At 46.6% G+C, this 71155-nt stretch overlaps 2 protein-coding genes and 1 long non-coding RNA gene across 6 annotated transcripts; 2 read left to right on the forward strand and 1 right to left on the reverse strand.

The window, feature by feature from the left end:
* Positions 1 to 12258: 12258 nt before the first annotated feature.
* Positions 12259 to 25061, forward strand: EFNA1 (ephrin A1). Of its 2 annotated transcripts, XM_081892006.1 has the most exons (5): positions 12259 to 12518; positions 20708 to 21003; positions 21879 to 21944; positions 22754 to 22804; positions 23888 to 25061. In XM_081892006.1, exons 1-5 carry the CDS (start codon positions 12412 to 12414, stop codon positions 24001 to 24003), a joined length of 636 nt encoding a protein of 211 aa, XP_081748132.1. In that variant the 5' UTR covers positions 12259 to 12411; the 3' UTR covers positions 24004 to 25061. The 2 variants fall into 2 exon arrangements, with proteins under 2 accessions (XP_081748132.1, XP_081748133.1); XM_081892007.1 differs by lacking the exon at positions 22754 to 22804.
* On the reverse strand, positions 19683 to 28427 carry LOC309358810. 2 transcript variants are annotated; one of them, XR_014163626.1, is made up of 3 exons: positions 27966 to 28427; positions 27641 to 27702; positions 19683 to 19748 (listed from the first exon to the last, which is right to left on the reverse strand). It is a non-coding gene; the product is annotated as an uncharacterized lncRNA (long non-coding RNA). The 2 variants fall into 2 exon arrangements; XR_014163627.1 differs by lacking the exons at positions 27641 to 27702; positions 27966 to 28427 and adding an exon at positions 23862 to 23963.
* Positions 28428 to 57071: 28644 nt separating this feature from the next.
* Positions 57072 to 68076, forward strand: SLC50A1 (solute carrier family 50 member 1). 2 transcript variants are annotated; one of them, XM_081891999.1, is made up of 6 exons: positions 57072 to 57298; positions 58172 to 58249; positions 60379 to 60502; positions 62521 to 62682; positions 65817 to 65936; positions 66770 to 68076. In XM_081891999.1, the coding sequence occupies exons 1-6, from the start codon at positions 57225 to 57227 to the stop codon at positions 66869 to 66871; spliced, it is 660 nt and encodes a 219-aa protein (XP_081748125.1). In that variant the 5' UTR covers positions 57072 to 57224; the 3' UTR covers positions 66872 to 68076. The 2 variants fall into 2 exon arrangements, with proteins under 2 accessions (XP_081748125.1, XP_081748126.1); XM_081892000.1 differs by lacking the exon at positions 57072 to 57298 and adding an exon at positions 57436 to 57584.
* The last annotated feature ends 3079 nt before the right edge of the window (positions 68077 to 71155 follow it).

The raw sequence follows: 71155 nt of genomic DNA on the forward strand, positions 1-71155 counted from the left end.
CGTGTGAGGGGCCAGATTATATTTTGAAAAATTAAAATAAAAAATGAACGAATTCCTACACCCCACAAATAACCCAGAGATGCATTTTAAATAGAAGCACACATTCTACTCATCTAAAAACACCAGGCAGGACCCACAAATAACCCAGAGATGCATTTTAAATAAAAGGACACGTTCTACTCGTGTAAAAACACGCTGATTCCTGGACCATCCACAGGACGGATTTAGAAGGCGATTGGGTCGGATCCGGCCCCCAGACCTCAGTTTGCCTACCCATGGCCTAACGGACGGAGCTGGTGTGTTTCTGGACGAGAGAAGGAAGTAAGGGAAAGGAGTGTCACCACATGCTTGGGATTTGCAAAGTCTGGAAAGGTTTGTGCCTCAGAATAGGGCATGGAAATAGAAAAAGGACTACAGTGGTACCTCGGGTTACAGACGCTTCAGGTTATAGACATCGCTAATCCAGAAATAGTACCTCGGGTTAAGAACTTTGCTTCAGGATGGGAACAGAAATTGGGCTCCAGTGGTGCGGTGGCAGCAGGAGGCCCCATTAGCTAAAGTGGTGCTTCAGGTTAAGAACAGTTTCAGGTTAAGAACGGACCTCCAGAATGAATTAAGTTCTTAACCCAAGGTACCACTGTACTAGACAAATCCACTGAGGATCAGGCTGCTAATGGCTACTAGCAACAATGGCTATGTCCTCCCTCCACTGTCGTAGTGTAGCCTTATGAGGCTGTGCCCTCGGGTGGGGAAAATATTGCGCCTGGGAAAGGGAAGTGGGAGTCAACAGACACTCAAGGAATAGTTTCGGAGAAAAAGGTTTTATTTCTACCATCCATGAACTGGTAGAAGGAGCAATTGTGATAAGTCACAAAAAGCATGCACGAGTTCACAGTCATGTGCACAAGCATGTATACCCCTTTCCATTTCCCTCCTCCTTTCTCCTCCCTCAGGATTCCTGCCCCATGTTGAGGTTCCTGAGCATGTACAGAAAGCTGTCTTGGGACTATTGGACTCTTCCCAGGAAAGGGGGAATGAGAAGCCGAGGGGGTTTTCAGCATGTTCAGATATGTTTCAATCTCTTGTTCTGGCATGGTTTCCGGACAGAAAGCAAGTTGCAATGTGGTTCTTTAGGAAGAAGGCATGAGAAAGGCCTGAGAAACAACGGACTGTTCTCTACCTTTGTTACAGCAGAGCGGAACGTTTCTGATGCTTAGCTGCTGAGAAAATGATTTTGAAAAGCTTTGAGAAGCTTTGAGCCTGCTTTGGTGGGGGGTGACTTTGGGCCTAGGTGAGGTCACCTGTCCTCACCTTCCTTCAGTAGAATCATGGAAGGGACCCCATGTTTCATCTAGTCCAACCCCCGGCAATGCAGGAGTCTCAGCTAAGGCATCCGTGACAGACGGCCATCCAACCTCTGCTTCAAAACCTCCAAGGAAGGAGAGTCCGCTACCTCCCAAGGGAGACCGTTCCCTCTTGCTGTCAGAAAGCTCTTCCCGATGTTTAGTCGGAATCTCTTTTCTTGCGACTTGAAGCCACGGGTTCAAGCAGGAGGGGGAAAAGGAAGCTTGCTCCATCTTCAATGTTCTTATGTTCATAAGATGTTCCTGCTTGATGAAGCATTGCTGCCTCCAGCTCACAAATTTTGAGGAAGCCTTCCCCACGTCCTCCCCCGGCGAAGGTGCTGGACTAGATTAATGGCTCGTAGCCACAACGGGTAGTTTTCTAATGACCCTGTTTGGAGGCAGCGATGTGCTTCTGGAAGCCAGAGGCTGGGAACTGCAAGAAGGGGGTTTCTGTGGAGCTCAGGTCCTGTTTGCGGGCTCCTAATGAGTTGGCCATTGTGGGTACAGATGCTAAGACCAGAACAGGCCTCTGGCCTGATTCATTGGAGCTCTTCTCAAGACCGTAGCGGAGGACCCTCCCAGAGCCTACGTTGCCGGGAAGGCCCTCGAACCCAGGACCTGTCCTCTTTCCTCAGTCCTACCACCTGAGACGCAAAGCATGTGCTCTGGCCGCTGCTCCCTGTGGCAGTTCGAAACTTGCAAGGGCAGGAGGAGAGGGAGGTTTGCGAAGGTTGCCTCTTCTCCAGCGTGTCGCCAAGGGGGAATCGGCTTACTGCGGCCTGCTGTCTGGCATGTCAGGATTGCCGCCAGCTCTGGCTCCCTCTCTCTCTCTCGCTGCCTGCTCCGTGTTGGGCATGGAACATTACCCGCAATCAATGCATCATTATGCGATAAACAAGAGGAAAGTTGTTTTGCAGACACGTCAAGGAGTTATCGCTTTCTCTGCCTCTCGCTCTCTCCGGCAGCTGTTTAAACGAGAATGGATCGGCGTTCGGGACCGACAAGCGCCGCCGTGCCGGTAAGGAGAGCTTGACGGACGGCCATGTTTAGGTGCTCTGGGGAATCCGCCGGAGGCTCTTACTTATTGGTCCTATCGACACAGGCAGCGGAACGGAGTGGTACAGTCCAGGATGGATTGTTCGACTCGGAATAACTTGGAGTACTCCTCTATGTCCTTAAAACAACAAAGCAAAACAAAGCGAACTCCCAGCAAGCAGAAAGCTAGCACAGCAAGTTAGAACCTTTCTCTGTAAGGGGTTATGTTTCTACTGCCAGGGAGCTGTTCCAGCTTTTGTTGTATGGAGGGAATTACTCAAAAACATTGACTTTCCCCAAGTTGCAACTGAACTATCAGATCAAGTCGACCAAAATGGCGCACTCAGGATAAAACTTTGCCCTGACTCAACAGAATTAAGCAGGAGACTCCCGCAAACGTTAGCACATTCTGAAAGAAGTGAATTACAGTGGTACCTCAGGTTACATACGCTTCAGGTTACATACGCTTCAGGTTACAGACTCCGCTAACCCAGAAATAGTGCTTCAGGTCAAGAACTTTGCTTCAGGATGAGAACAGAAATCGTGCTCCAGCGGCGCGGTGGCAGCAGGAGGCCCCATTAGCTAAAGTGGTGCTTCAGGTTAAGAACAGTTTCAGGTTAAGTACGGACCCCCGGAACGAATTAAGTACTTAACCCGAGGTACCACTGTTTTGCAGAATGGCAGCGTTGTACCTGGAATCGGCTTGGGAATTTTAAGGAACAACAACAATAAACCCAGTAAAGTTTTGAAAACAGCAGCTAAAATCAGTGCAGATTTCAGAGGCTCAGTCAGCCACCTTGATTCGAATAGCATCCGATTGTATCAAAACGTAAACAAAAACCCACTTGTTGATCTCAGGAACCATTGTGCGAAATTATGGTTAAAATCAGTGCGGCTTCAAACATTTGTCCTCCATCTTGATTCAAAATGGCATCCAGTCGTATCCAGAAATAGAGGATCTCAGGAGCCATTGTGCCAATCTGAAAAGGTGTCTGAATGCACCACTAGCAAATACCTTTCCAAAATACAGTATGTCATGGGTTGCTAATTAAAAACAGCAGGCCTGAGGAAACTGGTACTCTCCTGAATGGATGTGCAAGTTCATGAATGGTGCTTTGCCAGAGACAGCCAACACAGTGCCCTCCGGACGTCAGGGATGATGGAAATTGTAGTTCAGGGACATCTGAAGGGCACCGTATGAGCTACGTCAATGCTGTCAATTAATACACAGCTGCTGTTGTCAAGAGGTGGGGAGCCAGGCAGAAGGAAACACGTACCACTCTAGGCCAGACTTACCCCAAGTGGGCACTAGAGGGCTCTCTAGGCCACCAGCGTGCACTGCACAGCACTTTTGCTGAAGCAGCCACAGTATGGTTCAAATCCCAGTTACGGGTGCCCGGTTCAAATTCTGCTTCCTTGTTTGTCCATAGAGCAATGGCAATAATTAAGAGCAAACCAAACTGTCCAGTTAAGAAACAGGGCATTTGGAGCCCTCTGATCATGCGGCTCCTATCTCATCGAAACACCTTTGCTTATCCAGATAACAGGCTATTAGAGATGTCACAATCTCGAGGTCCAAGCCCCCTCAGAAGTCCGGCCATTATCAGCTCTCCTTTGTCTTCTTGTCAGGTTTGAGAAGCCCTGCTTAGTATTTGAAGGAGGGGTGGAGAGTAAGCAAACCTACCCAGTGCCAGATTTATGTATAAGCTAAACAAACTATAGCTTAGAGCCCCAATCTCTTGCCCCCCCAAAAAAATGTAAAGGGGGAAAAACCTGGATGTACATTTCCAAAATATAAGATAAAAAACATAAAATAAAACCTACATAAAATAAAACAGTGTTTGTGTTGTGTAGGCTCCTATGACGTAAGTAACGGGTCTCCAATCATTTTAAGTTGGAGCAGGGGTCAGCAAACTTTTTCAGCGGGGGGCCAGTCCACTGTCCCTCAGACCTTGTGGGGGGCCGGATTATATTTTGGGGAAAAAATAAATGAACGAATTCCTGTACCCCACAAATAATCCAGAGATGCATTTTAAATAAAAGCACACATTCTACTCATGTAATAACACCAGGCAGACCCACAAATAACCCAGAGATGCATTTTAAATAAAAGCACATATTCTGCTCATGTAAAAACACGGCCGTCTGAGGGCCGGATTCAGAAGGCAATTGGGCCGGATCCAGCCCCCAGGCCTTGGTTTGCCTACCCATGAGTTAAAGCTTAATAATTATTTTCACTATTAATATACCGGTACTTCTTCTTAACTGCATTTCAGTTCAACAATTACTTTGATAAAATACATATTTTGTTATGTGCAAATGGCTTTAGATACCTATTAGGTCCATAAGTTACCATGTAGATATATTCAACACAAAAAACAGCAACAATTTGTTGTTGACAAAGGACAGCTGGACATATAAAGAGCCCCATTACCTTCAGTAGCTCAGGGCCTTGTCAAACCTAAATCCGGCCCTGAACCTACCCAGCGCTCCACAGCATTTTTCCTACCTCTATCTAGAAGCAGCTTCCGTCTTCTCCCCTTCCATCTCCTCTGCGTGGAAGCCTTCAGACCCCATCAGATTTGCTACCTGAGTCCAGCTGCCCTTCCACCCTGACTCAGCTGCAGCCTATCTAGGCTGATGGCTGGTGGGGCTGCCTTGAGCAGGCCGCAAAATTTAGCAGTTTCTTCCCCAATAGATCAATAAAACTTGTGTTTTATACATGCACACACATACATACCGTATTTTTCGCACCATAGGACGCACCGGACAATAGGACGCACCTTGTTTTAGAGGGGGGAGAACAAGGGAAAAAAATTCTTCTGCTCTCTGCCCAGCGCCCCTTCAGCAAAGCGGCAGGAGGCTCTGCGCAGAGAGTGGGAGAATTTTCCCCCTTTTGTTTTCCCGTTCTAAAACAAGGTGCCGTTTAAGGTGCGTTCAGGCGGCTACCTTGGAAGCCTGGAGAGCGAGAGGGGTCGGTGCGCACCGACCCCTCTCGCTCTCCAGGCTTCAGGTTCCTTTCGACCTGCTCTTTGGGGCTGGCGGGGGAAGCCCACCACCAGCCCCAAAGAGCAGGTCAGGGAGCAGCGGCCATAGGCGCGCGTCACCTCTCCAGCCGGGAGAGGGTCGCGGGGGGCTGCTTTAGCCCCGTGCGTGCTCTCCCGGCTGGAGAGGTGACGCGTGCCTAGGGAGGCTCCTGCCATAGGCGCGCGTCACCTCTCCAGCCGGGAGAGGGTCGCGGGGGGCTGCTTTAGCCCCGTGCGTGCTCTCCCGGCTGGAGAGGTGACGCGTGCCTAGGGAGGCTCCTGCCATAGGCGCGCGTCACCTCTCCAGCCAGGAGAGGGTCGCGGGGGGCTGCTTTAGCCCCGTGCGTGCTCTCCCGGCTGGAGAGGTGACGCGCGCCTATGGAGGCTCCTGCCATAGGCGCGCGTCACTTCTCCAGCCAGGAGAGGGTCGCGGGGGGCTGCTTTAGCCCCGTGCGTGCTCTCCCGGCTGGAGAGGTGACGCGCCTATGGCAGGAGCCTCCATAGCCGAGCGTCACCTCTCCAGCCGGGAGAGCACGCGCGGGGCTAAAGCAGCCCCCCACAACCGTCTCCCGGCTGGAGACGCGAGGCTGGGGCGGGGGAAGCCCGAGCTTCCCCCTCCCCCAGAACGGGACCCAGAGCCATGCCGAAGCTGCGCGCAGCTTTGGCATCGCTCTGGGAGCTTTCGGGGCTGGGGGAGGAGGAAGCCCTCCGCCAGCCTCCAAACCAGGTCGGGAGACAGCGGGAGGGCGCGCTGCGCCTCTCCCGCTGTCCCCCGAGTTTGCAGGGCTGGCGACGGGGAGAAGCGCTCTTCTCCCCGCGGCCCGCCTGCAGATCAGGTCCGGGGACAGAGGGAGGACGCGCTGCGCCTCCCAGCTGTCCCTGGAGCTTGCGGGGCAGGCAGTGGGGAGAAGCGCTCTTCTCCCCGTCTCCCGCCTGCAGATCAGGTCCGGGGACAGAGGGAGGACGCGCTGCGCCTCCCACCTGTCCCCGGAGCTTGCGGGGCAGGCGGCGGGGAGAAGCGCTCTTCTCCCCGTCGCCCGCCTGCAGATCAGGTCCGGGGACAGAGGGAGGACGCGCTGCGCCTCCCAGCTGTCCCCGGAGCTTGCGGGGCAGGCGGCGGGGAGAAGCGCTCTTCTCCCCGCCGCCCGCCTGCAGATCAGGTCCGGGGACAGAGGGAGGACGCGCTGCGCCTCCCAGCTGTCCCCGGAGCTTGCGGGGCAGGCAGCGGGGAGTAGCGCTCTTCTCCCCGCCGCCCGCCTGCAGATCAGGTCCGGGGACTGAGGGAGGACGCGCGGCCCCTCCCAGCTGTCCCCGGAGCTTGCGGGGCTGGCGGCCGGGAGAAGCACGCGTCTCCCCGCCGTCAGCCTCCAAACCACATCGGAAGACAGCGGGATGGTGGTGTTCCCCCTCCCCGCTGTCCCCCGACCTTGTGGGACTGGCGCTGCGGCTCTCCTGAAGCCTGGAGAGTGAGAGTGGTCCGTGCGCACCGACCCCTCTCGCTCTCCAGCTTCAGCGAAAGCCTGTATTCGCACCATAGGACGCACACACATTTCCCCTTCATTTTTGGAGGGGAAAAAGTGCGTCCCATGGTGCGAAAAATACGGTATATCAGCATCCTCATAGGCTTGGGAATTGTACAAAAAAACAAAACAAAAAAACAGCAGTTTTTCCAAACAGCGGTTCTTTTCAGCATAGGTTTGGAAGGGTCCATCCGCCATCTTGATTCAAAATGGCGTCCATCCAAGCAAGAAAGAACAAGCTCAGTCTTAGAAAACCATCGGACAAAATTTGGTTGCGATGTCTTGAGAGGTGCCCACATGCAAACAGGCAAAGGACTGGCAGTGTTTCCCAAACTTGGGTCTCCAGCTGTTTTTTTGGACTACAACTCCCATCATCCCTAGCTAGCAAAGGCCAGAATATAGTAGGTTTTTCATAATCATATGCATTCAGACAATAATATTATTTATATATGTATTTGGAAACATAACTGGTTATATTTATGTCTTTCTTCCTTAATGTGTTTTTTCCCCACTTTTTATCTTTCCTTCCCTCTCATACACTTTATTTTGTATAACTGAAATCCTTTAAATAAAATATTAACAAGAAGAACTTTTCGAAATACAGATATTATCTATAAATGCATATACATATATTGGGTACATTTATACAGGCATTCATATGTATATGCATATATAAACACACAGACACATATTAAATCCTATTTTCATATGCTTTTATACTACTATTTTACTGGCTTTGTATTATATTTTTGCTTTAATTTTATTTTCTATTTTCTATTTCTAACACTGTTTAGTGTTGCTATCTATCTATCTATCTATCTATCTATCATATGAGATCAATGCCACAGCCTTGAACTGTGATAAATTTGCTTTGCTGGGTTGGCGGTTTGTTTTTTCAAGTGATGCCCAGTCCAGAACTGCTGTGTTTACTGGGCAGGCCTGATGCTCTATTGAGGTGGGGGGGCTGGCTTATTATTGGGCTGCTCAGATTAGTTACCGGCTCCCCATACGTTCAGAGCAAGGTCTGAGCTTGCCCTGTTCACATGGGTTATTTGTTCTCGGATTAAGTGGAAGGAGATGAAAGGAGATGAGAGCGCTGGAAACTCATAATTCCCGTTCAAAATTGGGAAACAGAAACATAAGGATTTTGACCCCAGCTTTGAAGGGTTTTATATGGGGGAGTCAAGCCTGGAGGAAAACACACAGGTCACTGTGAAATTTAAGGCAACCACCTCAAGCATGGAAGCACCAAATCTAAAAACTTAATTGAGGTTAGAGCTAGCGGGCATGGTGCCTTCCGGTACGGAACTACAACTCCCATCATCCATGACAACTAGCCATGCTGGCTGGGGATGATGGGAGCAGGAGTCCGACAATGTCTATAGAGCCCTCCCCCCTATGCTGGTAGACTCCAGCTCCCATCAGCTCCAGTCAGCAGCACAGCCAATGGACAAGGCTCATGGGAGTTGTAGTCCAGCAACACCTGGAGGGCCACAGGTTCCCCAACTGTGCCCTAAGACTTAAAGGCACAGGGGCCCAAACTGAATCCCCCCACTGAGCTAAAAAGGACAGAGCTGTGAGGACGTCCTTGTGGGATTATTCAGTGTGAGCACCTCTTTGGCCACATGGACAGCCTACATTTAAGTGCTATGATACTGCTTTAAACAGTCATGGCACCCCCCCCCAAAGGATTATGGGAGCTGTAGTTTGTGCAGAGCATTGCTAGGAGACCCCACTATTCCTCTCACAGAGCCACAACCCTCAGAGTGGTTTAACAATCGATCCTCAGAGCACTGAGGGTTGCTAGGGACCTCACTGCCTTCATTCCCCTCACAGTGCTACAATTCCCAGAGTGGTTTTATTCCTCTTCCCAGGGAGCTCTGGGAAATGTAGCTCTGTGAGGGAGAACAGACTTCTTCTCCATGGATTTGTCTAACCCAGGGGTCGGCAAGGCTTACTGGGCATGGGCCGGATCACTCCCATGGAGATCCTCCGAGGGCCGGACCAGCACAGCACGACACCGGAAATCTCGTCCGCGCATGTCCACGGCGCTGGAAATCGCTTCTGCGCATGCCCAGATGCTGAAAATTGCGCCTGCACAGAAGCGATTTTGGGTGTCTGGGCATGCGCAGAAGCAATTTCTGGAGCCACGGAAGAGAGTTGCTGTGCTGCGCCGGTTTAGCATAGCGCACGGGGACTCGCCAAGCGGGCAGCTCGGTTCAGGGTTGGCTCGTGGATTAAACGGTTAAATGGCCTCCGCTGGCCACTTCTGGCCCATGGGCCTTAGGTTGCTGACCCCTGGTCTAACCCTCTTTTAAAGCCATCCAAGTTGGTGGCCATTACTGCCTCGTGGAAGCGGATTCTCTAGTTTAACTGACCCTTGGATACCCTCCTCTCTTCCTCTCACAGAGCTAGTTTTCAGAGTTGCCTGGGAAGAGGGAACCGATTGTTGAACTACTGTGGAAATCGTAGCTCTGTGAAGGGAAGAAGGAGGTATCCCAACAACAACAATTTCATTATTTATGTGCCGCCCATCTGACTGATTTTGCCCTGGGCGGCTCCCAACAAAACATTAAAAGCGCAATAAAACATCAACCGTTTAAAACTTCCCTAACAACTCTCAGCATCCGTCAAAAACTACAGCTCCCAGAATTCTTTGGAGGAAGCCTTGACTGTTTAAAGCGGCATCACCACGCTTTAAATGTATGGTGTGAGTTCCCTGGGACCTAACTGTTCTGGGTCAAAAAAGGGCCTGTCGGACTGCGCTGGTGTTGCCGTGTCATGTTTTCTGGTGTGACTGCTTGGATCAGCCCTTGTGCAACAAGTTGTTGTGGCACATGGGAGGCCTCATGTAGGCATAGTGCGAGCCTGGGCTTGCCCACTCACCTCCTGCTGCCGTTCCCTTCCAGCACATGAGTGTCTGGGTCCCTCGAGTTTACAAGCCTGCTGGTGTTTAAGGAGGCCGCCGCAAAAACTACGCCTGACTCCGTGCCCTGCTTCTCTGGCGCGACCCCTAAGTTTCTTCCATGTGCCAAGAGGCCCGTGTGGGGCAGTGTGTTTACGCGCATGCACTGCCCTCTTCGATTTTCCTTTCCGTTTTAGAGAATTTCATTTGCTGTTACTGAGGTGCGTGTAGGTGCATGTCTCTTGCGTTTGTTATTTTCACCTTTAAAAAGGTGTGTATTGGCGGTTCTTCCATTCCTGCACAAGAGATGAGTGCTTTTGTGTGTAATAATGTAAAGCTTCTCTTTGTTCCTGTTTCTTTTTATATTATTATTTATTATTATTATTATTTATTCAACATATCCATGGAGGTCTCAGGGAGGTTCACAAGAAGATTAGACTTTAAAACTATTTCTTTTATCCCTGTACATTATAAAAAGATACTTTGCCTTGAGTATAAAATTTTGTTTATCTTTTGATGAGTATCAATTAAAAACGTTTTTAATAAATAGAAATGTAAAACTGTGACGAAGGACTATGTTGTCTTGCTGTGTGTCATTTTCTAAGATTGCTTGTGTTTAATTTATAATTGCTGCTATATTTACTTATTTCCCTTTATTAAAAAATATCAATATTTTGCTTTCTGTCCAAATAGGTCCACAGCAATAAAGCACAAAGCTGAAATACAATCATTGTCTAATAAAATAATTATTTAATGCAATCATTCATGAAAGATTAAAAGCCCAAAGTAGATAAATAGTGTCTGGTGCTGCAATTCTAAACGCACTTACTGGAACAGCCTTGCCCAAAATACGTAGTCCAAATGTTTGGGACTACAACTTCCACCAGCCATGCTGTGCATGATCTTATATTCCTCAATCACGTCCACATCTTACTCATCATTTTGCGGAACTCAGTAAGCCCCAAATGTTGCAACCTTTCCTCGTAAGGGAGTTTTTCCATCGCCTTGATCAGTTTGGATTACCTTCTTCTGAATCTTTTCCAGGAATCTCTTTTTTAAAATTCCTGTGCTCATGGTTCTGAACAAAGGACTGATCTGAGCATAGGGTTAAGGGAGTGTGGGGAGCCCTCTAGATATTCAGCCGCAGGCAGCACAGCCAACGGTCAGGGATGATGGGAGCTGGAGTTCAACATTACATCAGGAGAGCCACAGGTTCCCCCTTCCCTGATTTAGGCGCAGGTCCTAACCATTCAGGGATCACATACCGAATTCCCCTACGATGGTGTAAAGCAGTGTTCTCCAAACATGGGTCTCCAGCTGACTACAACTCCCATCATCCCTAGCTAGCAAGACCAGTGGGCAGAGATGATGGGAATTGTTGTCTGAAAACAGCTGGAGACCAGAGTTTGGGAAACCCTGGTGTAAAGCAGGAATGGGGAGCCTGTGGCCCTCCAGAGGTTGATGGACTCCAACCCCCATCAGCCCCAGCCAGCACTGGCCCAACAGTCATGGATGATGGGAACTGGAGTCCAACAACATTTGAGGGCCGCGGGATCTCCATCACTGTGGGGAAGTCGCTTTGTACCAGCTATGACCCTTGTTCTGGAGAACCTTTTTCAGCCTGAGGCCCATATTCCCTCCTGGGCAGCCTTCCAGGGGCACAGTGGTGGGCGGCATCAAAGTGGGTGGAACCACAAATGCAAATACTGTATTACATTTCTACATTAGGCTTGTTTCTACATTCAGAGGCTCACCCAGGGAAGCAAGAGATGCTTGATCTGGGTTCAAGGCACATCCGACCCGACAGAAACACTCAAGATGGATGCAAAGCTGGGCATTTAAATCACTATGCTAGCACTTCCAACTGTCATGGCTTCCCCAAAAGAATTATGGGAGCTGCAGGTGGTGAAGGGTACTGAGAGTTGTTAGAAGAACTGTGTTGTCACAGAACTACAATTCTCAGAGTAGTTTAACAACCAAGCCCGCTTCATGGGGAACTCTGGGACCTGTAGTTCTGAGCTCCTCTTAGTCCCCTCAGCAGACTACAGTTCCCAGGACTTTCGAGGGGGTGGGGAACCAGACTGTTTTAAAAGCGGCATCATACCTTTTAAAAACTGTAGCGCAGATGGCGCCAAGAAAAAGCAGACAGCTTTGCTGTTGTGTTTTGCTTTCTGACCCACGTGCAAAGACCCAGGGCGTGGCAGCGGCTGTTGTTGTTAGCGGTGGGGTGTGTGAGAGGCTGACTCCGAGCGGGTCTCTCCCGCGCTCTATCTCTCTCTCTGCGCGCAAAAGTCTCCGCAGCGAGTGTTGCTCTTACTCCGCCTTCCCTCCCCGTCCTAACCAGCCCCACCCAGCCCAGCCCGGGGCGGGGGCCTCCCTGGTGTATAAAGCTCGGCTCTGGGCAAGCTGCCCAGCTTGTAGAGAGAGCGAGATCGCGAAGCGAGGGAGGAGCAGTTTGGAGAGAGCGCTTGTCCGCGCCGTCGAGCAGGCGCCACTGTGCCGCGGCTGTGCGTAAAGGCGCATCAAGCACACTTTTGGTTTTCTACTCTTTTACGAGAGAACCCCAGGCGTCCTCTCCAATGGAGCTGCTGCTTTTGCTGTGGGCCCCGCTGGTGGGCCTCTGGTGCGGGCTGTGCGTGGCGTCGGGAGAGCGGCACACCGTCTTTTGGAACAGCACCAACCCCAAGTGAGTTTGGGGGGAGCGTGGAGGGGAGAACCAAGCCCTCGTAGCCAGGGGCTGGAGAGTTATCGTCGTCACCAATGCCCAGCCAGAATTTACTTTTTGCGCGTGTATAAAAGGGATGAGCCTTTATTTTGGCGTCGCTCCCGCCCCACCCTGTGATAATGGGGTTGTGTTGGAGGGGTGGCATTTGGAGATCCCCGCCTTCTAACCAGGCACCCAGGGGACGCTTAGGGGTCCGGTTTCAGGGGGTGTTCCACTGGAGGCGCCTTGCAGGCGGGGAGCGCGGCCAGCCTTGGCCAGTGATCGCCCCGTTGTTGAAAAATCTGCCGTGTGTTGAATAGGTGTGCGCGTCTTTTTTGCGGGCAGAGGCTTCTTGAAGGAGGGTGCGGACGTTCAGGGAAAGTGAGTTTCGCCTAGAAACCCCTTCGGTTAGAAGTTAGCCATGGAGGGGTCGGTTTCCCTAGAAGTTGGAATACATCTGGGGAAGGGCCGTGGAGATTCTGATGGGTGGGGATACAGTTGGAGGGAAATAGGACTCTGCTTCCATCCCCCTAATGGTGTGATTTTGGGCACTCTCCGACCTTCCAGCCTCGGTCGTTGCCCCTGTTAAGGGAAAAGGGGCAGCTGGCCCTTTAAATCTGGCGTGAAGGATCTGCAGATGAAAGTTTTTCCCTTTCTTTTCTCCCTTGCTCCCCCCCCTTCCACTCCGCCTCTTTGCCTTAGCTCGCCCCCTCCTGTTCCTGCGCCTGCATTTTGGGCGAGGGCCACCCTGGGCAGCCCACCTCGGGCAGCCTGGCACAGATTTCCCTTGCCAGCCCCCAAGCCTCATGTTTCAAGTTGCCTCTGCTGCTAGTCTTTCTTTGAAGGGAGGCAGGTTTAGCTTTGCAAAATGGGGGGTGAGGGGTGGGTTCCTGGACCTTTGGAAGGAGGAGGAGCTGGTTGGGCATAAAAGCTGGAATTCGTAAACATCCACACGGTAGGCCTGCGCTTGGCACCCAGCCCGTACCTAGGCACCGTGACAGAGGCATGAATCAGGTCTTTGCTGGGAAAGATAGGGCAGTGCGGACGGAAAGGACCAATTGCTTGCCGAGGTGGGGAGAGGGACGGCGCCTTCACCCCCTTTGCCCCTTGGGATTCCCGGGTCCGGTTTATGGCATTTTTGAGGAGCTCGTGGTTTTTTAATGAGTTATGTCACGCCGGCTGTAATTTATGTATGACGCGCAAAGGACCGAAAAGGAAAAAGACAGGTTCTCTGCCCCAAGGAGCTTACAGATCTGTACTTCTGATGGCGCCTGTAGGAGACATCGCGCTTTTGTTTGCGTGCTGGGAATTAGAGGGTGGGGTGGGGCATTAAAAGTGGCCCACAGCCAGGGGTGCCAACTTGAATAAAATATTGGGGGGGGGGGAGTAAGCCTCATCCCACATAATTGATCACATGACTTGGCTCACCATTTGAATGGCAATGCCCATCGTTTTTTGAGGGGAGCTGCCCCCCTCAAAATAGACTCAGCAAGATGCATTAGGGAAAGAGGGAGAAGGTGTTGTTGCGGTTTGTTTGTTTTTTAATAAGAGCTGTGGGGGCTTGGGCTGAAATCCAACAGGTACGCCCCCTGGCATCTCTGGGAGGGCTCACCTGTTGAATAGTGGCACGGTTTTTTCCCATTTGTTAAAAGGCCCAGAGATTGGTGGGCAAAGGCTTTCCAGCCAGTTCCCGGGGACTGAAGAGTTAATCGCATTAAGCCATTGTTTTTATGCTGGAAGGTAAGGTGAGGGGAGGGAGGGAGAGCGAGCTCTGGTGCCTTTGTTCATTCAGCCTGTGTGTGAGAAGCAGAGACATCTGTGTCCTGTTGTGCAAACCTCAAGGCCAGGGATCTGGCTGGCCCTTTCCAGGTGGCCTTCCTTCCCACCCCCCCTCCCCACGCCCGTCCCCCTGGCCTCGGGTCAGGTCAGCTCTGTGCTGCTGCCTGGGTGGGTCTGATCTTGCTTTAATCAGAGCTTTGGTAAATGCTGGCACTGAGTCTTTGTAAGAGGCTGAGTGATTGGAGAAGTAAACCCTCCATGCCTAGGGGCAGTGTACCTCTGAATAGCAGTTGCTGGCAGGGAGGTGGGGGCAGCCAGCAGGGAGGAAGGGTTGTTGCCCTGCTTGGGGAGCACACACCAGAGGTGTTGAGTTAGCCATTTCTGAAAGCAGAACACTGGACTTTGAAAGAGATTTGGGCAAGTTTGGTAAGGCTACCTGCTGGGAATCACATATGGGGAGATTTTCGGTTGAGCTCAGGTCTTGCTTTGGGGATTCTTAGAAGTGGCATTTCGTTGGGCACTGTGATCCAGCAGAGCTCTGCATCAGTGCTCGAAATTCAGATATATAATCTGATTGCCAAATGGCACCTTAAACCTCACTTACGGTCGCCAGAATGGAAAATCTAGGCAGCATTTTTATTTTGCAATGAAATTCATTATTATTATTATTCATTTCTAGACTGCTTTATGTCCTAAAGAAAAAAAAATATCAGAGTGGTTTACAACACATTAACACATCAGATTAAAAAAAATGCAGAATAAAACAAATTCAGGCTTCAAGGGAAATATTTCAGATCCTTCTCTAAGTGACATTTGGCTTTCCCCATGCAGTATTTATTTACGTGCTTAATTTGTAGAGCTGCCCCATAGCAGAACTACTCTAGGAAGACAGTGTGGTGCAGTGATTAGAGCAGGCTTCCTCAACCTCGGGTCTCCAGGTGTTTTTGGCCTACAACTCCCATGATCCCTAGCTAGCAGCACCAGTGGTCAGGGATGAGGGGAATTGTAGTCAAAACATCTTGAGGGCTGAAGTTGAGGTAAGCCTGGGTTAGAATGTCAGGCTAGGACCTGGGAGATCAGGGTTCAAATCCCCACTGGGAAGCTTGCTGGAGTCAGTCGCAGACCCTTAATTTACCTCACAGGGTCATTGTAGGGGTTAACTGAGGGGGAGGGATGATCCCATCGCATGGCAGATTCTCTGCAGTAGCATAAGTGGTGCAGGAATTGCACTTTGCAAATGCGCAGAGGTTCCTTTCGTCTGTTTGTAACTGGATGTTCCCAGCTTGGCACTGAAAAAGAGATGCTAGGACTTTCAGCCTTGTAAGCCCTAGGGAGGGGCGTGCCTGTGGTGAGATCCTTTGAGGATTTAGAAAAAATACGTCCCTGGACTACAACTATAGCTCAGGTAGAGCATCTTCTTTGCATATACTGGGTTCAACCCCAACTGATCTCTTGGAGGGGCTGGGGAAAACTTTGGCCTGAAACTGCTGGAGAGTTGCTGCCAATCTGTGCAGACTAGGTGCGTGAAGACGCTGGCTCTGTATAAGGCAGTTTTCTGTGCTCCTATTGGAGCCAGAACCATGAGGACTAGAATCTTAGTGTATTTTTAGGGGAAGGGCTAGATTCGCCAAGGATCCGACTCAAGGAGCTTCCAGAGTTCAAAAAAACCTCCCATTGCCACTGACCACTGGACATGCTGGCTGGCTGTGAGTTGGCCTCTGGCGAGTGCCAAGTTGGCAAAGGCGCCTTGAGGATGATCTGCAGAGTTTTACTTCATTGCAGAAGATGAATCGGGTGGTGATTTCAAAGTTGCGCCTGTCTGCCCCCTGCAGATATTACTGGCCTCTTCCCTGCCTTTCACTGGTGCCTTAAACCCGCCGGCTGGCACTGCCAAGAGGGCAAAGTTCTCAAGCGGTGCAGGCAGCAGGTGGTGGGTCTTGGCCAGCAAGGCTGAATCAGCTTGGAGAAAGTTGGAAGAGAGCAAAGCCGCAGCTGGCCAGCCGATCCTTCCTTTCCCAGGGTCCATCTCCCCCCTTCCTTGCTAGCCGTGGGCCTCTTCCTTCCCGCCCGGCGCTGGCGAGAGCCCAAGGGAAGGCGCCAAGGGCACGCGGGGCAGGAAATCTTTCTCCTTTTTTAAAAAAACCAACATGTTGTTAAGATATATATTTTAACGTGTGTTTTTTCCGCCCAGGACGCTGGAGGCGAAACCGTCTTTTTGGCACGGAGGCTTAAGAGATGGCCTAGTCCGATGCCAACCTGGCTGGGGGGGGAGGGATGGAGCGTGCAGCAGGGGGGTGTTTTGTGTACAGCTCCTGCCCCTGCAGGGAGGAGGCAGTTGCTGTGGCGGGTGAGAGTCCAGGCAGAGGAGATTGCAGGGCCCAGATGTGGGCACCTCTGGCAGGGTGGAAAACCCTGAGGCCGCTGTGTCTGGGCAGTTTCCTTCCAGGGGGAGCAGCCTTAATCGCTTTGTGTTGGCCTGTTGGTTGTCAAAAACAGCAGTGATCACATCCATGCCCTACTTTCAAAGCACATTGCTTCCTTTCCAAAAGGATCTTAGCCCTCGTGGAGCTACAGTTCCCAGCACCCTTAAACTACAGTTCCCAGGCTGGGAGCAACGGAAATTGGGAGTTGAACATCTGGGGGGGGACGCAGCCTCCCCAGCTGTGACTCCTTAAAGAACTATTGGACTTATTATGGCTTTGCCTTTCACGGCCAACTTCATGCTGGCTGCAGATTATGGAGTTTGAAAATTGAATGCCAGCCCTGCTCGGCCCCAAGTAGCCAGCATGCCCAGAGGTCAGGGATGATAAGATCTGTAGCCTGAAACATCTGGAGGACCAGTGTTCTAAACTAGCCAGGTGTGTTTGCTACTGGTGCGGGTCCAATTGCGACTACGCGGAGATTTCTGGGCGCCAGGTTTGGCGACCACAGTTTAGAAACCTCTGCATAGTTTAGTATCATTTCCCCTGTGTGTTTCTCCTTCTTGCATACTGGGACAAGTGAATTGCTGTAGGAGCAAGCGACAGCCAAGCGCTGCAGCTGAGATCACAGAATCGTAGCTTTGGAAGGGACACCATGGGGCATCTAATCCAACCCCCTGGCGGATAGAGATTCCATTGTGGCTACTGGTAACCAGGGTTTAAGGTGCCATATGGCGCTTAGCTTATATACCTGAGTTTGTAACACTGTGTTCACCATGCCGATCTACAGTTTCTCATTCCGTGTTGTACTCCACTTTTATTCAGAGCAGACCCATTCATGACCTGGACTAACTTGGTTCCATTAATTTCAGCACACCTACCTTTTAAGTACAGTGGTGCCTCGCAAGACGAAATTAATCCGTTCAGCAAGTCTCTTCGTCTTGCGGTGTTTTAGCGGCTTAGCAGCTATTAACGGCTTAGCGGCTTTAAGAAAAAGGGAAAGAACTCGCAAGAACTCGCAAGACGTTTCGTCTTGCGAAGCCAGCCCATAGGGAAATTTGTCTAGCGAAGCGACGCAAAAAACGAAAAACCCTTTCGTCTTGCGCGTTTTTCGTTTTGCGAGGCATTCGTCTTGCGGGGCACCACTGTAAAAAGCAATTGACTATAACACATCAGTGCTATGCTATCCCGGCAAGTGGCTTTGGGTCACTGTTGCAAAAGGGACAGCAACTAATAAAAGTGAAATAATAATGATGACGATCACCTTAGCCAGATCTTTGCTGTGCAGAATTAAATGCCCAGCCTTTGCACGCCAATAAACCCCCTCCTACAAAAAACAGAAAAAAGCAAAAACCCTTTGAATACCACCACCACCGGACCTGATGTCATCAGGCACCATTTGTCCCTGAGTGCATCACTCAGTTTTACACTTTGCTGTCCCTCGGATCATGAATTTGGGGGTGCCAGCCCCATCTAAAACTTCTGCCACCAGCTAGCAGCCTTTCTGAATCCCAGTTGCTGGAAACCGCTGGAGGGGTACTGGGGTACTCAGGCTCCCCTTAAGCATCTGGTGTGCCCCTGCAGAACAGCACCCTGGACCTGTCAGGATTGGCACCCACTGCCTTGTGACATCAGGCAGGCGCCTTCCCCGTACCCTTTGGGGCGCTTGCTAAAAGCAATTTTGTTTTGTTTTGTTTCGTCAAGCCTATCCAGACATGTAGAAACCGCCGTGTGTTGTTAATCTGGTTTTCGCTTATAGCTGATGTTGTTATTTTTTGGGAGTGTCTAAAAACACTTGCCTTTTTTTAAAGAGGATACTTCTGTTGTTGTCTTGCCAGCTGATTTGAGGGCTTGTGGCAACCCAGCGGTGCATAAAGGCCCTGAAATAAATGGATGAGGCTCAGAAGGGCCACTGGCCCTTCTTGTTGCATTTGATTGCACTGTTTTGACAAGGATCAGCCAGCTGCTTCGGGATCTTCCAGGGGGTCAAGACTTCTGGGTGGTGCCCTGGGGCGAGGAGACAGACGGAGGGTGGGTGGGCGCACCCCCCCCAACCAAGACCCTGCTGCTATCTCTGCACCTGAGGCCAAGATAAGGTGGGTCCTTCGTTGCTGCCTCTTGCCACCCGCCTCGGGCGGCCAAACCGGTTTGTGGGTTCGGTCTCCCGAGGAGTCTTTCGGTTTCCAAAGCTTCTGTGACTCAGGGCGGAGTCCCTCTTTCCACAGCTGGCTTGGCGAGGCTTTAATAAACACCTAGGCTCTCTGCTGGGAATGTGGGCTAGCCCAGCAAAGTTCCCGGGCCAGCCCTGAAAGGGGGAAGCCATGCTCTTGTGTCGTGTGCTCAGTGGGTAGAGCATTTGCTTTCAATCCTGGGTTCAATCCCCAATGGCATCTCTGGGTAGAGCTGGGAGTATCACCTGCTGGTGAGCTGCTGCCAGCCAGTGTGGACAGCACTGAGCTAGATGGGTCAGTTTTCTGACTCTGTATAAGGGAGCTTTCTGCGTTCCCATTTAAACTATTTTGAACTGTGAGGACTGGAATCTTTCTTGAGCTTTCGCGCCGCAAACTTGCCCATGGAGGAAGCTGCCTTCTACCACTCGCCTAGCTCAATATTGTCCACACAGGCTGGCAGCAGTTCTTCCAGATTTCAGGCAGGATTTCAGGTTATGCCACTGGAGGTTATCTCCAGATAATTTACAAGTAAGCCTTCTGACTTCAGTGGGTCTTACTCACAACTTTTCTTTCTTTGTTTTGTATCACAAAATCCTTAATAAAAACTTTTTTTAAAAAAATGAAACCACTAAGCACACGCAGGTTTGCAACCTAAGTTGTGACATCCAGACTCCCCCGTTCAAATCTCCCCTCTGTGATGGGCTCGCTTGATTAGCCTTTGGCCTCAGTGTTTCTCCACCACCATCTGCAATATGGGTATAATTTAACTGATTTACCTTGGGGCTGTTGTAAAGATGTCAGCTGGATTAACATGTGTGCAGCAGTTCCAAGGCTCATAAACGCTGTAAAAAAAGTGGATTTTATTTTATTTTTTAGCAAATGGCCAGGCTGAAGTTTGTTCTTTCTTTTGGGCTGGGGGGTGGGTAGGGGAGCATCTGCCTTGCAGCTGTAAGAGAGAGTTGCATAAAGGTTTCTTTAAATGCATTTGGTCAACTTAAGAAAATAGTAACACTTGGGTAAAGTGGCAATGATTTAGGTTAAGAGCCAGCCCCAAATAATTACCGGAGGGAGGGGTGTTTCAGCAGTCTCCCACTTTGAGGAAGTTGTTTGTATGCATTGTTTTTATTCTATTCTTTAAAAATCCATCTCAAAGATATACAGGAAGAGCTTAACAAAAGCTCCCTTTGAGTAGCGTATGAAAGAAATACACGGAATCCATAGAAAAGCATGCCGGTACTTTGTTAGCCACTGAATCAATGGGTTTCCATTTTTTAAAAGTCCGTTTTCTCCCCTCTTTTCATCTGAATAGAATTGGCTGATTCCTTGTCATAGCCATATTGTTGTAAATTTTACTTTTCCAGCCTGGGATGTTGAAGCTATTGGGGGGAGGGGGGAGTTACGAAGGGATTCCTATCTTACAAGGCTGTTTTGTGAGGATTTCTTGTAACTTTTATTTTATTAGCGGGGAGGCGATGGAACTCTGACACTTTTATTTCATTGGGGTGCTGGGGTAATTGAAATGGTATCGATTTCCAAACAGTGTCTGCTCTCCCCCCGCCCACAAGCCTTCTACAAAGGGGTTAGGAGATAGTTTGTAAGAATTTCCTAGACATTTCTCGCAACGTTAACTTCATTGGAGATGGAGACGAAACGGCGTTGGCTTCAAAATTGTGTCTGCCAGTTCCACCGCCACCAACCTTGTCTGAAAGTGCCTACTTTACAGGGTTGCTTGTAGAGGAAGTTTACGCAGGCGTTAGATTGCAAGCACTAATTTCGCTGTCGTTCCCTGCTCCTGATACAGGTTTCAGTGGGATAGCTATTCCGTCGAGGTGCGGCTGAACGACTACCTGGACATCATCTGCCCGCACTACGAGGACAGCAGCGTGGCTCCTCACTCGATGGAACGCTACACCCTATACCTGGTGGAGCAGGAGGAGTACGAGACCTGCAAACCACGCTCGAAGGAGCAGATCCGGTGGGAGTGCAATAAGCCAGATGCCCTGCACGGCCCTGAGCGGTTTTCGGAAAAATTCCAGCGCTACACTCCCTTCACGCTGGGCAAAGAGTTCCGGGAGGGCCACGAATACTATTATATCTGTAAGTGTCCATGGCAGAGAAACCACACACAGACACACACACCCTTACCGGCTGTCGTTTATTTTTCCGTTTTAGCGCTCCTAAGATTTCTTATCTTGTGTCATTCTGAGATGGTGGAAGGTCACTTATTTAAGCCCATTTTACAGATGGGGAAAGAGGAGGCTGGGAACGAGAGTAACTAGCCTAAGAGCTACATGGTGGTTTTTATTTCTAACAGGCCCTGGTTATAGGACTTTAAGGGCCGACCGCTAAGAGAGATCTGTCACGGGTTTTTCCTAATGTTTGTGGTTTTGGTTAAGAACATCCACTGGGGTAGGAAGGTTTGTGTTTAACCCTCATTTAAATCCATCTCAGCCAGAGGCCAAGGCTGAATTTTTCAGCAGTGCAGGGAATTGGGTCGGGTTTGTGAGTTGAGGGCCCCCAGATCTCTTGTTTTGAGCCTGGTAATGAATTTGAGGGAAATAGATCAGGATTACTGAGTAGGATATAAATTTTGCGGATTGAACTAAACTAAAATGACTTCTCTATTGGAAATTTGGGGGCGGTTATTGGGGTTAATCAAACTTGATAGGAACAGGATTTGTTGGTGAATTAATTTGGGCGGAGGGTAACGAATGAAAGAGGAGCTGATTTGGGGTGATCTGTGGTGGGGTGTAGTTTAATTGAAGAATTGAAGATAAGTTATTTTAGCCTCCACCTACCCACCCAAAATAGATGCACCAGTAAATAAAAATTAACAAAAGCTTCTGTAGTCCGTGTCAAGTTACCAGGTCTCAGATTCATATAGACTAGATGTCCCCCAATACCTACACAAAACCACCTGGCTGTTTCAACTCTCGCCAATAAAAATCTCTTTCTCAATTCCTCCCTATTAGCAAAACCTATCCATCACCATGGAGAATCTTGCCTTAAATTGAAAGTCATAGTGGTTGGAAAGAATGGTAAGTTTTCTAGTGCCTGACACTGTCTGTCTGTCTGTCTGTCTGTCTGTCTGTCTGTCTGTCTCTAGTCCGGCCTGCAAATGCTATCTGCCAAGTTCTGCAACAGCCTTTTGCAACCTGGTGCCCATCAGCCCCAGCCAGCATGGCCAATGGGCCAGGGATGAATGTGAAATCGGGGGGGGGGGGGGCACCAGCTTGGGGAAGGCTGCCTTGGGGAAACAAGACAGATCTGATATGAGTCCCTTTCTCCCCTCCACTTCCTATTCCATAAGGTGAGATAGATACTTGGCAGTTTGGTGGGGAGCGATAGAAATTGGGATAACTGTATGTGTGAGAGAGGGGGAGAAGGTTTATATTCTCCCTGATGCCAATGCTCTGGTCTAATCTCACCCCCCACTTTTTTATGTGACTGCTCTTGAGCCTAATAATAATACCTGAGACACGTCAGTATTCAAAACTGTTTGCCTGCATCCTCTCCACCAGGCTTCCTCAACCTCGGCCCTCCAGATGTTTTGAGACTACAGTTCCCATCGTCCCTGACCACTGGTCTTGCTAGCTAGGGATCATGGGAGTTGTAGGCCAAAAAAACATCTGGAGGGCTGAGTTTGAAGAAGCCTGCTCTCCATGTTCCTTGCAAGGGGTATTGCCCCCTAGTTGCAAATAGTATTGCCTCAGTGGTATTGCCCCGCATCAAGAGAACAGGGGCTGCAGGCTGAGATTTAAGCTGGGGTTGAGAACTATGGGCTCAATATTTAGGTTGGCTGTGTTCTGGGGTCCGGCCTTCACTGTGCGTCTCCGTTCGCTTTTAGGTCGGATGCCCCCCAGTCGCAGCCCCACCCTGAAGGGGAGACCTCAGTCAGGTAGGTCCATGGGAGAGAGTTTGTTCTGCAGGGGTGGGGGGCGTGGAGGTGCCGCAAAGTGGGGCGGCACAATCAGCCATTTGCAGGGGACCCATTGACAAGAGACCCCTCTGGACCTGCGTTTGCTGTTTTTCCACCCCCCTCGCACTCAGGCCCAGGCAACAGGGGTGGTGAGAATGAGGCCACACGCCCCAACACGCATTTATACCATTACGGTACCACTTTAAACAGTCGTGGGTTCCCCTCAAAGACTTCTGGGAGCTGTAGTTTGTTATAGGTGCTGAGACACACACCCCCATTCCCCTCCCGGAGCTACAATTCCCAGAGTGGTTTAACAATCAGTTCCTCTTGCCTGGGAACTGCAGTTCTGAATTTCAGGGTAGGGGTGTCTCATATCAGCTCTCAGCTCCCTCAGCAAATAAGATTTCCCAGAATACATTGGGGGAAACCGTGACTTTTTAAAGTGCCGTCGTAGTGCTTTAAACGTATGGTGGTGCGGGTATGGCGGGGAAGAGAAAGGAGCTGGCAGAAATGGTGTTGAGGAAGGAGACTCATGGAGGGAAAATGGAGGGCATCAGACCTCCAAAAGGACGTAAGTGAGTGGGTTTAGGAAGTGGTTCAGGAGGAGAGGATTTGAATTTGGGTTGAATTTTGCGTGCCATGTAATTATTTTATTTTTTAAAGTGTTTATTAATTTTCCAATGCTGTATTGTTTTTAACACTTGATTGGAAGCCGCCCAGAGTGGCTGGGGAAACTCAGCCAGATGGGCGGGGTATAAATAATATATTATTATTATTATTATTATTATTATTATTATTATTATTATTATTAATTATTTATTTCCAATAAGAACATCCAATTAACATATCAAATCCAATAAAAATAAAAAAACTAAAATAAAAAAGTCCAATTGTAATCTTGGACTTCCAAATTGTAATCTTAATTTTTTTGACTTCCCACGGTCTGAATTCCAAAGCATTTTCCACCTCTCATCATGCCACATATTATTCTTGTCCTGTGTGCCCAACTTTGCTGGTTACCAGACCCTTTTCTCACCTGCTTGTCTCTCTTTCTCCCGGCAGACGACCCTGATGCAACGATGCTTCGCAGCGTGGGGCACAATTCGGCCCTCCGTCTCTGCAGCCCCTTCACCTTCGTTGTCCTCCTGCTGCCGCTGCTGATGCCGCAGGGCCCCTGATGGCACCCAGTTCCCCAGCATGAAGCCATCAGCAAAGGGAGCAGCGCCTGTTCTGTTGCCGCCACACACACACACCCAACGTGGTGTGGTGTGGGGGACACGAGTCTCCACGCGCCAGCAATGCCTCCGTGTGATGCGGCAGTGCACCAGTCAGTTTTAGCAGGCTGAGCGCCGGGATCAAATCGCCGGCAGCCCTACGAGGAATGTGGCTGGTGGGGTCTGGGACTGGTGAGGGGTCTTGTGGACAGATATCTCCCTCCAGCAGACAGACATGGACCAGATGGGGACTCTCTTTGGCTCCCCGGCGGCAAAACAAGGCTTGGATGGATCCGGCCCTGCCACAAAGGTTGTGGCGCTGAGTTTCCTGCGGGCAGGAATGCCACCTTGTATCGCGCCCTGTTGGTGGTGCTTGTGGACTTTGGGGCACACCATGAAACTGGAAACACACAGTTACCTTGGGACTATGTACAGTGCAAAAAATATATATGTGACTATCAAACAGGCAGGCCCTGGAATTTTTGGAGTGGGGAGGAATCCCCTGTTTTGTGTGCCCCGCTTTGATGACGACTCTTCCCTCTGCCTGCGCCCAGAGTTCAGAAGACCGCTGCCTTGTACCTGAAAGCATCAAACTGGAGACCAGTCGTGTTGAGGATGTGATAGATCAGACTGAGGGACTCGCCTGGTCCAGCATCCTGCTTCTGGCAGTGGTCAGCCATTTATCTCCAGGAAGAACTAACAGTCCTCCCCGTGCCGCTTACCCATGGCCACCATCAGCTTCTGGTATACTGCCTCTGCCCAGGGAGGTTTCATTTTCAAGTCTGGCAGGGTGGCGGACATTTTGTGTCTTGTGTACGCAAACCTGTTGAGGACAGCAAAGGGCAATGCCCCTGTTTGGCACAGGGTGATATTCAATCACAAGGACAGAGAAATGAACAGACTGCAAAAATATATATATATTTCTGTGTGCGGAAGGGAAGGGGAGATAATGTTGTAGAGCTTTTTACCTCTGTAATATATATATATCTATTTTTATACTGAATAAATAACTCCAGAAGAAACGTGCTACATCAGTGTTTGTGCTCCGCTGCAGTGCCGATCCGTATGAACTTGTAGGTCACCTCTGGTGTAGGGGCAGAACCCAGGAATGGGAGGTGATTTGAATACTGAGGGGTGGGGCCTGGTGGTGGAATTGGCTATTTTTTGTGGGAAATGGGCTATTTGCAGAGTCTGAGTGGCAGAGACTCCGTTTGGGCTTTGAATATTTTGGAGACACTTTTCCTCCTATAGATCCTCTTCGTATATCTACTACTCTCAGGTGTTCAGGGTGTCATGGTGGGGGAAAGAACTTTGTCCACGGCAGCGCCTAAGTCATGGGTAGGCAAACTAGGGGCTGGATCCGGCCCAATCGCCTTCTAAATCCAGCCCATGGATGGTCCAGGAATCAGTGTTGTTTTTACATGAGTAGAATGTGTGCTTTTATTTTAAATGCATCTCGGGGTTATTTGTGGGGCATAGGAATTCATTCATTTTTTAATTTTATTTTTCAAAATATAATCCGGCCCCCCACAAGGTCTGAGCGACAGTGGGCCGGCCCCTTGCTGAAAAAGTTTGCTGACCCCTGAAAGTCGTGGAGTTTCCACAGAGATGTATCCACCACCTTCATTACAAAGCGTCAGTCCTTTGCTGAAGATGCACTCCGGCCTTTGAGACCAGATACATATTTTCGGACGCACCCTCTTACCTTGATTGTAATCTGTTTTAAACTGATTTTTAATGCGGTTTTTTATTATTACTGTAACTAGCTCCCTGGAACCTGATGGTGAAGGGGCGGCTAAGAGATTGAAGTGATACTTATTATTTAGTTAAGTTATTTGAGACATTAATGCACTGCTTAAGTATACACATTTCTAAGCGGAGTGTGTAAAAATAAATATCGCAGAAAACGGGAAGATTAAAAAAAAATCATATAAATGAGCACCACCTTAACATGCCTGCTGAAACAAGGAAAATTGTAGCAACGGAAAAAGAAGAATAAAAACCTACAAGTCAGGCTAGCTCAGGCTTCCTCAACCTCGGCCTTCCAGATGTTTTTTCGCCTACAACTCCCATGATCCCTAGCTAGCAGGACCAGTGGTCAGGGACGATGGGAATTGTAGTCTCAAAACATCTGGAGGACCAAGGTTGAGGAAGCCTGGGCTAGCTTTTGCTGTTAAATATTCTGTCACCTGAATTTTTACTTTTCCCCTAGAAAACCCAGGGAAGTAGGACAAAATGTTAAATGTTGAGACTTGGGGGATTTTACTGATCTTTTAAGATTGGTTTGCTACTTTTGGAGATACTTTTGGGGCAGTGTGTATCATGTGACCCTTCCTTGGGCATGCTACAATGGCTGCTTTTTGGTATTTCTACAGGTTTTTTATTATTAATTTTGTCAAGGAGGCCATTTAACCTTTCTTTTCCATAAAGCAGCTGAGCGTTGTTTCCATTTTACGGACCAGAGACCTGGTGAATGATTAACGTTGCAAGTTGATGCTAATCAGGGACTGGTTTAAAACCAGAGTATTCGTTGATTCCAATCTCTGCTACATTGCACTAGCAAGTGGGGGCGCGTGGATAAGAGAACTCTCTGCTTTCATTTTAAATAACCCCCTGCCAAGATTCTAGTCCTTAAGGGCTGCACAAATCCTCTTGACAGTGTGTGGACTATGTTTCTAAAAACCCCAGATGGAGGAGTTGCTGAATAAAGACTTCCAGTGAACAGAGAGGGTGAGAGTTTCGCACTTCTACTGTGAGCAGCAGCAGCAAGTTAACTTGGTTTTCAAAGGAGTGAAAAAATAATGGAAATGTGTGACATCTGGGCACCTGCATTGAGTTTGCTTAGTTCTGTCCAGAACAGTTCTGCAAAAATTACATTGCTTTACATTCGTTTTTAATACATATGTACTAGGTAAAGGTAAAGGAACCCCTGACCATTAAGTCCAGTCGTGGACGACACTGGGGTTGCGGTGCTCATCTCACTTTACTGGCTAAGGGAGCCAGTGCTAGAGCAGTACCTATTTATCTACTAGGCTCTGTGGTTTAGACCACTGCTCCACCCGCATCCCACTGTACAGTGGTACCTCAGGTTAAGTACTTAATTCGTCCCGGAGGTCTGTTTTTAACCTGAAACTGTTCTTAACCTGAAGCACCACTTTAGCTAATGGGGCCTCCTGCTGCTGCCGTGCTGCCAGACCACGATTTCTGTTCTCATCCTGAAGCAAAGTTCTTAACCTGAAGGAGACTATTTCTGGGTTAGCGGAGTCTGTAACCTGAAGCATATGTAACCTGAGGTACCGCTGTACTGGCAATTGTTAAAGGGTAAATCGTCAAGAAGGCATCAGCTAGCTCCTTGCCCCATGGTGCTTACAGTCACAAATTTACCCCAGGGTAGGATGGAAGTGAGAGAAAATTTGGGGAAGGATAGAGATTCAGTTAAAATGTACTGTACTTAGTTTTGCCTTTTAGCAAGGGACAAGGACTAAGATGGGAGCAGGCTCAGGGGCCAAACGTACCTCTAGCCCTGAATATTGGGCCCTCAAGATTCTCCCCAGGTCATGCCCATTCCTGAGCCACAGCCCTTACCAGCCCTGCTGCATACCTTCCTTGAGCATCTGCCCATCTGGAATGTGTCTTGGAGCTCGGATCATGCCTTTTCCTTGCCTGGGTGGAGGATAGAGAAGGGCGTGTGAGAAACTAGCCTACTTTGCAAAGGTAAAACCTAAGAGTCATTTCCCCCACCCACCACTTCCACAGGCATGTGGCCCCCGGAAGCTTCTCTAGACAGGAATTTGGCCCTTGGGGTGAAAACAGTTTCCCATTGGCGGACCAAGATAGTTGCGCCCAAAGGGTTTAGGGGAGAAGGGTTTGGAGGAGGCTTTTGAGACAAAACTGGGATGATCACAGACTGATTCTCTGCCATGTACCTCTCAGGGAAACCTGTAGAAAGGTGAAAATGTAATTGGTTTGTTGATGATGCATCAGCAGCAGGGGGCTTATCCGACAGGCGCAAGTCATGGAAGCAATTTGTCTGGTGTTGTGGACTTGTCTGTGTTTTGTTGTTGTGGTGCATTCAGAGTCGGGGAAAGTGACCTGGCCCAGACAGGCGGCTGTTACTCAGCTGAACCACAGCGGCTGCTTTTGTGGTCTTTGTCAAAAGTTGGTTTTAGGGTCACTGTTTTCTTGTGCTTCCTTTGGTTTTGTTTCCTTAGCTGGAATACAATTCCTTTCCCATATCTCCGTCACATCAGGGAGAGGCTGATGATTCGCAGGCTCAGACGGGTGTGAGACAGATCATCTGTGGTCTGATCTTGTGACTTCTGTTTTTATCTTCTGTGCTTTAAAGCAGACTGGGGCTGCAGACACACCATACTTTTAAAGCACAGCCTTGCCTCCGTTTGTTAATCATTGAGGGTTTGTTTGTTTATTATATTTATAAACCTCCACCTTTGTCCAAGAAGCTTAAGGTGGCAACATATAGTTTTCCCCCAATTTTATCCTCACAACAGCCCTGTGAAGTAGGTTAGGCTGAAAGATGTTGACTAGCCCAAGGCCATCCATTAAGCTTCATGCCCGAGTAGGGATTTGCACCCATAGTGTGACAATCTCTAAGCACTACACACACATCATAGATTTAAAGCACATTATTAAGCCCAAAGAATCCAGAGAACTGTAGTTGTTCCCCCCTGCGCAGCGCTACAGTTCCCAGCATCCTTTTAAAAAACTACAGTCCCCAGGATTCTTTGTGGAAGGGAAGGCGCTTTAGATGTGTGTTGTGTCTGCAGCCTCAAAGAAGGGAAGAGAGGTGCTGATTTTCATGGAAGCAGTAGCCGTCACAGGCTGTTGAAATAACCTGGAGGGAAAGGATTTGCACCCCCTCAAAATAAAGCCCCTTAATGCTCGTGCATTAAGGCAGGGTGAAATTAACAGCAGGGGATCTGACTGCACTTTGCTTGACAAGGCCTAGTGCTGGAGGTGAGGCCTGTTAGTAGTAAGTTGTGCGGGGATCGTATGGACTCGGGGCACAGAGCCCCCTATAGGTATGGAAAGGTATTGAAACAGCAATATCGGTCCTGGCCATTGGCTGCCCTGTCAGCACGAAGCCTCAGGATTGGCTGGGACTTGTTATAAAATTCTCCAGGCCTCCTCCCAATATTCCACAGAGGAATCTCTGGGAGTTGATGTGGTGTCTAGCAAGGGCCACATTCACACCATACATTTAAATCACTACAATACTACTTTGCCATGGCTCCCCCCCAAATGAATTCTGGGAGTTGTAGTTTAAGGGTGCTGAGAGTTGCTATGAGATCCCTATTCTCCCCAAGCTGTAATTCCCTGAGTTCCCTGGGAAGAGGGATTGATTGCTAAGCCACTTTGCAAATTGTTGCTCTGGGAGGGGAATCCCTACAATTCTCAGCACCCTTAACAAACTACAGCTTTAAATGTACGGTGTGAAGGTAGCCAAGGACATTATTGGGTGGGGCAAGACCTGGGTTCAAATCCCTGCTCTGCCATGTACTTCAGACCCTCCAAGTGTCCCTACTTTCCAGGGGCAGTCCTGGATTTACAGAAGCTGTCCCAGTTTCTCATTTGATCCCAGAATGTCCCGCTTCTCCTTAGGACGTCCCTATTTTCATCGGATAAATGTTGGAGGGTCTGGTACCTCACCAGGTGATCTTGAGCCAAATGCTTTCTCAACTGAACCTCACAGGGCTGTTGTGAAGCTCAAATGGTGGCCAGGGGAAGAGCCATATATATATATATAGCCTTGTTCTCTGTGGATAGATGAAATTGGAAAGTCCTTGGTACTTGTAAAATCCCTTTTTTTGCTCCAAAGGTGTTTGCCTTTGTACCAACACACACACACACACACACCCCATTGCATGTTGCTCAAAGCTTTTTGTTCACTTAACCACACGCTGTACACCTTTGGAGTGAAGAAAGACATGACCTTTCAAAATGGATTGGAACTGGTTTTGAAAAACCTATGTTGTTTGCAGGGGTTCAGGTCTGCCACCAGACCACCTCTGCCACGCTTGCAAATGTTCCATTCATCTGTCCTGCAGAGCCTTCAGAAGCTGCGTTGTGCTTATAGCAAGCTGATCGCACTCAATTTCTATTTTTATATATCATGTCTGAAATGTGTCAGCCCTCCTGCTCGGCCCTCTGGGTTTCAGAGTCTTTTGAAACTTAGGAAAGCTTTAGCTCACAGATGAACCTCTTTGCACAGCTAAAAGTCCTGTGGCACCGGGGGGGAAACCTTAAGCAGGTGGTGATGGCACAAAAGAAAATAGATTGTAGGCTAGTCGAATCCGCTTTGTCAAATGCTCACCTTTGGCAGGCAATTTTATATATTTGGGTGTAAAGTAGAGGGGGTATTGTAAGCCGTGAGGTTAAAAGGAAATAACAAAGGTGAAGAGTACAGAATGAGGGCTTGCTGGGATACAGCCAGTGACCCAACTAGTTCAGCATCCTGTGGTGAGCGTGGCCAGAAACAAAAGTGGGTAGAGCAAATAATTTAAATTTTATCTTGCTACCGTAGGCTAGATTTTATGTGTGCACACATCTTCCTCCAGAGAAACAAAATGTATAAAAATGGTTCAGGGACATGGTATGGCCAGGAAAAAGCACTCGATGAAAGCAGGGCGTGTTTCTGTGAGAGGTGTGGCCTTGGTGAATGTCCTGAGGGCCAGACAAGAGAGGCTTAAAGGTAAAGGGACCCCTGGCCATTAGGTCCAGTCGTGGCTGACTCGGGGATTGCAGCGCTCATCTCGCTTTACTGGCTGAGGGAGCCGGTGTACAGCTTCCGGGTCATGTGGCCAGCATGACTAAGCCGCTTCTGGTGAACCAGAGCAGCGCACGGAAACGCCGTTTACCTTCCCGCCGGAGCAGTACCTATTTATCTACTTGCACTTTGACGTGCTTTCGAACTGCTAGGTGGGCAGGAGCAGGGACCGAGCAACGGGAGTTCACCCCGTTGCGGGGATTCGAACCGCCGACCTTCTGATCGGCAAGTCCTAGGCTCTGTGGTTTAACTCACAGCGCCACCTGCGTCCCCAAGAGAGGCTTAGAGGGCCGCATTTGGTCCCAGGGCCTAAGATTCCCCACTCTGGTCTTCTTAAAATGAAACATTCTACCTCTGTCCCGCCCCCCCCAAAGAAATTATCCAAATGATCCAAACAGGAACAGCTGGAACATTTGGAAAGCCGTCTCCCTTTCTAGCTGCCTGGAACGTCCCTCCTGCCTTCCACAGATGAGGCCCTCTGAGCTGGAGCTGTTGACCTTCGCTGCCCTGCCCGCTGGGGTTCTTTTGATTAGCTAATTAATTAACTGGCTTTACAAAGGGAGGAAAATTACCCCGGGGAGGGGTGGGGAGAGAAAATTAGCAAAGAGGGCGATGGGTCGGAGGCGAGAGTAAGCTGTGCTTATTGAAATGCCTCTAGGCTGGGTTTCTCCAGAAGAGACGATATATGGAAGCTACAACCCCGCTTGCCAGTTTCAAATAAGGCAGGCATGTTCAACTTCCAAGCGACTGCGATCTACTCCCAGTATAAAAAAACTGGCTTGTTGTGACCAAAGTTGTTGAGCTGGGGGGGCCATCGACCAGGGACAACCCCGCGATGGACCAGTAGATCGCGATCGACCGGTTGGACATGCCTGAAAATAAGGCTTTGGTCCTGTGGTACCACTTTGAACCACCATGGCTTTCCCCAATGAATCCTGGGAGCTGCGGTTTGTGTGGGGTAGCCAGAGTTGTGCGGTGACCGCTGTCCTCCCAAAGCTACAATTCCCAGAGTTCCCTGGGAAGAAGGGTTGATTGGGTTAACTGTTCCTGGGAACTGTAGTTTCTTGGGGGACCTGAACATTTCCTCTCCCAGAGCTACAATTCCCAGAGTGGTTTAATAATCAATCCCTCTTCTCTGGGGAACTCAGGGAAGGGAAATACGGTGGACTCTGTACAATTTTCAGGACCCATAACAAACGACAGTTTCCAGAGCTGTCGTCTTTGAGGGGAAACCATGACGGTTAAAAGTGTTATCACAGTGCTTTAAATGTTCTTGCTGCTGTTTTATTATTATATGCCTCTCATCTGACTGGGTTGCCCCAGCCAACAAAATATTAAGAACACAATAAAGCACCAACCCTGAAAAAACTTCCCTTTACATGTATGGTGTGAATGTGACCTAAGGTAGAGGAATTTGAATTTTCCAGTTAGGTGATTGACTCGCCTACTGAAAAGGGTCATTCCGGAGGTGCCCCAATGAGTCTGGCTAATCTCAGCGCTCTTTATCCTGGGAGCTTTTCCCAAAACTGTTGCTATCTCTGCGTGGGATACTGACAAGTCCAGGTGGCCTAATGAAAGTTGATTTGGTGCTCCTACGCAACAGATCTGTTTCCCAAAACAATTGGACTTCTTGCAAGAACAAAAGTGGCTGGGAAGAATGCACTGGAAAGGTGGGAAAATGCTTGCTTGAGCCAGCTAATGACTCTCCTGCAAATAAATCTGCATGGATTCTCAGTAAACAGTTTGTCATGGTCTCACTTCCACACAAACTCTGTGCTTGAGAAATAAGGTAATCTGGAAGCCACTTTTCTGGATCTGGGAAACGGTTGTATAGCTCAGTGGGTAGAGCATCTGCTTTGCATGCAGAAGGCTGCAATTTCAATCATCAACATCTCCAGGTAGTGTTCAGAAAGCCTCCTGCTGAGGTCGTGGAGTTGCTGTATTCTGAGGAGCAAAAAAAGAAGACACTTTTATGGCCATTCAAGGCAAATAAATTCAACTTGTCCCAAATTTTAGCCCTCAGTTTCTCATTCTTCAAATCTTAAATTCAGTCCTCCACATCCCACAGCAATTTATTTTTTTAAATTGTCATTAAAATTCATCTGCAGTTAGTGCAAATTTCTCCCAATAAACACATGTATGGTAGTTTATACTAACTTGGGAAAGCAATTTCCCCAAATTTGCATTCGTATATGTTATTTTCACTAGGAAATTCCCTAGTATATGCATTTCTCTTAATGTTGTTTGTTTGGAGAACTGCGGGGTGAAATTCGGATAAGTGCCAATTTCGAGGGACTGCTGTGTTTTCGCTTCTGGAAGGAGCAAATTTAATAGATCCTGTTTTAAAGGCATACTGGATTAAAATGTCTCCTTCAACCCTCCTCCTGCCTCAAACTACGGTGCAGAGAGCTGTTGCGGTTAGTCTGTGCAGACATAGTATGGAGGTAGATAAACCAAGGGCTCAACTCAATATAATACAGTGTATCTCCCTATGTTCCAGATCTCAGTCAAGATCAAACTGCAGCCTCTTCCTTTGTTACATCCAAAAACACGTAGATTGCATTATCCTTCTCTGGGAGGTGGGGATAAGTGTTTTGTTTCCCAGCTATTCAAAAGGCAGGCTATTGAGAACAGTCAGCCAATCCCCTTAACAAAAAACGTTTATGTGCTTGGCAACTGTGCTAGGATGATTAAGTCCGCAACAATATTCCTGGCTCCATCAAACCCTCTTCTACAACACAGTTCCAATCTTATGGCAAGTTCTTATATGTACTCCTAATTATCGTGCTTCATCCAATTCCCGTCTGCCCGTTTGCCGCAAAGTTTATGTATACTGTATATGATGCAAGGTCTGAAGAAAGTAGCTGTTTCTTTTCTTTCTGTATCTACAGTAGTACCTCGGGTTAAGTACTTAATTAGTTCCAGAGGTCCGTTCTTAGCCTGGAACTGTTCTTAACCTGAAGCACCACTTTAGCTAATGGGGCCTCCCGCTGCTGCTGCACCGCCAAAGCACAATTTCTGTTCTCATCCTGAAGCAAAGTTCTTAACCCGAGGTACTATTTCTGGGTTAGCGGAGTCTGTAACCTGAAGCTCCTGTAACCTGAAGCGTATGTAACCCGAGGTGCCACTGTATTTATTTTTGCTTCCTCCCATAAAACTAGAATTCAGGGATTCTTTCCCTGAATTCAGTCAAATAAAATAATGGAGAAGAGGTTTTTTAATAATTATATTTGTACTGTATTCCCTGCTCCCGTTTGTCCAAGGAGCTCAAGGTCTAACCAAGGCCCACCAAGGCTGCATGATCCACACCATACATTTAAAGCACGCTATTTTCCCCAAATAATACTGGGAACTGCAGTTTACCCCTCCCTGAGCTGCCATCGGTGGCACCTATAACAAACTACAGTTCCCAGGATTCTTCAAGGGTGGGAAAAGGCAGTTTAAAGCAGGCAGACTAACGTTTTCCATTATTAGCTAAATAAAGCCTCCAGGTTCAAAGGCAGTATACATTTGAATATTGAACGAGATGGAAAAAACATCATGACCCAGTATCAGGCTGCATCCCACGTCATTTTAACCTGCACAGGTGTAGCTGGAAAATATGACACAGAAAACATGACAAAAGATCCTGACCCCTCTCTGTTCCACAGTCACAGCTGTGCAGGTGTCCTGCTGTCTATATTTTCCAGGCCCCGGGCAACTGCTCCCTGTGTGTTGCAAGCAGTGATCTGAAAGCACAGATGGGTGAAGGCCGGCCAGCGTCTCCTGTACCAAGATGGCAGCCCTCCCGTCAACAGCAAGGCAGAGTCAAGAGAGGTTGTGATTGGAATTGCTCAGTTTTCTAGAAAAGGATGAAGAAGAGTTCCAAGGGCCAGAGAGAGAGGTGTCTGGGGGCCGCATTTGCATACCCTCCAACATTTCTTCAGTGAAAATAGGGACATTCTATTCCATGATGATGATGATAATAATAATTTTATTATTTATACCCCACCCATCTGATTGGATTGCCCCAGCCACTCCGGGCAGCTTCCAACACATATGAAAACATAATAAAACATTAATACAGTGGTACCTCAGGCTAAGAACTTAATCTGTTCTGGAGGTCCGTTCTTAACCTGAAACTGTTCTTAACCTGAGGTACCACTTTAACTAATGGGACCTCCCGCTGCTGCTGTGCCGCTGCCATGCAATTTCTGTTCTCATCCTGAAGCAAAGTTCTTATTTCTGGGTTAGTGGAGTCTGTAACCTGAAGTGTCTGTAACCTGAAGCGTCTATAACCTGAGGTACCACTTTATAAATGTATTTTAATATCTTCCCTATACAGGGCTGTCTTCAGATGTCTTCTCATGGTTGTATAGTTACTGATCTCCTTGGCTCAGAGGGTCGCATAACTCCACAGCCTCCAACATTTCTCCGATGAAAAATAGGGACGTCCTAAGGGAAAGTGGGACATTCCGGGATCAGATCAGAAACCGGGACAGCTTCTGTAAATCCCTGGAAAATAGGGACACTTGGAGGGACTGCATTTGGCCCACCCTGAAGTTCTAGCGCTATGAGATGGAGCGCAAGATCTCTCTCCACTCACACAGACGGACGATGTCACAAACCTCTGCCATGTTCCTCCTCGGCTGCCTTCCTCCCTTACCACCAAAAGAAAACAAGGAGCCAAAATGTTTGACTTGTTCTTTGTGTACAAAATGTTGTCATTGCTGCTTCTTAAGCCTGTAGACTTTTTTGGGTTCCCACAGTGCGCCGGCTCTGAGCCAGGTCAGTCTCAGCACTGGTTTAACCGGCACGGCAATTATAATGTCATGGCATAAGTAGCAGCTAGATGAGCATGACAGACGCGGAGGAATGAGTGTGGAGGTTAGGCTGACTTGGGCGATCAGGCAGTTTACAGAACACCAAAGTATTTTTATGGAATAAACCTACTAGACACTCGTCACCTAAAGGTCTCCATGCAGCTGACATGAAAGAAAAATACAGGCCCATACATAATACCGTCTGGCGTCAGGCTAGGCATGGGTGGGCCAAGGGTCCATGCCCCTCAGCTGTACCATTTTAAACAGGACATCCCAGATTTACAGAAGCCATCCCGGCTTCTGATTGGATCCCAGAATGTCCCAGTTTTTGTTTTTGTGGGTCTTTTTTGTTTTTGTGACTGTGTGGAACCCATTTTAGCTACTGATTGATAGATTGATTGATTGTGTGTATGACTGCAGTACATTGTTTATTGCTTTCATTTTATGGATCAATGGTCTCGTTAGATAGTAAAATTCATGTTAAATTGCTGTTTTAGGGGTTGTTTTTAAAAGTCTGGAACAGATTAATCCGTTTTACATTACTTTCTATGGGAAAGCGCACCTTGGTTTTGGAACGCTTTGGTTTTGGAATGGACTTCTGGAACGGATTAAGTTTGAGAACCAAGGTCCCGCTGTACTTATTCTTCAAAATAAAATGAGGACGATCCTCAGCCTCTACGTTGGTCATAGAACGTGTAAAGTTTGTGGGAAATTGGGGCTCCAGAGTTATTTTCTCTACAAGCGAAGATGAAAGCGTTTGAGACTACTTTTTTGTCTGGGAAAAACTCCAACTACGGGGAACACCTTGATTGAGGTTTAAGAAAAGGATGTCTGGTGTGGAGGAAGTGCACTGAAAAGTGAGTGAGAATTCCTCTCTCTCTCATCAAACCAGATGAAACTCGGCTCCGGAGAGTCAGGCAAGATAAGCGAAAAGGCGGGGGGGGGGGGGAGAAAGCCTTCTTCACACAATGCATAATTAACGTGGAATTTGTTTCAACAAGGTGTGGTGATGGAAAACAGGCTCAGATGCCTTATGAAAGTGGATCTGACAATTTAGGGAGGTGGAGAGAGATGGAGGGTACTAGGAAAACTCAGCAGAGCCTCCCTGTCCAGGGGCAGACTACCAGATTGCTGAGAGGGGTGGGCATGCGCAGGAAAGGCAAATTGCGCCTCCTGGTTTTGTGGGCTTTCCCAGAGGCACCTGGTCTCCTCTCTGCACTCATTGGCCTGTGTTCACTGTTAGTAAGAAGGATATTATCCATAGATAGCTCAGTTAGAAGAGCATGAGACTCTTAACCTCAGGGTTGTGGGTTCGAGTCTGGCATTGGGCAAAAGATTATTGTGTGGCAGGGGGCCGGACTAGATGACTCTCGTGGTGCCTTACAATTCTACGAACTTTTCAATCCCCTACCCCCTGCCGTGGATCAGCATAGCTATCTGAAATCCCCCCCCCCCCAGGCCTTGTATTTTCGGGTGGGGAGGTGTTGAATAAAAGGAACATACCAACACAGCTAGTTCCCTTTGGTGGCTGTCAATTACATCCCCCAAGAATTTTCAAAAGCGTTTGCTTCAAATGAGGCCTTTTTTAATATATTTTTTAAAAAAACACCCCAGAATGCACATTATTTTTCATAATGCATGTTATCATAACTTTGAACAGTTTTTGACGCCTCAGCCAGCCGTTCCCGAACGCTAAATTATTCAGACCTTCAAAATTCATTAGCACAGCGACAAGGTTGTGAGATTTTGTTCGCAGGTAAGTGAGGCGCCGCTTGTTACGGTGAGTGGAAGGGAAGAGACGAGGCGCTTTGCCACTAATTCAGGTTTTTAAAATTAGGTAAGATTTCAGGGCAGGGTGAGGAGAGAGGGTGTGTGCATTTCCCCCCATCTGATGATAATTTCCAGGGGGAAAGAGAGGGGTGTTTTTCCTCCCTCTGATGATAATTTCCAAGGAAAGGCCAAACAGAATGATCGTGGGGATCAGTAGCTCCCCCCCCCCCCCGTGAAGAAAGCTTACAAAATATGTGGCTTTTAAAAAGGTCGTCTCAGCAGCATCAGTATTTCGCAAGAGAGATGTCAAGCACGTGCCTGGAAATTTAGGTTTGTGCAATTAAAGTGGATTAATGTTTGCAGCCAGCCCAGCACAACAAATCCACTTTTAAAAAACAACACTTTTTTGTGGTTAGGGAAGGTAATGGGAAAGGAGCTGAATGCAAGCAAAATTGGATGAAGTCTCGCGGTCTTATGCCCTCCCTGCAAACAAATCAGAACAAATCCTCAAAAAAAAGGTCCAGGCCAGGGGTCTGCAACCTTTAAGACAAAAAGAGCCACTTGGACCCGTTTCCGAAGAAAAAAAAACCTGGGAGCCGCAAAACCATTGCGACATTTAAAGCATGCACGCCGCTGCCCTCCGATCTGACAGCGGGCAGGAAGGTGACGTCGGGACGGTGCGTGACTAACGCACGCAGCGCCCCCATGCGACGTCACAGCCAGTACAGCGCCTGCTACAGTGGGGAGTGTCGGGGCGCACAATGAGCCTCCTCCCCTCGCTAGTATCCGCCCTGGAGCCGTGGCAAAGGTGTAAAAGAGCCACATGCGGCTCCGGAGCCGCGGGTTGCAGACCCCTGGTCCAGGCAATAGGCCACATTCACGGCATATATTTAAAGCACTATGGTGCCACTTTAAACAGTGTTTCTCACAACGTTTCTCAGAAACTATAGTTTGTTAAGGGCGTTGCGAGTTGTGAGGAGACTGCCCTATTCCCCTCACAGAGATGCAATTCCCAGAATTCCCCTGAGAAGAGACATTGATTGTTAAATCACTCTGGGAATTGTAGTTTTAGGAGGTGAACAGGGGGTCTCCCAAAGGATTCTGGGAGCTGGCTCCCGGCCTCTAGAGTGAGATGAGCGCACAACCCTAGAGTCTGTCAAGACTGGCCCGTACGGGCAGGGGTACCTTTACCTTTACCTTTTTAGTAACTCTCAGCAACTATATCAAATTGCAGCTCCCAGAATCCTTTGGGGGAAGCCATGATGGTTTAATGTGCTCTCACGCCAGACGCTCAAAGCATAATCCACCCACCCTCAAAAAGAATTATGGAAACTGTAGTTTGTTATGGGTGCAGGGAATTATAGTTCTGGGGGGCAAACTACAGTTCCCATGATCATTTGAGGTGACAAAGTACAAATTTCAAAGGGTGGCTGTGTTTGTTGATTCAGAAAGTACAAATAAAAAAAAAGCCTACCTCTAAATGCAAAATGAATCTAATTTATCCCTCACCTCAGCTGACCACTGTTGGAAACTGGATCCTAGGTTAGGTGGAACATTTGGTCCAATATATACAGGCAACCTGTTCGCTGTTGTGCCAGGCAAATTAAAGCTTGGCTTGCGATGCCAGTATACAAATTTGGCACAGGGTGTACGCAACATGAAGCGAAAAGGCGCTGTGTGCCTATGAAACAGGCGCAGGTGGGAGAGAAAGGAATGTCCTTTGATCCTACCTTTGTTCCCAGAGGGCCTTTGAGTTCCTTGCCAAAACTTCACTTTTAACTTCCCACTGCTGGGATCACCGCAGGGAATTGTTTTCATGTTCCATGGAAGGCAGAACTGTCACGAGGAGACCTACACGGCAGGGCTGCTAGTAAGATCTTTGGAAGATTCAGGGTCACAAGACCAGGACACAAATTTGAAAAACATTTAAAGATGCTAATCTCCCCCCCCTTTTATATTTATATTATTTATATTGTGTGTGTGTGTGTGTGTAGGTAGGTAGGTAGGTAGGTATACCTACATTTTAGGGGAAAATTTGTATGCCTTGGTGAATCTGGGCATCTCTTAAAATACCATCATCAAATTTTGCATGGTATTTCCTGAGTTCAAAGAGCAACTTTTCGCCTAAGTTTAGATGCAAACAGGATGCTGTTTTGAATCAATATGCTCAACCGAATCTTTCAAATTGGACGGATTTTAATGCCCTGATTTCAAAACTGCACTGATTCCCCCCTGCCTACCCCCCCCCCCGTTTCTTAGAATTCCCAAGCCATGGTGAGTACAGTGGTACCTCGGGTTAAGTACTTAATTCGTTCCGGAGGTCCGTCCTTAACCTGTTCTTAACCTGAGGTACCACTTTAGCTAATGGGGCCTCCCGCTGCCGCCGTGCCGCCAGAGCCCGATTTCTGTTCTCATCCTGAAGCAAAGTTCTTAAGCTGAAGCACTATTTCTGGGTTAGCAGAGTCTGTAACCTGAAGCGTCTGTAACCTGAAGTGTATGTAACCTGAGGTACCACTGTATGTGGCTGCTAGTTCTATATACAGAATACAGAATGTGTGTGTTGCGTGTCTGTATATATTTATCCTGGGATGTGTGGGGTGTTAGGGGAAGGGTAGTACCTCGGGGGGGGGGGGCGGGGTCACACCATGGAGGAGTTTTATGCTGCAAAGCTAAGCCCTTAGGAACATTGCAATCAAACGGTGCTTCCTTTGCAAGAGAACGGGGTGAAAGTTCTTTTACAGACAATGGAACTCCCAAGGAAACTCCAGTCACTCTGAAATAAGATATTGGAGCACTCCAAATCATTTGCCCATGAACATGCACAGGTAAACTAGCAGATCTGGCTGAAAGGCCACACATGGAGATCTGCATGCATCACAGCAATGCCTCCCTAGTTGCGATTATTGCATAATTAGAAGGCTATTGCGCAGCCTTAGACAGCTGTATAATCTTCGAAGGGGGTGTCGCTGTGATTATCCCGAAGGGACCCCATTTTATGAATTTGTGCCACAACTGGGCACACAGGCAGCGACGTCTTTTCCCTTGCAGCTGGCATTTGAAGGTAGACTCCCTCCGGGCATGGAGGTTCTACTTAGCTAGCACAACTTATTAGCTTTGCGGTGTGCGGCGACGATTAAGAAAAAGGAGGGGAAAAAACTGCCAGTGGGGAACACCCCTTTGATTATAATATTAATCTGCAGCAAGATTATGAGTGGTGGAGAAAGTGAGTGGGAATATTTTCCCTTACCTCATTTTCCAAACAGCAGGGAACACCCATCCCTAAAGAGAGGCTGCAGGTTTAAGATCACAGTGTAGAAAAGAGAATCGATTGCCCTTGATTATGGAAGGTGTATTATGTGCTTTTATATGAGGGGGAGATGCAGCATGTGGGGTTGGTAGCCAGCTAGGCCCTACTCAGAGTAGACCTGTTGACATTCACGGACCTAAGCTAGTTGCTTCCATTCATTCTGATGGTCTTACTCTGAGTAGGACTGGCACTGCATAGCTAGAAGTCTTTATTCCAGAAACCAATAGCTTTGCCTGCAAAGGTCCACTGGCCTGATCCTGGAGTCCTCCTCAGGGAAAGGGTTTTTCTGGTCCTCACAAAAACAAGGGCAGTTGAAACTGTCTGCAAAGACAGATCCTCCTCTTTCCATAGTGCTGCAACAGCTTTCGTCTGCCGAAAGCTTAAGAAATAGTTGCATCATCACGTGCTTCAGTCTCCTCTAGCGTTGCCCAATTAACTCCAAAGCATTTCACAGCCTGAAAGCCCTATGGAAGCAATCTGCCAAGGCTAGGCTAGTGGTTCTATCGTCGAGCTCCAAGGGTAGAAAAGGGATATGGATACCGACTGCATGTGTGCTGAGGCGAAGAGAAGTAAAATCAGGATGCTTGGGTGAGCCCCTCTGTACGTCAGTCCGGGCCAGATTTTGGTCACAGTCACATCTTGATTTAAAGCAATATCATACCACATTTAAAGTACAATCATACCACTTTTGTAAAAAAAAGGCATCGTTTCTCCCCAAAGTCTCCTGGGAACTGTAGTTTGAGGGCGGTGAGAGTTGTTAGGAGAGCCCCCTATTCCCCTTGGAGAGCTACAATTCCCAGAGCTCCCTGAAAAAAGGGATTGATTTGTACGCGTCTCTGAGAATTGTAGCTCTGTGGGGGGGGGAGTTCTCAGCTCCCTCAAGAAACTACAGTTCCCAGGATTATTGAAGTGGGGGGGGGGAGGCACGACTGTTTTAATATATAGTGAAGTAATATAGTGCAGATGACGGCCTAAGCTAACACTCCATTGGAATGAATGGGTCTAACTTAGGTCCTGTCCATTATTATGAATGGGTTTCCTCAGAGAAGGGCAGACACTTGTACTCTTTGACAACAAACAACCCTGGCTTGTCTCCAGCTAGATTCTACTAAAACCAGACTTGTTAAAATGTACGGACCTAAGTAAGCCATGTTGTTTCACTTCAAGGGGGTCTACTCCGAGCAGCAAAACAGTCAACCGCTCTTCCCAGGGCATTCTGGGAATCGTTAGCTTTGCTTTGAGAAAGAAAACAACATGGGAGCCGAAGGAGAAAGCAAACACACATATTTATAAAGATGTGTGCAGTCGGGAGGGCTCTGCCCATGCAAACTACACCCCAGGAAGTTTAGCTTTTACCAAATATATAATTAGCTTGTGGTACTCTGGGCCGCGGGGTTATTCAGAGGGTAAAAGCATATGGGTTGTGTTTTTGTTTTTAAACGGGAAGGGAAAAGTGGCGACAGCGAGGAGCAGAGGGAGGGATGGAAGAGTCTGGCGGGGTCATTTCAGGCCACAAGCTTTGATTGATACAGTGGTACCTCGGTTGAAGAACAGCCCTGTTTACGAACTATTCAGTTTACGAACTTTGCAAAACAGGAAGTAGCGTCCCGGTTTGCAAACTTTACCAGCAATGACAAACCTAGGCAGCATCTTAAAAAGCAGAGATATCACCTTGCCAACAAAGGCCCATATAGTTCAAGCTCTTCATGACGCCATGGACCAGAGCACGCCAGGTACTCCTGTCTTCCACTGCCTCCCGCAGTTTGGTCAAACTCATGCTGGTAGCTTCGAGAACACTGTCCAACCATCTCGTCCTCTGTCGTCCCCTTCTCCTTGGGCCCTCCATCTTTCCCAACATCAGGGTCTTTTCCAGGGAGTCTTCTCTTCTCATGAGGTGGCCAAAGTCTTGGAGCCTCAGCTTCAGGATCTGTCCTTCCAGTGAGCACTCAGGGCTGATTTCCTTCAGAATGGAGAGGTTTGATCTTCTTGCAGTCCATGGGACTCTCAAGAGTCTCCTCCAGCACCGTAATTCAAAAGCATCAATTCTTTGGTGATCAGCCTTCTTGATGGTCCAGCTCTCACTTCCATACATCACTACTGGGAAAACCATAGCTTGAACTATACGGACCTTTGTCGGCAAAGTGATGTCTCTGCTTTTTAAGCTGCTGTCTAGGTTTGTCATTGCTTTTCTCCCAAGAAGCAGGCGTCTTTTAATTTCGCGGCTACTGTCACCATCTGCAGTGATCATGGAAAGAAAGTGAAATCTCTCACTGCCTCCATTTCTTCCCCTTCTTTGGCCATATCCACACACTTTTAAAAAGATAAGATACCATTTATGGCTTCTCTCTCCCCCACCCCAATAATTCTGGGAATGGCAGTTTTCTAAAAGAGCGGAGAATTTTTAGGAGAACCCTGCCCCCCAGAGCTAAAATTCCCACAATGGCCGAACAATCAACCCCTTCCCAATTTGCGAATTGCAGCTCCTTTGGTGGAATAGAAGGGGTCTCCTAACAGCTCTTAAAACCCTTTCATATGAGGTGGCCTTTAGGGTGCAATCCAATTCATACTTACCTGGGAGGGAGAATAGATAGATAGATAGATAGATGATAGATAGATAGATAGATAGATAGATAGATAGATAGATAGATAGATGATAGATAGATAGATAGATAGATAGATAGATGATAGATCGATAGATAGATGATAGATAGATAGATAGATGATAGATAGATAGATAGATAGATAGATAGATAGATAGATAGATAGATGATAGATAGATAGATAGATAGATAGATAGATAGATAGATGATAGATAGATAGATAGATAGATGATAGATAGATAGATGATAGATAGATAGATAGATAGATAGATAGATAGATAGATAGATAGATAGATGATAGATAGATAGATGATAGATAGATAGATGATAGATAGATAGATAGATAGATAGATAGATAGATAGATAGATGATAGATAGATAGATAGATAGATAGATAGATAGATAGATAGATGATAGATAGATAGATAGATAGATGATAGATAGATAGATAGATAGATAGATGATAGATAGATAGATGATAGATAGATAGATAGATAGATGATAGATAGATAGATAGATAGATAGATAGATAGATAGATAGATAGATGATAGATAGATAGATAGATAGATAGATGATAGATAGATAGATAGATGATAGATAGATAGATAGATAGATAGATAGATGATAGATAGATAGATAGATAGATAGATAGATAGATAGATGATAGATAGATAGATAGATAGATAGATGATAGATAGATAGATAGATAGATAGATAGATAGATGATAGATAGATAGATAGATAGATAGATAGATAGATAGATGATAGATAGATAGATAGATAGATAGATAGATAGATGATAGATAGATAGATAGATAGATGATAGATAGATAGATAGATAGATAGATGATAGATAGATAGATAGATGATAGATAGATAGATAGATGATAGATAGATAGATAGATAGATAGATAGATAGATAGATGATAGATAGATAGATGATAGATAGATAGATAGATAGATAGATGATAGATAGATAGATAGATGATAGATAGATAGATAGATAGATAGATAGATAGATAGATAGATAGATAGATAGATGATAGATAGATAGATGATAGATAGATGATAGATAGATAGATGATAGATAGATAGATAGATAGATGATAGATAGATAGATAGATAGATGATAGATAGATAGATAGATGATAGATAGATAGATAGATAGATGATAGATAGATAGATGATAGATAGATAGATATAGATAGATAGATAGATAGATAGATAGATGATAGATAGATAGATAGATAGATAGATGATAGATAGATAGATAGATAGATGATAGATAGATAGATAGATAGATAGATAGATAGATAGATAGATAGATGATAGATAGATAGATGATAGATAGATGATAGATAGATAGATGATAGATAGATAGATAGATAGATAGATAGATAGATAGATAGATAGATGATAGATAGATAGATAGATAGATGATAGATAGATAGATAGATAGATAGATAGATAGATAGATGATAGATAGATAGATAGATAGATAGATAGATAGATAGATGATAGATAGATAGATAGATAGATAGATGATAGATAGATAGATAGATAGATAGATAGATAGATGATAGATAGATAGATAGATAGATAGATAGATGATAGATAGATAGATAGATAGATAGATGATAGATAGATAGATAGATAGATAGATAGATAGATAGATGATAGCTAGATGATAGATAGATAGATAGATAGATAGATAGATGATAGATAGATAGATGATAGATAGATAGATGATAGATAGATAGATAGATAGATAGATAGATAGATGATAGATAGATAGATAGATAGATAGATAGATAGATAGATAGATAGATGATAGATAGATAGATGATAGATAGATAGATAGATAGATAGATAGATAGATAGATAGATAGATGATAGATAGATAGATAGATAGATGATAGATAGATAGATGATAGATAGATAGATGATAGATAGATAGATAGATAGATAGATAGATAGATAGATAGATAGATAGATAGATGATAGATAGATAGATGATAGATAGATAGATGATAGATAGATAGATAGATAGATAGATAGATAGATAGATAGATAGATAGATGATAGATAGATAGATAGATAGATAGATAGATAGATGATAGATAGATAGATAGATAGATGATAGATAGATAGATAGATAGATAGATGATAGATAGATAGATGATAGATAGATAGATAGATAGATGATAGATAGATAGATAGATAGATAGATAGATAGATAGATAGATGATAGATAGATAGATAGATAGATAGATAGATGATAGATAGATAGATAGATGATAGATAGATAGATAGATAGATAGATAGATAGATAGATGATAGATAGATAGATAGATAGATAGATAGATAGATAGATGATAGATAGATAGATAGATAGATAGATAGATGATAGATAGATAGATAGATACATAGATGATAGATAGATAGATAGATAGATAGATAGATAGATAGATAGATGATAGATAGATAGATGATAGATAGATAGATGATAGATAGATAGATAGATAGATGATAGATAGATAGATAGATAGATAGATGATAGATAGATAGATAGATGATAGATAGATAGATAGATAGATGATAGATAGATAGATAGATAGATAGATAGATAGATAGATAGATGATAGATAGATAGATGATAGATAGATAGATAGATAGATAGATAGATGATAGATAGATAGATAGATGATAGATAGATAGATAGATAGATAGATAGATAGATAGATGATAGATAGATAGATGATAGATAGATGATAGATAGATAGATGATAGATAGATGATAGATAGATAGATAGATGATAGATAGATAGATAGATAGATAGATAGATAGATAGATGATAGATAGATAGATAGATAGATAGATAGATAGATGATAGATAGATAGATAGATAGATGATAGATAGATAGATAGATAGATAGATGATAGATAGATAGATAGATAGATAGATAGATAGATAGATAGATGATAGATAGATAGATAGATAGATGATAGATAGATAGATGATAGATAGATAGATAGATAGATAGATGATAGATAGATAGATAGATAGATAGATGATAGATAGATAGATAGATGATAGATAGATAGATAGATAGATAGATAGATAGATAGATAGATGATAGATAGATAGATAGATAGATAGATAGATAGATAGATGATAGATAGATAGATAGATAGATAGATGATAGATAGATAGATAGATAGATAGATAGATGATAGATAGATAGATAGATAGATGATAGATAGATAGATAGATGATAGATAGATAGATAGATAGATAGATAGATAGATAGATAGATGATAGATAGATAGATAGATAGATGATAGATAGATAGATAGATGATAGATAGATAGATAGATGATAGATAGATAGATAGATAGATGATAGATAGATAGATGATAGATAGATAGATATAGATAGATAGATAGATAGATAGATAGATGATAGATAGATAGATAGATAGATAGATGATAGATAGATAGATAGATAGATGATAGATAGATAGATAGATAGATAGATAGATAGATAGATAGATAGATAGATGATAGATAGATAGATGATAGATAGATGATAGATAGATAGATGATAGATAGATAGATAGATAGATAGATAGATAGATGATAGATAGATAGATAGATAGATGATAGATAGATAGATAGATAGATAGATAGATAGATAGATGATAGATAGATAGATAGATAGATAGATAGATGATAGATAGATAGATAGATAGATAGATGATAGATAGATAGATAGATAGATAGATAGATAGATAGATAGATAGATAGATAGATAGATAGATAGATAGATGATAGATAGATAGATAGATAGATAGATGATAGATAGATAGATAGATAGATAGATAGATAGATAGATGATAGCTAGATGATAGATAGATAGATAGATAGATAGATAGATAGATGATAGATAGATAGATGATAGATAGATAGATGATAGATAGATAGATAGATAGATAGATAGATAGATAGATGATAGATAGATAGATAGATAGATAGATAGATAGATAGATGATAGATAGATAGATGATAGATAGATAGATAGATAGATAGATAGATAGATGATAGATAGATAGATAGATAGATAGATAGATAGATAGATAGATGATAGATAGATGATAGATAGATAGATAGATAGATGATAGATAGATAGATAGATAGATAGATAGATAGATGATAGATAGATAGATAGATAGATAGATAGATGATAGATAGATAGATAGATAGATAGATAGATAGATAGATGATAGATAGATAGATAGATAGATAGATAGATAGATGATAGATAGATAGATAGATAGATGATAGATAGATAGATAGATAGATAGAAGATAGATAGATAGATAGATAGATAGATAGATAGATAGATAGATGATAGATAGATAGATAGATAGATAGATAGATGATAGATAGATAGATAGATAGATAGATGATAGATAGATAGATGATAGATAGATAGATAGATAGATAGATAGATGATAGATAGATAGATAGATAGATGATAGATAGATAGATAGATAGATGATAGATAGATAGATAGATAGATGATAGATAGATAGATAGATGATAGATAGATAGATAGATAGATGATAGATAGATGATAGATAGATAGATAGATAGATAGATAGATAGATGATAGATAGATAGATAGATAGATGATAGATAGATAGATAGATAGATGATAGATAGATAGATAGATAGATAGATAGATAGATAGATAGATGATAGATAGATAGATGATAGATAGATGATAGATAGATAGATAGATAGATAGATGATAGATAGAGATAGATAGATAGATAGATAGATAGATAGATAGATAGATGATAGATAGATAGATAGATAGATGATAGATAGATAGATAGATAGATAGATGATAGATAGATAGATAGATAGATAGATAGATAGATAGATAGATAGATGATAGATAGATAGATAGATAGATAGATGATAGATAGATAGATAGATAGATAGATGATAGATAGATAGATAGATAGATAGATGATAGATAGATAGATGATAGATAGATAGATAGATAGATAGATAGATAGATAGATAGATAGATAGATAGATAGATGATAGATAGATGATAGATAGATAGATATAGATAGATAGATAGATAGATGATAGATAGATAGATAGATAGATAGATTCTTTATTGTCATTACACAAGTGCAACATTGCACAAGTGCAACGAAATTGGATGCCATCCCTTAAAAAACAACAAAAGCAAAACAACAACAACAACAACCAAACAAACCACATTCCAGCCACACCCACACCCATCAAACTCCCAGGTCACACTATCGAGTTACAGCATTCAAAAAGGCCACAGCTCTTGGATAGAAACTATTTTTCAGTCTATTTGTCCTTGACTTGATGTTTCTATATCTCCTGCCAGAAGGCAGTAGTGCAAACAGACTGTATCCCGGGTGAGATGAATCCTGCAGGATGTTGTTTGCTTTCCTAAGACAACGGGAACCGTACAGTTCTTCCAAAGATGGGAGAGGATGACCAATAATCCTTTGGGCTGTGGTTATGACCTTCTGGAGCACCTTCTTCTCCCTAGCTGTACAACTGGAGAACCAACCAAGAATCTGTCCATTTCATTTTCTCTCAGCTTCTCATGTCTCCAAGCTTCAATTCATTTCCTCACATCTCCAAAGCACTTTGCAATTTATTTATTTATTTTTTAAAAAATCCCCACCAGTATTTTAGTTTGGGATTCTCCTAAAGATGCACGTTTTTGGAAACAAGTTTGTCTAACAGACACATTTTTTGCAAAAGGCATTTCCCGAAATATAAAGCATTTTTGGTATGTTAGCGTTGCTAATGGATATTGTACACTCTCTACCCTGTGAGATTCACTTCTGTACACATTACTAGGCTACAAAACGGCCTTGCAAAATTCAGAGCATTGCAGATTTCATCAGACATCTCTGTGTTTTGGTTCGTGCATTGATTTAGAAAGTGCAGATTACGTTAGTTTGTCTGGAACCCAATTTCTTCCCCATCCTGGGAGCGGACATCATTCAACCCATTGGGCCTTACTTCTGAGTAAATGCACGTATAATGGCATTGTGGGTCCAGGATTGCTTATTCCATAAAGAAGCTCATTTGTTTCTAAGGGATCACAAGGTTTTTTTAACATCTCCACCCCCATCGTTCTACCCGGACACTGAGGTCCAGCACCGAGGGCCTTCTGGCGGTTCCCTCACTGCGAGAAGCCAAGTTACAGGGAACCAGGCAGAGGGCCTTCTCAGTAGTGGCACCCTCCCTGTGGAACGCCCTCCCACCAGATGTCAAAGAGAACAACAACTACCAGACTTTTAGAAGACATCTGAAGACAGCCCTCTTTAGGGAAGCTTTTAATGTTTGATGCATTACAGTATTTTAATATTTTTTTGGAAGCCGCCCAGAGTGGCTGGGGAAGCCCAGCCAGATGGGCGGGGTATAAATAATAAATTATTATTATTATTAATTATTATTATTATTATTATCACTGCTGAGGTTTGGGCTACATTCACCATTCCCTCTATATCTGGCGTTTCATGGTTAGCGCTTTTCCATACGTAGCCAAAATGGCGCTGTTTAGGCAAGGTTGGAGGAAGGTTCCCAGAAACCCAGCAAATATTCCCCCTTCCCCAACATTAAGGAGGGGACAGAAACCCCCAAACAGCCCAGTGAGGAATGAGCAGGCTCAGTGTCTGTCATGCAATGCTGACAGACTGCTGGAAATTGGGGTGGAGAGGGGGAAAAGTAGGGCGGAATGGAGTATCGTTGAGAAGGGCAGGACTGGTTGGCCGGCACCTGCACTGCAACGTTTGCTTACAGATCCCACTCGCATTCACTAAACAGAACTGCTGAATGGATGGATCGGACCGTCCATAAGCGAAAGATAAAACAGCCTAAGCGTTTTGGAATGGGTCGACAGAAAAAGGAGACGGAGAATCAATCTGTCCTTCCATCGCATCAAAGCCATTTCTGCCACGAACTGGGAGTGGACGGCAGTGGGCTAACTTTGGCTCCCCTGCCCTCTCCCAGTCGCCCCAATTCTTGACGGCTTCTCCGCCAAGCATCTCGTAATGAGCAGTGTGAAGAGACAGGATGCCAGACTGGAAAGACCAGAGGACAAGCCCTGGCTGGAAGTGACTCTAACTTGTGACTATGCTGCTGCGTGACTCGAACACAGAACCTGTCAGGCTCAACCTCAACGGCCCTAAGCTCAGGCAAGTCACTTTCTCTCTGCCTGTTTCTCAACTGTCAAACGGGGCTCACAACATACCTAAGCCTGGAATGCTGTTTGCTGTCACCTGGGTGTCATTCAAAAGCTCGTGTGTGTTAATTTCATATAAGTTGCTTACAGATTGGAGTGAGGGCTTCCCTTTTATAAAGCTAGGTGCTATATACTCTGAGGACGTACAGAGTGATTTTCTCATCCCAAATCGCCCATATACTTTGAGTAAGAGGATCGAAAGATGAGATCTTGTGTCAAGTCTATGGTCTAACACAGGCATAGGCAAACTTGGCCCTCTGGCTGTTTTGGGACTGCAACTCCCATCATCCCTAGCTAACAGGACGAGTGGTCAGGGATGATGGGAGTTGTAGTCCCAAAAACCATCTGGAGGGCCGAGTTTGCCTATGCCTGGCCTAACACCTGCTCCAGCAGTCGGGGTAATCATATAATAAAAGTCCATTTTAATATTGCTGATTGCCTTGGAATCTTACAATTTTGAGCTAAGGCATATAATATCTATGCATAGTAAGTTTTATTTTTGAAACTACAGTATTAAAATATTACCATATTTGCAGAATGACTACAGCGCAAGGAATCCTGGTTACATAATAAATGCATATGAAAAAGGAAGCTGTGACTTCAAGTCATTTTTGTGGACAGATGGGTTTTATTTTGCTGCTGGTAAACAGCAGACACCTGACTGGCTCTTTTGTCTTTCCTTTCTCTATACTTTTTCGACGCAGCTGTTCTGTGCTCATAATTTATTTTCCAGCTCCAATATCGAGTGCAGTCGATTCGCAATCTCCATTGCTTAGCGTAGCCGATCCTAGCAGCCGTCTTCAAAATGGGATCTGGATGATTATTTGGTACATCTTTCATACAGTGTAATAGAAATATCGACGGCCTAAAGATAATTCTAGTCCAGGGAGCACCACTTTATGCCCAAAATAATCTGGACAGTTAAAGACTGTAGGCTCCTTGCGGGCAGGGACCTGCGGCCTGGGTGTTACTGTGTACACTGAATATGCTGCATTGAATCAAAGGGCCATAGCTCAGGAGTCACTGAATGAAGATCCTGGGTTCAGTCTCCAGTTAGGGCTGGGAGAGTATCCTGTTTGAAATACTAGAGAACCACTGCCAGTCAGTGCAAGCATTATTGAGGTAGGTGGACCAATAATCTGATTCTGTATAAGGAAGCCTTCTAGGTTCCTATGTATATACAGTTGTTGCTATTTAGTCGTTTAGTCGTGTCCGACTCTTCGTGACCCCCTGGACCAGAGCACGCCAGGCACTTCTGTCTTCCACAGCCTCCCGCAGTTTGGTCAAACTCATGCTGGTAGCTTCGAGAACACTGTCCAACCATCTTGTCCTCTGTCGTCCCCTTCTCCTTGTGCCCTCCATCTTTCCCAACATCAAGGTCTTTTCCAGGGAGTCTTCTCTTCTCATGAGGTAGCCAATGTATTGGAGACTCAGCTTCAGGATCTGTCCTTCCAGTGAGCACTCAGGGCTGATTTCCTTCAGAATGGATAGGTTTGATCTTCTTGCAGTCCATGGGACTCTCAAGAGTCTCTTCCAGCGCCATAATTCAAAAGCATCAATTCTTCGGCGATCAGCCTTCTTGATGGTCCAGCTCTCACTTCCATACATCACTACTGGGAAAACCATGGCTTTAACTATACGGACCTTTGTTGGCAAGGTGATGTCTTTGCTTTTTAAGATGCTGTCTAGGTTTGCCATCGCCTTTCTCCCAAGGAGCAGGTGTCTTTTAATTTCGTGACTGCTGTCACCATCTGCAGTGATCGTGGAGGCCACGAAAGTATATACAGTCAATGACAATAACAAACATCACAACTGGAGACAGATCTGTTGGAATATAATGTTAATGTGCTGTCTAAAATGTATAAGATGTTATTGGAATCGGAGATGAAGGATAAGCAAGTAAAATCCTCAATGATACAATGGGTAATAGATATTGGTTATAATATAGATACGGAAGCATGGGAACGATTGTGGAACAGAGATATAAATTTCACAGCGTCTTATGGTTTATAAGAGAAAACTATATGAAAATGTTATATCCATAGTATCTAACCCCGAGTAAACTGGCAAAAATGTAGAAATCAAAATCGAATAAGTGTTGGAAATGCAAAAAGAAAGTACTTTTTATCTTATCTGGTGGTCTTGTGGTAAGGTCAAATCTTACTGGGAAATGATATATAATGAATTGGAAAAGATGTTTAAAATAGCATTTGTAAATTCTCCTTTTGGGAATTATTGAGGCAGAACTACCCATACTGCATAAAAAATTATTCATGTATGTGACTACAAGAATGTTATTTGTCCAAAAATTGAAAGAAGACGTCCCAATGAAAGAAGAATGGATACAAAAATGTATGGAATATGCAGAAATGGCAAAACTTACTGGAAAAAATAAGAATTCAAGGTAACAAACTTTTTTTATTAAAAAATGGAAATGGTTTATTGAAATATTTACAAACTGCAAACAGATAAGAACATTGGCAGGATTACTGTAATACATATTTAGTATATATTTAAAGTAGATAAATACATGAATAAGTTAATTTGAAATATGCAGGAAATACAAAAAAATAAATTTAAGGAACCGCAGGAAGAGGAAGAAAGTCAAGTTCTGAAATGTTAGAATGATTAATAATAATAATAATATTTTTTTATTTATACCCCGCCCTCCCCAGCCAAGGCCGGGCTCAGAGCGGCTTACAAGCAATAATAAAAACAAGATGAATGATTACAACTTAAAAACAAAAATAAAATACAACATTAAAATAATGGAACATTAAAATATTAAAATGTAGCCTCATTGCAGGAGGAGAAGGAAAAGAAAGAAAAAAAGGGGGGAAGAGAGGGAGGGAATCAAATTGGCTCCAAGCCAAAGGCCAGGCGGAACAACTCTGTCTTACAGGCCCATTGTAAAACTATTGTAATGTATATATATATAAAACTGAAAATCATAAATAAAAATTATAAATATCAACAAGCAAAATGGGTTGGTGTAATTGTAAAGCTTTATAATTCCAAATGTGAACACTCACAGAATGACCATTAGTTCGCCTGCATTAGTATACACCTTTAGGCGCCAGGTGAAAACATTCCTTTTCAACCAGACCTTGTACTGAATGACAGCCGATGCCCTTTTAAATGAGTTGTGGGAAGTGGGTAGGTTATTGGCTGGCTGGTGTCCTTATTTTTACTATGTGTTTTGCAGCTTTTATATTGTAATTTTATGTAGAGTTGAAAGGGACCTTCAGAGGTCCTTTAGTCCAACCCCCTGAAATGCAGGAATCTTTTGCCCGAGGTGGGACTCGACCCCCCAAAACCCTGAGATTATTAATCTCATGCTCTGCCAACTGAGCTAGCAAGCTACAGTTCCCAGGAGACTTTGGGAGAAGGCACGGCTGCTTAAAGGGATGCAGTTGTGCTTTAAATGCATCGTACAGACGGGGCATTAGCTGGGTGCAACTTGGAACATGTTGAACAACCCACTAACACAACAAAAATACTGCTTTTTTATTGTTATAATTATAGCGACTCGTGTAGGGTCCCTCTGGAAATGTTCTATTTACATCTCTCTCACACACACACCCTCATCCCACGCAATCTAACTGTTTGGGTGCATCTGCCGAAGAATAATGACTCAGAAAGACGAACAATTAACTTTCCTTCTCCTTTTTCTCCGTTGTTATTGTGTTCGGTTGTGTTCCGTATCGATCTGTTGTCTTAGGTTGCTTAATGCTTTGTTCAAGCCAATTGTCTCGCTTGCTAAAACTCTTAATACTGCGTGTTTGTTTAAGGGGAGGCAGGAGAAAATGAACAGCAGGATGGAGCCTTGATGACAAAGTCCCAGAACCCATTAATTCCTCCAGAAGCCTCAGCACCTATTTCTCCCCCCACCCACCCCCTTTCCCACCCAGTCCTTGTTTCAGCCCCAGAACCTCTTGTCCCTTTCTTGTGCTCCGTGATCACTGCAGATGGTGACAGCAGCCACGAAATTAAAAGCCGCCTGCTTCTTGGGAGAAAAGCAATGACAAACCTAGACAGCATCTTAAAAAGCAGAGACATCACCTTGCCAACAAAGGTCCTTATAGTTCAAGCTATGGTTTCCCCAGTAGTGATGTATGGAAGTGAGAGCTGGACCATCAAGAAGGCTGATCGCCAAAGAATTGATGCTTTTGAATTCTGGTGCTGGAGGAGACTCAAGAGAGTCCCATGGACTGCAAGAAGATCAAACCTCTCCATTCTGAAGGAAATCAGCCCTGAGTGCTTCCTGGAAGGACAGATCCTGAAGCTGAGGCTCCAATACTTTGGCCACCTCATGAGAAGAGAAGACTCCCTGGAAAAGACCCTGATGTTGGGAAAGATGGAGGGCACAAGGAGAAGGGGACGACAGAGGATGAGATGGTTGGATAGTGTTCTCGAGTTTGAGCAAACTGCGGGAGGCAGTGGAAGACAGAAGTGCCTGGTGTGCTCTAGTCCAGGGGGTCACGAAGAGTCAGACACGACTAAACAACAACAACAAGGAAACAGATGCTGGGGCTGAACCCTAGAACCCATTGTTTAAGCCCCAGCACCCCTCCCCACCCATTTTACACGGAAAAGAAAATAGGTTCAGGGGCTAAGCTCCATCACCTATTACTACTGCGTCACAGCCCCAGTACATCTTTCCTCCTTTTCAAAAAACAAAACAAGGGCATATGTTGAATCCTGGAGCCCATTATGCCCCTGTTTGAACCCCAGCGCCTATCTTGACCCCCCTCCCTTTAACCCTATAGAAAAAAATAGGTGCTGGGCTTGGGCCTTGGAAGCCAAGAAGTCCTTATTTGAGCCCCAGCGCCTCTTTCCCCTGCCCCTTAAGCAAGGGGTGGGGGAGCTTTTCCATCCTGAGGGCCACATTCCTTTCTCGGCAGCCTTCCAGGGACCACATGCTGTGGTGGGCGGGGCCAGTGGCAAAAGTGGGTGGAGTTTCTACACACTTGCACCCGGCTGTTCTCCATCCCCAGACCTCCTTGGTATTCCTTCTCTCGAGTTCCCTCACCTCTTCCCCGCTGCTTTATAATCCAACAGGAACAAGAAAATAGGTGCAGGGGCTGAGCCCCAGAGCCTATTACCCTACGTTTGAGCCCCGGCATCTCTCCCCCTTTTGTTCCCCACCCAGCAGTGGTGTAGCGTGGGTTGTCAGCACCCGGCGCAAGGCAAGTAATTTGCGCCCCCTAACCCGTGGATTTGCGTCTCCTAACCCGTGGATTTGCGCCCCCTAACCCTAACCTAACCCCCAGATGTTGCGCCCGGTGCGGCCGGCCCCCCTTCACCCCCCACGCTACGCCACTGCCACCCAGTAAGAAAAATGAAAATAGGCACCGTATTTTCTTAGCCCCAGAAGCTAAAATTACCCCCATGTCTGAGCGCCAGAACCTCTCCCCTTGCTATCTGAACCCAACAACAACAAAAAGGAAATAGGTGCTCTTGTTGAACCCCACAACATATCCCCCTCTCCTCTTGTTTGGACCCCTAACCTCTCCTCTTCCCTTTAAAATCCAATAGGGAAATGAAAATAAAATAGGTGCAGGGATTGAACCCTGGAGCCCATTTCCCTCTGTGTGTGAGGCCTGGAATCCCTACCTCTCTTTCAAAACCCATTGGGGGGGGGGGAAATAAAGAAAACAGGTGCAGGGACTGAACCCTGGGGCCCATTTCCCTCCATGTGTGAGCCCCAGAACCTCTATCTCTTTCAAAACCCAATAGAGGGGGGAGAAATAAAGAAAATAAGAACGATGTCAGATAGAAATTAAGTGGTTTCCAGCTGTAATGTTTTAAGAGAATATGGAAAAAAGGTTTAGAAGCAGGTTAAAGCTTATTGATAAGGATTTGCTGAACTAACAATTTGAATTGAAATACAAAAAAGGGAGGTATGAGGAGGTCTGGGAAATAAGTTAAAGGAAAATAAGTTATGGAAACTTTGTGTGTTTTTAATTATTTTTCTTTTTGTATTTTTGTTTTTTCTTTTTGATTTTTACTGTATTAATATTGAAAATTCTAATAAATATCTTTAAAAAAAAAAGAAATAAAGAAAATAGGTGCAGGGACTGAACCCTGGAGCCCTCCGTGTGTGAGCCCCAGAACCTCTCTCTTTCTCTCTCCCTTTCAAAACCCCAATCGAGGGGGGAGAAATAAAGAAAATAGGTTCAGGGACTGAACCCTGGAGCCTATTTCCCTCCATGTGTGAGCCCCAGAACCTCTCCCTCCCTTTCAAAACCCAATCGAGGGGGGGGAGAAATAAAGAAAAAAGGTGCAGGGGCTGAGATCCCTTCCCAAACCATTCACGGAGCCCCTTTGCTTGAGCCCCGGCACCTATCCTTCCTTGCTTGAACGCCGCGCCCTTTCGCCGGGTCCGCCCCGTCCGAGGCGGAGCTGCAGCAGCGCGGCTGCCGGGGCCGCTTTGGCGGCGGGGCGGAGCGGGAGGCGGGTCCGGGCGAGGAGGATCCGGCCGAGGCGGGAAGGAGGGCGGCCGGGCGCCCCATCGCGGGGGGTTTGCCCGGGAGGCAGGCAGGCAGGCAGCCAGCGCTTCCCCGCAGGGCTTTCCCCGGGGATCGATCTTGCACGGAGCCTCGGCGATGGGTCCGGTGGGGCTGCAGCTGCTCTCGGGGGCCTGCCTGCTCTTCTCCCTGGGCATGTTCGGGACTGGCCTGTGAGCGCATTTTGTGACGGGGGGCATTGGTTGTGGGGAGGGGGCAAAACACGTGAAGGCCTGGGGTGGGTGGGTGGGGGTTCTGGTTGGGTCAGGGATGTGGGGCTGTAGCAGGTGGGGAGGTGGATCTCCTGCCCTTCTTCCCCAGCAGGTGCCAGGCTCAGCCCCCGAGATAGACACGTGGGGCTCCCCCAGCGAAATACCGCCCTGTGCACGTGTGAATGCGACGTGGCTTGGAGTGTAACACGTATCGCGGTGGGGCAGAGCTCCAGCGACGTGTCTGTGGGTGAGAGGTGTTGACAGTAACAGTTTTATGGGGCGGACCTACCAGGAAGTGGGTTGCTATGGAGCAGGATATATGGGCAAGAGGCTCAGGTTCAGATCTTTATTATTCTAGGTGTTTTCTCTCGCTCCCAACGACTTTTTGGTTCAGTGCCACACTTATAATTTATGTGGGTTAAGGCATGGGGTGTGTTTTGATGTGGGGCAGGCAGAACCAAGGATGGTGTGGGCAACACAGACTACATACACAGTTAGAGCACACATACACACCCCAATAATCCTGGGAACTGTAGTTTGCTCAGGGTGCTGGGAATTGTAGCGCCGTGAGAGGAAAGGACATTTTCCAGGATCCTTTGGTGCAGGCGTGGGTGCTTTAAATATGAATACAAAAACGGGGTCAGCTGGCGCAGAGCTGGGTATGTGAGTGGGGGAAACGAGCATGGATGGATCCAACATAGGGGTGAAGAGATGTGGGGCAGAGCGGTGGGACGGGTGATGGAGCTGTAGGCACACAGGCGCCTGGTTGTAATCAAATGGGGAACTACGTCAGCCTGCATGATGACAAGGTATCCTCTCTCGCCTCTTCTCCAGGTCTGACCTGAAGCAGATGTTTGCAAGCCAGAGTGTGGAGAACATCCAGTTCCTGCCGTTCCTCACCACCGATGTCAAGTATGGCCTGGGACTCTTTGGGGGAGCTCTGCTTAACGTGGTTGTGGAAACTGTGGCCCTCCAACCGTTGATGGATTCCACCTCTAACCATCCCTGCTGGCTGCAGGGGCTGATGGGAATTGGAGTCCAACACGATCTAGAGGACCGCAGGTTCCCCATGCCTGCTTTATACCACTGTAAAGGGACCCCTGACCATTAGGTCCAGTCGTGACAGACTCTGGGGTTGCGGCGCTCATCTTGCTTTATTGGCCGAGGGAGCCGGCGTACAGCTTCTGGGTCATGTGGCCAGCATGACTAAGCTGCTTCTGGCGAACCAGAGCAGCGCACGGAAACACAATTTACCTTCCCGCCAGGGTGGTACCTATTTATCTACTTTCACTTTGACATGCTTTCGAACTGCTAGGTTGGCAGGAGCAGGGACAGAGCAATGGGAGCTCACCCCATCGTGGGGATTCGAACTGCCGACCTTCTGATCGGCGAATCCTAGGCTCTGTGGTTTAACCCACAGTGCCACCCACATCCGTAGGTGCATTTAATAGGTGATCCCTGATTGGTTGCGACCACCTGTGTCTAGGCCAAGGGTGGGGAGTGTGGTGGTCCTCCAAATGCTGCTGGACTCCCATCACCCCTGACCTTTGGCCATGCTGGCTGCAGGGGCTGATGGGAATTGGAGTCCAACATGATCTAAAGCAGGGGTCAGCAAGCTTTTTCAGCAGGGGGCCAGTCCACGATCCCTCAGACCTTGTGGGGGGCCGGATTAGTTTTTGAAAAATAAAATAAAAAATCCTATGCCCCACAAATAACCCAGAGATGCATTTTAAATAAAAGCACACATTCTACACATGTAAAAACACCAGGCAGGCCCCACACAGAACCCAGAGGTGCATTTTAAATAAAAGGACATATTCTACTCATGTAAAAACATGCTGATTTCCGGACCGTCCGCAGGCTGGATTTAGAAGGCGATTGGGCCGGATCCGGCCCCTGGGCCTTAATTTGCCTACCCATGATCTAGAGGGCTGCAGGTCCCCCATCCCTGCTTTACACCTCTGTAGGTGCATTTAATAGGTGATCCCTGATTGGTTGGGATTGCGCAGAGCGGGCTCCTGCTGCTGCGTGTCTTTGGGTGGTCGTTGGGCAAGTCTGCACAAGTGCAGAGGTTTACCCTTTGGGGTTGGAGCTGCAACCTGGGCGATGTAAACAAGGTTGTAGTGTCAGCTCTGCTAAAACCAGCAATTGTTCTGCACCAGATTCCACAGCCTGAATAAAGCATATTTTTCTATGGCTGCATGATTTCTTATTTTGATTGATTCATACTTTATTCTTTTTTTTATTAAAGATTTTCTTGATTTACAAAAGTATGTGCAATGTCTCTCTTATTTTTCCCCCATGTAACATTAATTTTTTTTCTTAAATACTTTATTCTGATTTGCTACTCATGCAAGACACTGAATGATGATGATGGTGATAATAATAATAATAATAATAATAATAATAATAATAATAATAGCAATCTGCCAGAAGATAGGAAATGAACATTTTTCTTCCCCTCTTACATTATCTTTATTATCATCATCATTATTAACTTCATTTGTTGCACATCTACTACAAAAATGACTTGAGGCAACGTAACAATACTGAAAAATGCATTATATTTTAGGGCATCTAAAAACAACAAGCCCTCAAAATGATCACCGGCTGTATTGTTAACCCCAACTATTGGGAATAATAATGAATTCAATGGGTCTTGCATCTTGAGTAGACATGGTTAGGGTTGTGCTGTAATTCAAAGAGCAGCAGACAGAAACTCCACCTCCCTCTTACCAAGTACGAATGATTGTTTGGGCGGCTTTGCCTATAAGGACTAGAGACTTGACATCTTACAAATGTAGCCTGAGGTTCTTGGGACGCAGAGATCTTGCACCTGGTAGCTTAGGCCATGATTCTGTTGCAGTCTAACTTGAGCTCTGGGTGTACATAATTGTGTTATGGATATTAGCAGAGATGCAGTTCTTTTGGCACCCAGACCCCTTCTGAGGTACGTCCTGTGCTACACTGTGTGATCTGGAGTTACCAGAATGGCTGTCCTCGTTAAAAGCAACAACTTTTACCTTCTCTTTCCCCATCAGTAATTTGAGCTGGCTGAGTTACGGCTTCCTGAAGGGAGACTGGACTCTCATCCTCGTCAACGCTGTGGGTGTGACGTTGCAGACTCTCTACATCCTGGTCTACTTCTACTTCAGCTCCGAGAAGGTGGGTGGGGATTGTGGCCAAAATCAGACATGTTAACCACATTGGAGGAGCCCTGCAGGATCAGGCCAAAGGCCCATCTGGTCCAGCATCCTGCTTTCTGGAAGGCCTGAACCCTTTCTCCCTGAGATGCTAGCTTTTTACATACGGGGAGGACTTTCCCGGCTCGTGAGCCCTGCACCTGCTCAAGTGGTACAGTCCCAGGAAGCCTGTACCATGTGCCGTTTTGTAACGAGCGCTCCAATTGGCTCTTTCCTGGCACCCTCAAGCCTACATTCAGAGGCTGTTGACTCAAGAGGGCTGGTATCTTGAATCAACAACAGGCCACGTTTTGATGGGCCATAAATTTTCCATAGTGCTCCAGCCACGCCTGACTTACACTCCCTGGGTCATTTGCAGGGCACGGCGGAAGGATGGAGGGAGACTTCTGTATTACACACACAAAATCAGCGTTTTAACAACCAAGTGCCTTGCATGATTTTTTTAATGTATATATTTAATGTGCATAATGTATATAATTATTATTCATTGCACTTCTTAAATCACTTTTCTGGTGAAACAATAAACTCATAGCAGCTTCCAGTAGAATACGAAAAATTGAAACCAAGCTAAAATATAGCTTGGCTGGTAGTGCATGAAGACTCAAGGTCATGGGTTTGAGCCTTGAGCTGGGCAAAAATATTCTTGCATTTCGCCGTGTTGGACTAAATGGTCCCTTCCAACTTTACAATTCTATGATTCTATGAAAAGATAATAAAAGCTAACAACATGCATAGACGTCAAAGGTGGTCTAATACAATACTAAAATATGCCACGATATGCTGTATAAAATGTGCTAATTTAAAGCCTGGCTGAAAAGAAACATTTTGACCCGATCCTTAAAAATAACTGGTGATGGTTCCAAGCATAACTTCTCTGGGGAGAGCCATGACTGCTTAAGGTGGTTATGCTACTGCTTTTAAGTTAAGGTTACCAGATTTTTTTCAAAGAATCCGGGGACACTTTTTTGAAAAAAGAGGGAAAAAATTATTTTAAAAATTAGTTATTTTTTCAACAAAGAAGTAATATCTTCTCTTCTGTGGTCTCCTCTGTCGTGTGGCCTTCCTCTGTGTCCCAGCCTGCTCTCTTGGAGCGTTAGCCACCGTGGAGTGGGCTTGGGTTGGGCCTGGGCTCGGCCACGTGCCCTTGCCCTCCCGGTGCTCTCCTACCTCTCCTCCTCAGCAGCGGCAGGGCTCCCCTCTTTTTTCTCCTTCCTCTTTCTCTCTCTTCCTTCTCTTTCTCTTCTCCTCCTTCTCCCTGCATTGACTCCAGGGTTTTCCTGACCCCAAAGTGCCGCTGGGCAGTCGGACGGATGGCCGGGCGCTCTCGCTCCTGGCTCAATTTGGATCGCAGGGGTGTGTGTGTCAGTGGTCCCCCCTGTTGACACACTGGGTGTCCCTGGTTCCCCAGCGGCGGCAGCAGCCCGGAGCCAGCTTGGTAGCGCAGTTGGCTCTGGCTGGCTTCAGGAGCTGCTCGCTGCCATGGCGCCCGCCATTTTGCCTCTCCAGAAGTCCCCATATGATGTCTTGTGCTGTTGAACCAATCATGCAACATTCATTCCCTACTAATAAATCTAAAACACTTAAAATATAAATCCGGGGACATTAAATGAAATCCGGGGATGGATTTTGTCCGGGGACAGATTTGTAAATCTGGGGACTGTCCCCGGGAAATGGGGATGTCTGGTATCCATATTTTAAGTACATGGTGCAGATGGGAGCGAGAAAACAGGATCCCAATCTTATGTAGAAGTCTGGGATGGGCAGCCTAATGGTTAGATTCCAGCTTTCATCACCCCCAACCTGTAGGATCCGTAGTTTGGCATGATGGGAGTTGTAGGCTAGCAATGTCTGAAGGGCTATCTGTGTCCCATCCTTAGTTTAAATAAGGAATTATTTAAATAATAATAAATGGAGTAGAAGTTTAAATAGTGAGTGTTGTTGATTCCAAACAACCACCTCCTTTTCTCTTCCCTCGTCTAGCGGTCTGTGCTGTTGAAGACCATGGGTTTATTGGCAGTGCTCCTTCTCGGTTATGGCTACTTCAGCCTGTTGGTTCCGGATGTTTCTGTGCGCCTGACACGCCTGGGTCTCTTCTGCAGCCTCTTCACCATCACCATGTACCTCTCACCACTGGCTGACCTGGTATGCTACAAAAAAGAGAGATTTCCATCCTCATAAACTAGCATATAGGAGTAATATTGCCCTTTCAACAAAGGAGACAGGATGCAGCCATTGTGGCCAGTAGCTACTGATATTCCCATTTCCTACTGGAATCTTCCAGGCCCCTTCTCAAGCCATCCAAGTGGGCGACCGTCTTGTGGGAGTGAGTTCCACAGGCACTGTGTGAGCCTAAGAGCATATAAGAAAGAGATTGGTTGCTGGGCCAGGCCCAAGGCCCATAATAGCCCCGTTCTCACGCGATGGCTGACCATACACCTCAATGGGTGTTGCGATTCTCCTGTTCTACGCATTTCAGGGCGAACCAGTTTTAATCGAGGCAATTCAAAACCGGCCTTTTAAATCCCCAAGTTTACAAAAAGGGCTGATTTGAAATTCCTAATGGAAACTCAAGATTGCCGCTGGCACGCTGTATGTTTCCCAAGCGTACATTTTCAAGTGTTTGGGGTTTTTCTACCCAGGCAAGCCAAGAGGCATGAACAGAGTTCCAAGGGCACATTTTTGCCAGGGGAAAAAATACCCCAGGAGGCTGCAAAGCAGGTGTGGCCTGGTGAGAGTTCCAAGGGCCAGATAGGAAGGTTTAGAGGGCCGCATTTGACCCCCAAGTCTGAGGTGTGCCCGCCCTCTGGTCATTCAGCTGACCAATTAAATATAGCATCCTGGAAACTGTTATTTGGAAGGGCCAGGATATAAACGGATTAAGGGTGTTGTTGGTTTTTTAAAAAAGAAATGATTAAGACAGGTGAATTTACGACTAAATAAGTGCCTGCCCTCAGATGGCATAGCCCTATCAGGCCTAGTCATTCCTGTGGCTTCACCCTGTGTTGCGTAACTCTCTGCTTTGGCCCCGATCCCATCCCCACCCTGCTTAGCCACCCAAAACATTTGCGCACCGCAGCTCAGGTGTCTAGAGAGGCCGGTGCCATTTCCTGTGATGAGACAACGGCAGGACCGGAATCTTCCGGAAGCCAGGCCTGCCTGCCAAGTGGCGGCGTGGCAAGTCCTTCATTATTATTGTTTTCTTAAGGTGAAAAGGAAATGTCCTTGTTCAGAGAGAGAGAAAGAGAGAGTGAGCATTCGTGATCCCGAGAAACCAGATAAGTTGCAGGACTCAGGTTGTTGAATGAACACACTGGTCCCAGTTCACTTGGAACTGGGAAGCGTGGTTTGGTGCAGGGATCTGAGAGGAACTGAATTTGCAGGCCAAATTCAGCCTTTAAGAGGTTTTCGTCTTCTTTTTCTGGCCTGCATGACTTTTCCCAGACTAGAGCTCCAGCTGTTGTTGGACTACAACTCCCATCACCCTTTGCTAGTGGTCAGGGATGATGGGAATTGTAGTACAGAAACAAGCCAGAGACTCAAGTTTGGGAAAACCTGGCTCTGGGTGTAGTGGTTAAGAGCGGTGGACTCGTAATCTGGGGAACCGGGTTCGATTCCCCGCTCCTCCACATGCAGCTGCTGGGTGACCTTGGGCCAGTCACCCTTCTCTGAAGTCTCTCAGCCCCACTCACCTCACAGAGTGTTTGCTGTGGGGCAGGAAGGGAAAGGAGAATGGTAGCCGCTTTGAGACTCCTGAAGGGGAGTGAAAGGCGGGATATCAAATCCAAACTCCTCCCCCTTCTCTTCATCCTTGCTGTACCCTCTCCTATAGAGCTTTTTCCTGGCGAAAATGTGTCCTTAAATAGCAATTGCCTGCCTGCATGGGGGATGCAGGTGTGTGTGTGTGTGTGTGTGTGTGTGTGTGACTGACAAGAAAATCACCTGCTGCACAAAGAGAAGAGTCAGACCTGATATATAAGAAGCTGCCTTATACACAGTCTATTGGTCCATGTAGCTCAGCATTGTCTACTCTGAGTGGCTGGAGAAACCCAGCCAGATGGGCAGGGTATAAATAAATTATTATTATTATTATTATTATTATTATTATTATTATTATTACAGTAGTACCTCAGGTTAAGTACTTAATTCGTTCTGGAGGTCTGTTCTTAACCTGAAACTGTTCTTAACCTGAAGCACCACTTTAGCTAATGGGGCCTCCCACTGCCGCTGCGCCGCCAGAGCACGATTTCTGTTCTCATCCTGAAGCAAAGTATGTAACCTGAAGCGTATGTAACCTGAGGTACCACATTATTATTATTATTATTATTATTATTATTATTATTATTATTATTATTATCATCCCTACTTCTACTACTACTCTGACTGGCAGCAGCTTTCCAGGGTTTCAGGTTCCGCACCAGCCCTACCTAGGGATTGAACCTGGGACTTTCAGGTCCTGCTGGCAGGTTTCCTATCACGGCATCTGGATGGCCACTGTGAGACTGGGGTGGTGGACCCAGGTGGGCTTGGGGGTCAGGTACAGCAGTCAGGCTCGGCTTCAGTCATTATGGTCTGAGCACAATTCAAAGTGTTGGTTCTGACCTTTAAAGCCCTAAATGGCCTCGGTCCTGTATACCCGAAGGAGCGACTCCACCGCCAACATCCAGCCCGGACACTGAGGTCCAGCACCAAGGGCGTTCTGGCGGTTCCCTCGCTGCGAGAAGTGAGGTTAGAGGAAACCAGGCGGAGGGCCTTCTTGGTAGTGGCACCTGCCCTGTGAAACTCCCTTCCACCAGATGTCAAGGCAATAAACAACTACAGTGGTACCTCGGATTACAGACGCTTCGGGTTACAGACGCTTCAGGTTACAGACTCCGCTAACTCAGAAATAGTGCTTCAGGTTAAGAACTTTGCTTCAGGATGAGAACAGAAATTGTGGTCTGGCGGCGCGGCGGCAGCAGGAGGCCCCATTAGCTAAAGTGGTGCTTCAGGTTAAGAACAGTTTCAGGTTAAGTACGGACCTCCGGAATGAATTAAGTACTTAACCCGAGGTACATTGTATTTTACTTTTAAAAGACAACTGAAGGTGGCCCTGTTTAGGGAAGTTTTTAATGTCTGACGCTGTATTGTTATTAATATTCGGTTGGAAGCCACCCAAAGTGGCTGGGAAACCTAGCCAGATGGGCGGGGTATAAATAATAAATTATTATTATTATTATTATTATTATTATTATTGGTTCTGACCCCTCTGAACCGGACAATTCTTTGCGTCTTCGCAGGCCAAGATCGTGAGGAGCCGCTCCACGCAGTGCCTCTCCTTCCCGCTAACAGTCACGACCTTCCTGGCTTCGGCCTCCTGGACCTTGTATGGGATTCTGCTTCAGGATGTTTACATTGCGGTGAGCAGCGCACGTTTGTGTGCGCCCAATTTTTGTGCACGTGGAGGTGGCCACGGCAGTGTCCGTTGAACGGTTGTGCCTCCGTCTCTGCCCTCTGATAAATCATGCGGCATTGATTTTAATTAATTAAACGGAGAGGCCAGTAAACCACCCTCGGCAGAGAGGAACACGAGAGCGGGTGGTGGTGATGCAATTGGATTTTTTTTAATCGGTTTTTCTCCCCCCCCCCCCTTCTCCTGTTTGCCCTTCACCTCGTTCCTCCCCATATCTCCCTCCCGGGTTAAGAGATTTTAAGATGCTGCCTTATGCAAAGTCGGATTTTTGAGTCCATCGAGCGCAGTGTTGTCTGCACTGACTGGCAGTGTCTCTCCAGGGTTTCAGGCGGGGGTCTCTCTCCCAGCCCCCCGCCTGGAGAAGTGCCATTGGGGACTTTCTGCAAGCAAAGCAGACATAGCTGTCAATTTACAGATTTGAAAATAAGGGACCAGCAGCCTCGAAAATAAGGGATCAGCGGCCAAAATAAGGGAGCAACAATTACTTTGATGAAATACATATTTTGCTGCGTGCAAATGGCTTTAAATACCTATTAGGTCCATAAATTACCATATAGCATACATTCAACACAAAAATACAGCAACAATTTGTTGTTGACAAAGGACAGCTGGACATAGAAAGGCCCCTATTACCTTCAATAGCTTATTTAAGGGACATCATCAATAAGGGACAGCAGCGGGACATGGCGCTGGGATAAGGGACTGTCCCGCCAAATAAGGGACGCTTGACAGCTATGAAAGCAGATGGTCTGCCACTGACCTCCTTTCTGCCTCTTCCAGGTCCCCAATGTGCCAGGCATAGCCACCAGCCTCATCCGGTTCTGGCTCTTTTGGCGCTTCCCACCAGACCTCAACAAAACCTACAAGTCGCTGCAGGCCTGAGGACCCAGGGGCTGGGTTTGATGAACGCTCTTGGCCAAGGAAGGGGGGAAAGCGCTGAGTCTCAGCTGGGTGTGGCTGCTGTGTCCCAGCTCTCCTTGCGCCCTCAGGAGCCCCCCCCCCCGCCGACCATCCGGACTGCGCAAGTGGACTCCGCGGCAGGAACAATTCCTCCTCCATCTTGGGCTGTATGGTGCAGACTGAAAACCAGGGAGCCAGAGCAGGAAAATGATGAAGGAACCAACCTACTCTCTCTGCTGCTTTTCCAGGGTACAACAGTGGCCCGCCAGGTGCTGCTGGACTACAACTCCCATCATCCCTGCCCATTGGCTGTGCTAGTTGATGGGAGCTGGAGTCCTGGAGCATTGTTGAACTGCAACTTCCATCATCCATGCCCACTGACTGTGCTGGTTAGGGGCTGATGGGAACTGGAGTCTGTGAACATTGTTGAACTACAACTCCCATCATCCCTTGCCCATTGGCTATGCTGGCTGACGGGAGCTGGAGTTCTGGAGCATTGTTGAACTGCAACTCCCATCATCCCTGCCCATTGGCTATGCTGGCTGATGGGAGCTGGAGTCCTGGAACATTGTTGAACTACAACTCCCATAATCCCTGCCCATTGGCCATGCTGGCTGATGGGAGCTGGAGTCCTGGAGCATTGTTGAACTACAACTCCCATCATCCCTGCCCATTGGCCGTGCTGGTTGATGGGAGCTGGAGTCTTGGAACATTGTTGAACTACAACTCCCATCATGCCTCACCATTGGCTGGAGCTGATGGGATTTGGGGTCCAGGAGCATCCTAACCAGCCACCCACGTTCTTCACCCTAGGCCTGGGAGGTGTAAATGTGGAGAGCTCCCCGCTCCCCAAAAAGAAAATGTTGGGGGCCTCCTCGCTTTAATGCATTACTTCCAGAAGGCGACTTTCTCCCCCCGTTCTGCGGACAACCGTTTCTGCCGCCCGAGCAGTGAGGACTTTACAGTTTCTGCCTCCGTCCTCTGGGAGTGCCTTTGGACCAAGTTCTCTGCCCCTGCTTTCCCCTTCGTCTCACTGCCCCACGAACACCCCCTCCGCCCCTGTCTTCTTCCCCCAGTCTCTGGAGCGATTGTTCGGCTCTGAGCTCCAGAAGAGGACTTTCCTAAGAAGCTGTGACTTTCCACACAAAGTGCCTTTTAATAAACCAGGTGGTTTTCTGGGAGGAGAACGCGCCTTGCATCCTCCTTCTTTCTATGTAGGAATTGAGGGAGTTGCCAGTGTACTGTCTATGTAGCTCAGCTGTGTGTGTAGCTCAGTATTGTCTACACTGACTGGCAGCCGCTCTCTCCAGGGTTTCAGGCAAGGCAGTCTCTCTCTGCCAGCCGGGTGCTCTGCCACTCAACTGTGGCTCTTTCCTAGAGAGAGGTTCCAGTCCTCATGGGTTGATTTAAATAGGAACATGAGAAGCTGCCTAGCTCATTGGTCCACATAACTCAGTGTTTTCTACTTCACCGGCAGCAGCTCTCCAGGGTTTCAGGCAAGGGGTCTTTTCCCTGGAGATGCCGGGGATCAAACCTGGAGCCTCCTGCATGCAAAGCAGATGCTCTGCCTAGAAATAAAGATCTCAGTCCTTTCTTTTATCCCGGAGAGGGCAGTTGCCTTCTCTGGATGCATCTAATTGACTACTATAAGAAACAGGAAGCTGGACTAATCGAGCCTTTGGCCTGGTCCAACAGGGCTCTTCGGTTGGTTGGTTTATTGACAATTCATTGCATTTGGTCCCCTGCTTCTCGGCCAAAAAGACTTCCAGAGTGGCTTACATAAATTAAAACAAGGCAGTCCTTCCCCACAGGCTTACAACCTGAAAAACAGCAAAAGAGGAAAGAGCATCATGGAGGGAAGAGGAAAGAAAGCAAACTTAGGCGCCAACTCTCAGATAGCAGTTCTTACATAATGACTGGCTGGAACAGAAAGAGCCCAGGGGTAGTTGATGCCCTTTCGGCAAAGCTGGTGGAACGGCCCTGCTTCTCTCTTCATCATCATCATCATCATTTTTAATTTATATACCGTCTTTCTGTCTTACAATACTCAAGGCGGTTTACAAGCTGAAGAAACAAAAAATGTACATCTTATAACAATCTAATGCAATACAGAAATGTGACAATAAAACATAAGTTTAAAATAGGCAACCTACATCAAAAAAGTAACATTCAATTATTAGAATAGTATAAAATAATAATATCAACATATAAAAGTTAAACAGAAATCCACTCAACAGTTACAATAAATAATATCTAAACTATAATCAATAAAGCAACGACAAGCCGCAGTACATAAAACAATACAATACACATTGAGAAGCAGAGACTAGAGAGTAGAGCAAGGCAGGTGGAAGGCGGCCTTGCCTGATGGAGTCTCTCCCCTCACAGTTCTTCCTTCAAGAACAGTTCCATTATGAGGACTCTTGCGTCCACAACCCAGCAGGAAGTTCTCCTGCACAAGCTGCCTTGATGTGCTATGCAAGGACATCTTCTTTCTTAGGGAACTTGGGGAGGTGGGGTGTCCCCCCTTTGAACGTCTCCGTCTCCCGCCCCAAAACGGGCTAATTGCAGAAGCGTTCGTAATTCTCTCTGGGAGCTTGAACCCATTTCTAATCCCAGAGCTGTCCTGTGGTTCACAGCAGCGCCATGCCTCTGTTCACGTGCAGAGTGCGCCTCCCTCGCCAACAGGTTTTCGTGATTTAGGAGCCAAGATTTTAAGGCCACGCATCGTGACCAGCCTCCTCAGAATATTTCAAGTGTGCTGCACTCTAGGGAAAAACGCACCACACCTTCCCAGTCCTCGAAGCCACCGATATCCCCGGAAGCCAGTCATTAGTTCGCTCCTGCTAATTATCCAACTCACTTTGCCACGCCAGCTGTGCAGGTGCTAATTTTAAAAATCTAGAAAATCCTGGCTTTGGAACAAAGAGAGACTTGGCAGGGCCAGGAGGACGGGGAGGTCCCGGTTTATGGCAGAAGCTCGCCTGACGCACAGGGCAGGCTGTTCTGGACGATAGCGGCCTCAGGGGCTGTGTTTGGCACCGCGGAACAAGAAATGCAACTGTGGAGAGAGGATAACTTTAAAGAGAAATTGGGTCAACTAGCATTTTGGGCAGAGGTTGCAAGCTTCTGAGTCACAGGATTCTTTCGCAGGCTATAGAGTCCAGGAAAGAAATAGTGGGTTGTATTGAACATTGGATAAAGGACCCCTGACCATTAGGTCCAGTTGTGGCCGACTCTGGGGTTGTGGGGCTCATCTTGCTTTACTGACCGAGGGAGCCGGCGTACAGTTTCTGGGTCATGGGGCCAGCATGACTAATCCACTTCTGGCGAACCAGAGCAGCGCACGGAAACGCCATTTACCTTCCCGCCGGAGCGGTACCTATTTATCTACTTGCACTTTGACGTGCTTTCGAACTGCTAGGTGGGTAGGAGCAGGGACCAAGCATTCCATATTTTAAAAACTTGATTACAGTTGTTCTGCTGCCTTGCAGAGTATCTTCCAGTAAAGAAAAGGCTAAGGAGTAAAAACTGCACAAATCTGGAGCGGAGTCCCTAAGACAGTTGGGTGGCACCTTGTATGCCTCCTTCCGGCATCTCCTGCACCCAAACTGGTGCCAAACATCTTGCTCTGCTTACCTTTGGACCACATCTTCAAGGCCGGGGGTGTGTGTGTCTTCTTGTGTGGGCAGCCCAGAGCGTCCAGACCATGGGTCAGCAAACTAAGGTCTGCGGGCTGGATCAGGCCCAATTGCTTTCTGGATCCGGCCCAGGAATCGCCGTGTGGATCACCAGTGCACACGTTCTTTCCCTCTCCCTCCCTCCCTCGGCAGTGGTGCCTCCCTCCCTCCTCCTGGATTCTCCTTGCCCTGCCTAGAGGAGGAAGGGGACTGGGCTTTGTTGGTGCCAGCACCACTACCAGCAGCAGTAGCGTTTGAGCAGCCGCCATTTTAAGCAGCCCCTCTCCGGAGCCCTTTTGCACGCCGCTCATCGTCCCGCACTGCCAGCCCCTGCCGGTTGCAAGACACAGGTTAGCAGCCACCGGGACTCATCCGGTGCTGTGGAGAAGGGAGGGGAGAGTTGGGGGGGTGGCTTATAGTCCGCCCCCCCGCAAGGTCTGAGGGACAGTAGACTGGCCCCCTGCTGAAAAAGTTTGCTGACCCCTGCTCCAGACACTTGGCCCAGGCTTGCACCCCAAGGAGGTCACTTTGGTGCTGCTAATGCAGCAGTTTGACTCCCATTGTCTCTCAAGGCAGAGAAATGTCA

This window comes from Podarcis melisellensis (genome assembly GCF_964234715.1).
Source record: "Podarcis melisellensis genome assembly, chromosome: 16".
NCBI lineage: Eukaryota > Metazoa > Chordata > Lepidosauria > Squamata > Lacertidae > Podarcis > Podarcis melisellensis.

Coding starts and splice junctions, on each gene's coding strand:
- EFNA1 (XM_081892006.1), top strand. CDS start 12,412: ATGGAGCTGCTGCTTTTGCTGTGGGCCCCGCTGGTGGGCCTCTGGTGC. Junction 21,004..21,878: donor CCACGAATACTATTATATCT/GTAAGTGTCCAT, acceptor CCTCCCTATTAG/CAAAACCTATCCATCACCAT. Junction 21,945..22,753: donor CATAGTGGTTGGAAAGAATG/GTAAGTTTTCTA, acceptor GTTCGCTTTTAG/GTCGGATGCCCCCCAGTCGC.
- SLC50A1 (XM_081891999.1), top strand. CDS start 57,225: ATGGGTCCGGTGGGGCTGCAGCTGCTCTCGGGGGCCTGCCTGCTCTTC. Junction 62,683..65,816: donor TCTCACCACTGGCTGACCTG/GTATGCTACAAA, acceptor GCGTCTTCGCAG/GCCAAGATCGTGAGGAGCCG. Junction 65,937..66,769: donor TTCAGGATGTTTACATTGCG/GTGAGCAGCGCA, acceptor TGCCTCTTCCAG/GTCCCCAATGTGCCAGGCAT.